At 45.2% G+C, this 72,089-nt stretch overlaps 1 protein-coding gene across 1 annotated transcript; it reads right to left on the bottom strand.

The window, feature by feature from the left end:
* Positions 1 to 12,304: 12,304 nt before the first annotated feature.
* On the bottom strand, positions 12,305 to 56,524 carry N4BP1 (NEDD4 binding protein 1). The gene is made up of 7 exons (XM_065899110.1): positions 56,275 to 56,524; positions 28,179 to 29,872; positions 20,819 to 20,949; positions 18,923 to 19,019; positions 16,675 to 16,782; positions 14,885 to 14,992; positions 12,305 to 13,070 (listed from the first exon to the last, which is right to left on the bottom strand). The coding sequence occupies exons 1-7, from the start codon at positions 56,470 to 56,472 to the stop codon at positions 12,713 to 12,715; spliced, it is 2,694 nt and encodes an 897-aa protein (XP_065755182.1). The 5' UTR covers positions 56,473 to 56,524; the 3' UTR covers positions 12,305 to 12,712.
* Positions 56,525 to 72,089: the final 15,565 nt, after the last annotated feature.

Consider the following 72,089-nt stretch of genomic DNA (forward strand, 5'->3'; position numbering starts at 1 on the left):
ATTCCTCCAACTTTGTTGCTCTTTTTCAAGATTGTTTTTGGATATTCTAGGTTCTTTAGCTTTTCAACATAGGTTTTAGAATCAGTTTGCAAATTTTTACCAAAAAATCCTGCTGGAATTTTGATTGGAACTGCTCTGAATCTATACAAGTGATTTAAAAATTTGAAGGTTTGAGGGCTTCCCTGGTGGCGCAGTGGTTGAGAGTCCGCCTGCCGATGCAGGGGACACGGGTTCGTGCCCCGGTCTGGGAAGATCCCACATGCCGCGGAGCGGCTGGGTCCGTGAGCCACACCTACTGAGCCTGCGCGTCTGGAGCCTGTGCTCCGCAACAAGAAAGGCCGCGATAGTGAGAGGCCTGCGCACCGTGATGAAGAGTGGCCCCCCGCTTGCCACGACTAAAGAAAGCCCTCGCACAGAAACGAAGACCCAACCCAGCAAAAATAAATTAATTAATAAACTCCTACCCCCAACATCTTCTTTAAAAAAAAAACAACAAAAAACAAGATATAAGACAAGTTCTGTCGTCCCACATAGTTCCCTCTGGGCCTCCCCTCGCCATCACTTTCTGATTGCTGTTCCCATAGGGTAGCTTTGTCTGTGCTAGAACTTCCCATACACGATTCATACAGCATGTACTTTTCGTCTGGCTTTTCTCACTCCATGTAACGACTGTGGGATTCATCCGTACTGTGGCGCGCATCATCTGTACAGCCGGAATAGTATTGTCTGAGTATCTGCTGAGTAATATTCCACCATATGGATGTTCCACAATTAGTTTGGACACTTGGGTTGCTTCCTGTTTCGGCGATCAGGGCTGCTATAGATGTTCTTGTACAAGTCTTTGTGTGGACATATGTTTTCATTTTCTTCAGTAAATACCTAGGAAGAGAACTGCTAGGCCATGGGGTAGATACTCATCTAACTTTATAAGAAATTTCTGCTTGTTTTCTAAGGAAGCCTCAGTTTGTTCTTCCTGGTCTTGACCTCCTTTTCTCTGGATGAGAAAAAGAGATTCCAAGAATCAGCAAAGATTGGAGCTGTACAAGTTTTCAGAGGTCAGCCCCCGACCCCTCATCCTGAGATGGGGATCCAGGCCTGGGGAGGGCTGAAGTTTGTTCAAGGAACTCCTGTGAGACCTGGAAGAGCCAGAACTGGGACTGGTGGCTCCCGATAAATTTGCTCCTGGCTTCAGCCAGGTTGAGAGGGTGTCTGTTCTTGCAACCAAGTTTCTTGACAGAAACATATAAGAGAAGTGCAATCTCAGCCCCTGTGTACTACCCACATACACTCACCCCAGAAGGAATGGGAGATGCCAGCTGGGTAAGGGACCCAGGCCACGGCTCCCTGAGGGCAGAGGCTACGCCACCTTGTTCACAGCTGTGTGCTCCCTGTGCCGCAAGTAGAAGCTGCTAAATGAATAGACGGTACAAGCTGCCAGAGGCTGATGTGCTGAGGGGGCCTTGCTGGGAGACTTCCTGGAGGAGTGGCCTTGGAGCTGATGTCTGGAGAACTATCCCTCCCAAATCTCTCAGTGCTCTTACGTCCATGGGTCTGTCTCACAGGGGGCCAGTCCAGTAGCAGTGTGGGCACTCACTGGTTTTACATACTGGGACACTGACACCCCAACAGGGGAAGGAACGGGCCTGAGGGAGTTCACAGCAGAGCTGGGACCAGAACTGGCGGCGGGCAGTCCTTGACCTGAGAGCAGATGGGCTTGGGGGCGGGAGAGATGGGGACTTCTGCCCTTACAGCCACGCAGATAGCAGCCTGCATGGGCCTGGAAGCGTGAGTTTCCGCTCTGGACAGCTGGTTGCAATTACCAAGTGCAGGAGGACAGGCAGGCAAGGGGGGCGCTGCCTCCAGAGAGGGGCTAGGGAAGGCAGGGCACTGAAAAAAGGCCCTGGAACGCAGGCCAGCTGGACGGCTCTTCCTTGAATGTTCCAGCTTTAAAAAAATGAAACTTCGCTACTTTTCTGTGGTCCACCAATTGGGCATGTGATTCTGAAGACCTCATACAATTTTTAAAGATAAGAAAAAAGTGGGGCTTCCCTGGTGGCACAGTGGTTGGGGGTCTGCCTGCGAATGCAGGGGATACGGGTTCGAGCCCTGGTCTGGGAGGATCCCGCATGCCGCGGGGCAACTGGGCCCGTGAGCCATGGCCGCTGAGCCTGCGCGTCTGGAGCCTGTGCTCCACAGAGAACAAGAGAGGCCGCGATAGTGAGAGGCCCGCGCACGGCGATGAAGAGTGGACCCCGCTTGCCACAACTAGAGAAAGCCCTCACACAGAAACGAAGACCCAACACAGCCATAAATAAATTTAAAAAAAAATTAAAAAAAAAAAACACATTTGTTTAATAAATGAATGAATAAACTAAAAAAAAAAAAAAAAAAAGAAAGAAAAAAGTGTTCTTTTTCTTGGAAAGTGATGGACAAGTGCTCCTCTGTAGATTTGCTCTCCGGAGGTGTCTCCTGGGTTCCCCTGGGCAGGGCTGGCTGGTAAAGCCCCGGGGCACACAGGGTCCCACCCAGCTCCAGGGCTCAGGTGTGCACAGGAGTCCTGGAAGCCGGCCCTTCTGATCTCTCTTTCTCTCCCTCACCCCCTTTTTTTTTTTGCGATGCGCGGGCCTCTCACTGTTGTGGCCTCTCCCGTCGCGGAGCACAGGCTCCGGACGCGCAGGCTCAGCGGCCATGGCTCACGGGCCCAGCCGCTCCACGGCATGTGGGATCTTCCCGGACTGGGGCATGAACCCGTGTCCCCTGCATCGGCAGGCAGACTGTCAACCACTGCGCCACCGGGGAAGCCAGCAGGCGGATTCTTAACCATTGCGCCACCAGGGAAGCCCATCCCCCACCCCCTTTTTTGAAGGGTCCTGGTCTGCTCTGTACAGGAGGAGGGTGAAGCCTTCTTAAAGCCCATGGGAAGTCAAGGTCGTGGTTACCTTGGTGGGGTGGGGGGGTGCACAGTGGGCTCCCGGAAGCTCACGTGCTCCGTTCCTCTGTCTGGGTGCTGGTGACATGGTATAATGGGTTTGGGAACACTCAGTGAGCCGTCTGTTTAATGATGTGTGTGCTCTTCCCAAAAAGTTGAAAAAAGGACAAAGGAACTAAGCCCGCTTAATTAATAAGGGGCAGACAGCAGGCATTATCTTGCCAAACGGGGGTGACCGAGTGTATGATACGGGAAACTGAGGCGCAGAGGAGTTAAGGAGTTCATACGCTGTCATGATTAAGAACGAATCTCTGCCCCTAGAAAAGCCACCTCGCCCCTTTCCCAAAGAGGAGCCAGTGGGTCTCCCTGATACCAGGGAAAGCCCTGAAACTCTGCGGTCCCAGGCGGCAGGACGGAATCACTCCTTGGTCCTGGCTCTTCAGGGAGGAGACAAATGGAGGGCCAGAGGTGTTGCTGCAGAGGAGGCCCAGCCCAGTCTTGGGGAAGATCTAGTCGTGACCGTTTGGTGACAGGCCACCACATGCCGCTGACCGGTGGGCCTCCCAGGAGACACCCTGGGGAGCCCAGCAGGGATTCCTCGGGCAGTGCCCTCCCTCCGCCACTCCCTTTACCCACTGCAGGAATGGAGCTGGGTTAGCCAGAAACTTAGGCCACGTTCCCGTTCCAAGAGCCAGGGAGGGCTGGAGCGAGGGTTGTCTGCAAGGTGCAGGAACAGGCTTGGGAAGGGCTTTTCCAAAGAGCAGAGCGTGCACCCCAGCTGCCCCCCCGCGGGCCCCCAGTTCAGGGAAAGAAGGCAGAACACATCCCTTAGGACGCAGCAAACCCTCTTCCCTGACCTCTCCAGCCTCTGCTGTGGCCTTCCTCTCCATGGGCTGTTCCTCTGCCAGGAACGCTCTTCCATTCACAGCCCCACCCTCTCTTCGTGGCTGATCCCATTTACCCCATTCGCACTTCTGTCTCTGGTCTCCTCGCCCAAATAGGCTGTCGGTCCCCCACCGTTGCCCATCCCAGCAGAAATGCAGTACTCAGAAGGGACTAGAGGTTGACATCAGTGAATGCATGCATGGACACCCAGCTGTGGCTTCCTGAGTCATTCAGTGGAGGGATGGAGTGTGGACACCTGGGTTCAAGTCTTGGCTCTGCAGGTCACAGGACGGGCCTGCCTCAGGTTCCACATCTGTAGAGTGGGGGAATCATTCTTGCCTGTCCCACTGGGCAGCTGCAGAGACTCATCCAAGGAGGAAGATGGTGGGGCGCTGTGGCTGGGACTGTGACGGACGCCTGGAAAGACCAAACAGATGAGGTCTGGGTTCAGTCTGGAGGGTGCTGTGGAGAAGGGAGGGGGTCGAGGCTCGTGTTGTCAAGTCACTTCCTGTTGCGAGGGTTCTCAGGGCCAGCCCCAGGCCGCAGACTTTCCTGGGGCTCACCACGACCCTGACGGGGGACGCAGAGCCCCAGGGGTGGTTTAGGCTGGGACAATCACTCCGCTAAGCCTCAGATGGCGGCAGCAGACGGCTCCAGGCTGGTGGCAGGGGGCGGGGGCGTTGGGACGTCTGAGGTAGGCAGCCCCTCTGCGGCCGCCAGCTCTGTGGCAGACGAGGGCCTCCTCCCACCAGCTGTGCCAGCAGTCACCCTCCAGTGTCCCCACTCAGCACGACCTCCATCTGCGCGTGATGCTCAGGCTGGTCCTCAATGCCCACGTTCCTGGTCTGGGGCGAGAAAGCTGGAGGTGTCAGACGGCTGGAAACACTCTGAGAGGAGACCCCGCATCTCCCAGGGAGGCAGTGTATGAGATCTGGACGCAAGGCTTGCCTCACCTAACGGCTGATGGTCGCCAGAGCCCAAGCCTGCTGGCCTCTGCCCTGTGAAACAGGAGGTCTCTGCGTGGCGGACTCTTCCAGTCCTCAACGGCGTGCGCCGATCCTACTGGGCTCCCAGGGCCCACCAGTGCCATGCAGGGCAGTGACTGGGGTCTGCGGGGGCAAGTGACGGGCTGCGGGAAGACCCTGGTTTGGTGGAAAGAGGCCCGTGTGCTTGGTGGGCGGCGGGTGCTCCCTTCCCTCTGTCCTTGTTCAGAAGTGTCCCAGGTAATTAGAGCCAGCTTCTGCCCAGCAGTGAGGACGCACAGCTGGGCTGGGGGTGGGGAGACCAAGCCAGTGCCAGCCGCTTGTCCCAGGAGGGAGGGGCCCCCTGGCTGCCCAGCTCTGCACTCCTCTGCCTCTGTGGGGCTTGGGATTTGGAAAACACTGAAGGTCAGATGAAGCCTGGAGGACGAGCCCTTCCTGGAGCCACCTGTGGGACTGAAGGGGGGTGTCAGGAAAGGGAGGGACTCGCAGGTGCCAGGCCCTTGCCTTAGGATTTTATCCCGGTGGCAACAACTCTTCATAGGGTGTCGGGATCCCCGGGGGTTCCAGACGCTGATCTCCCTAGTCTGGGGTGCGGCCTGGGCACAAGCATGTTTGCAGCCCTTCCTCCAGATGACTCTGATGTGCCTCAGGATCGAAAACCGCCAGCTGCGAGGGCAACATCCTCACTTCATTCACAGATGAGGGGACCAGCCTCATCTGAGAGGTTGCATAACTTCCTCAAGGTCACACAGCAGGAAGTGCCAGAGAAGGGCCCATGCCCTCACCGCAGGGGCGGGAGGAGCATGGGCGCTTTGGAAAGGCCCCTTAGGGCTGTTTCTCCCCTCCCCCAGCACTGTCCCAGGTACACAGCTGCGGCTTAGGGACAGGGGAGAGGGGCTGGCAAGAGAGCACACAGAGCATGCAGGTGCTGGGGCTCCAGCTCTACCCCCGCCACTCACCGCTGGGCCTCAGGTTCCTTAGCCTTAAAATGGGAAGAAGCGCCAGTGCCCTGCCCACCTTGGTGGGGAGGGGGCACGTGCTGTACCCTCAGGAGGGGCTGGCAAGGGGCGAGGGACCCGCTGTCATTGAGAGACCCTCTAGTCTGGGGAGGTCATGTGAGCAAAGCAGCTTCTGCAGCTCCTCGAGGCCAGCTGTGGGAGGCCCTCTCCTTCCTGCAGCCTTTTTTGGTGGCTGAAACCCTAGACTGATCCCGGAGCCAGACAGGCGGGCAGACAAGCGCATTCTTTTCAGGGGAGGCCCCCTCCTCCTCTCTCTGGAAGCCGGGAGCGGGGAGGGCAGGCCTGCCCAGGCCTGACCCCAGACTGGGTTTCAGACTGTGGGGCGAGTAGGGCTCCCTGGGGACTTGTGGGGCGAGCGGTGGGAGGGAAAGGCCCAAAGGCCCTAGTCTGTGGCTGGGAGTCGTGTGGGAGGAGGTGGCAGGGGGCTGATTCCAGGAGCCCCGGGGCTCCTGGGCTGCAGCTCCAGCACTGGCTGTGGGCACTGATGCCCAGTTTCTGGGCAAATCCCTGCATGCCCAGCCTCAGTTTCCCCGATGACTGTCACCAGCCCTGGAACTACAGATGTCACAAGACTGGAACCTGAGCTGTAAAAAAGGCTGCTTTCGGTTTTCAAAACCCATCAAAGGTCACTTTACTGCTGTGCGTCCCCTTAAATGAAGAGGAAGGCGGGTATGACGTGCACACAGGCCTCCTCTGGACGGCGCTTCTGCAGTGCTGGTCAACTTAAAAAAAATAACGTGTTCCTGGCGTCCTCCCACAGGAACAGGGCTGGACACGGGCCCCACTACTCAGGAAGGTGGGAGGTGGGAGGCAGCTTCCTTCCACAGCCTCCCTCTGCCCAGCAGGCTGACAACCTTGACCCGGGTCACGAGCCCTCCATTCTCTTCCCTGGGTGGGGGAGGGGGTCCATCTCAGGCGCCATTCTGGCTGCTAAGTCGCCCTGGCAGAGCCTGCCTCTCGGGGAGGTGGAATGGCCTGCGGGAATTCAAATCCTGCATCCTGGACACACGGGCTTTGAGAAGTGCGAGTCTCAGCATCGCCGGGCCTTGTCTCTTCTCCTGCAATATGGAGACCCCAAAGCAGCGGCGTAAGGAGCAGATGAGGCAAGACCCGGCCTGGCGGGTGCTGTGTCAGCCAGGGATCAGCTTTCCCGCGCATCTTGTGGCCAAGCAGCGGCTCCGCTGGTGTCCCTCTGGTTCCCTCTCTGCTGCGACACCAACGGGCTCCCCAGGGAGCCGAGCCTGTTAAGGGGAGCGATGTCCTCTCCAGGTCACAGCAGGACCTCTCTGCAGCCCTGTCGAGGCTCTGAGGAGGGTCTGGACCACACTCTGGGTGAGCCAGCAGGGACAGAGGAGAACATTCAGAATCCAGAAGACGAGATCGCTGAGCTTTTGGAGACACAAGATCTCTACCTTTGGGATCATCTGTAAGGGTGTGAACAGTTCCATAAGTGCCCACAGCGCTGCTGGGCAGAGCCAGTCACCACAGTCACTGAGCGGGCTCTGTGTCAGGCAGTTCCTGGCCCATTTCTTCCTCACGACAGCCCTGGGCTAGGAAGGAGGATCCCATCACCGATCTCTTACCGGTGAGCGTGTGGAAGGGTACGGAAGGTCTAACCCTGACGAAGCAGGCCTGGTCTCTGCCCAGCTAGGCAACGGAGCAAGGAAATTCACATCAGGGCATTTGTTAAGGCACAGCCTCAAGAGGACGGAGGATTCCAGGGAGGAACCACCCTGCATGAGGGTGTGGGTGGAGCCTCCTGAGGTTACTTGGAAACTGACTGGGGGGACACTCCTGCAGTGCTGACGCTCTGGTCTTTGGGATCTTCCTAACGATACAATGAGCTTCCCTCATTTGATCTGCCAAGTGTAAGGACAGTGATATGTATTTCACTCAAGACTCTTGATTTCAAGGGATGTAAACCCAACTTAAGGAAAGAGTGAAGTGTGTCAGGATAACAGGCACCTCGACATCTGAGGAAAGGCATGCGAGCCCTCAGGTTTCCATGACAACAGGAGCCTGGAACTCATGCCACCAGGAATCATGCTGTCATGCTTCTGCTTCTCTCCCACTGTAGACTAGCTCCTCCCCCGACCCAGGGCAGGAAGCAGCCTCCGACAGACCTGGGTGTGACACTCTGTAGCCTCCCCCACCGCCACCAGAGGGGACAATTCCAAGGAGTGGTCCTGACTGGCCTTAGCTTGGCCAGGTGTCTGTCCCGGCCACCTGTGGGCAGGACGTCAGAGCACACTGCTTGGCTCAGCCTGGGGCGGGTGCCCATCCCTGGACCAGGTGGTGTTAGAGCCTTGACGTGAAGGGAAAATGGAGAGTAGTGGGTTCCAGGAGTGACTGCTGAGAATCTGATTTCTGAAGGCCTTGCTGGCTGCTAGATGCCGCTGTCAAGAAGGCACCATCCTCCAGTTCAATTGAGCAGACTTTATTCAGCACCTATTAAGTGCAAGGCACTGTGCTAGGTACTGTGGGAAATACAGAGAGTGAACACAGACAGCCCTGCCCACGAGGAGCTCACAGTCTAGAAAAGGAGGTAAGACACGGTACACAATCAGCTGCGGTGACACCAGCCAGAGTGGCGAGTGCCGAAAGCAAGACACAAATGCTATGGGGTCACAGAACGCCATGAGGCTGCTTCTGTCAGAAGCTTTAGGCGAGGGTACAGAGGACGCAGGGCTGGGCCTTTGAGCGGGGACGCCATTTGGGAGAAAGGGCATTTCTAGCAGAGAAGAGATGCACTCAGAGGTGGGAGCTCACAGGTAACAGAGGAAATTGGGTGGCTGCAGTGAGTGGGCAGGTGGGCTATACAAAGTGGGCAGTCAGGTACAACTGGGAGGTGGACAGCCAAGGACACTAAACTCAGGGAGGTCTGAACTTGACGCTCTGGTCAAGAGAGCCACTGATCACTGAACAAGAAGGGTGTGCAGAAATGTGCTCTTAGAAGATAAATCTAGCGGTTGTGGAGTCTGGGAGGGAGAGGGGGAAAGCTGAGAGGCGGGCTGATTGGTCAGCCTCTGACGCCCACAGGGAGGCCATGAGAGCGTGACTGGGGGGCAGTGGCCAAAAAGGGACAAGGGTGGACAAGGAGATCTTGTGGCGGGGGGGGGGGGGGGCGGGAAAGGAGAGCAAGGAACAGACACAGGCCCAGTGTCTGGGGGACAGTGGGTCTGAAGATGTCCCAGGGCTTCTAGGTAGAGCTAGAAATGAACTCGTGAAGGGCAGGGCTGGAGCTGGGACTGGAAGCCATTGCAAAGAGGGGTGGTGGGAGTCAGGGAAGTGTGCTGGCCCCTAAGGGTGAGGGCTTCTCAAAATGTGGTCCCTGGGCCACCCGCATGGGAACCATCCAGGGAGCTTGCTGAAGTCGCAGATTCCCAGGCTTTACTCCAGAGCTACTGCATAAACATCTCTGGGGGTAGTGCCCAGCAATCTGCATTTTTACTAACAGCTGCCCTCCCCGCTGTGAGTCCCATAGCTGGTCCAAGGTTTGAGAACCACCTGTTGAACTGGCCTTTAGGTAAAAGAAGGAAGAGGGATGAAGACTGTTTAGGAGTGAGGGAAATCTCAGAAAATAGGGAAATAAGGTCAACGATGTCACGCTACGGTCACTGAATGTGGACACGGAGATTAAGGATTGGGAAAAGGCCTCTGAATTTGGCAACTGGGCGGTCTCCGATGACTTTCCTAGACTATTGCCACGTGGTGGGGTGGAGGCCAAGTTTGCAGACAGGGTAGTGAAGGGTGGCAAGCGTTGGGGGGGGGGTGGAATAGCGACAAACAGAGTTCCTTTCAGGTTATTTTAATCTCAAGGATCTGGAGGACATGGGGAATAATGGAGAGGTAGATAATGCAGAAATGGAGTCTGAGTAACTAACCAAACAAACTACCATTGGGAGATGAGAGGAGATGGGCCCAGGGATGGATGGACGGACGGACGGAAGGAAGGACAGGTGGGGACGTGGAAGGGCTGGTGGGGAGGCGGAACTGGGGAGGGACCTCCAAAGGACGCGGTGTCTCAGAGGTATGTGGGAGGCAGGCTGGGCCTGAGAGGGGGTGGTGCCCGGGCCCAGGGCCTGGGGGGAGGGGCATGGACCTGGCGGTGGCGGGGTGCGCTCAGAGCCTCAGGGGCTTCTATGCGTGGATCATATTCCCCACGTGCCACAATAAGCCCAGGCAATAAAGCAAAACCATCCCTCCTCTCACGGACACCAAAAGCTGCAAGAGGCCCCCAGAGTCCCTGGAGACACAGCCATGGCCCGCTACGCCTGCCAGAACAATGCTGACCCTTCATCCAGGATGGCTGAGAGGCCTTCTTACTGTTTTTCCAGCTGGCAGCCTACAGGGTCTCAAACACCGGCTACTTGACAGAAAGGTCAAACCAGTCTTTCTTCTCCCAGAGGCGGCAGCCTGGGGCCTGGGGAAGAATGCAGGCCCAGGAATCACTCCGCATCACCACCTACTTATTCTTTAACCCTGGACAACCTCTCTGAGCAGCAGACACCAGTCTACTGAATGAGGGTGGCATCCTCTGCCCTGCCACCTACTTCATTCATTCCATGGAATGCCATGGAATACGGGATGCAGAGCCACCGCACACGACAGCCCCCTACAGCCCCAAGGAGTTACAGGAAGCACTGCTGCTGACTCTCCCAAGGTGGTTTAGAACTCTTCCACGGGAGGTAGACCATCAAGAAATATTTTATAGCATCAACACTGAGCCTAGTATTAAGAGGAGCCTGAGAACAAGTAATGGACTTTTTAAAATAATCATTTGAAAATTGAATTGTAAAATATTAAATTTAACTAAACTTGATAGATTTAAGAACGAACCATGAATTGTTTCATTTACCAAGGTAAGTAAGTAATGCTTTTCTGACACTCCTCCCACTTGGTCTTCTATGTTCTTCCCTCCTGCAGCCGAGAAAGTGGAAAGGGGCAGGTAGAGCTCTCAGAAACAATACTAAGACCACAGAGGCTTACACAATTCATAGGTCAAAGGTCAAGTCACTTCTAGAGCCCAGGAAACTCCTGACCTCTAGGCCTAGCCAGCTCTACCTGGCATCAGTGGAGGCTCAGCCCCCTTCCAGGAAGACCTGTGGCTAAGTCCTGGCGATCAAGGTATGCCCTCTAGGTCCTTCTCTGAAACAGGAGAAGTGCTGGATCGGCAAGGCTGCTGGACAAAACCCTGACCCCAAAGGTCAGAGTCACTGCAAGACCCAGCCCTCACACCTCTGCTGTTGTTTTTAAAAACCACCAGTTGTGAAGCTGAGGCACAGGGGCTGGGACTAATGTCGCCTTCCGGCCTGCCTCGAGTCTTCCACCTCCACTGCATAGCTGGGTGCCTCGGGCAACCTGCCCCCTTGCCGACAAGCGGCTCCACGGTAGGGTGCATCTTACAGGCATCCAAGAGAAAACATGATTGAAGTACGACTTCGGCCACCTGGAGGACTCTGGACTCACCCCTCGAGGGATGCGGGGGTCAGACACGCCTGGAGGGAGCACTGGGGGGAGACACCTAGGTCTGCTCATGGCCAACTAAGTCCCTTCACCATGAAGAACAAACCAGCACCGAGTGCTCGGCAGCTGTTTCTGGGGACCGGGAGAGATGTGATCTACAAGGCAGCCGTGAGACTGACCATGAGCAGCCTAGGGAGAGAACAGGTATAAAATACGGAGCCCTTTGAAGGTCCAGAGAACAATAAAGATGTTAGGAATTAATTAGCCAGAGAAAGTATTTCACTGACACAGAATTTAGGCAACACTGAAAACACAATACTAAGATATCAGTTCTGAGAAAGACTCACAGACAGGAAGGGCAGCTTAGGAGGACACTAGCGAGACAAATACAGGAAAAATAAATATGGGGCTCTGGGTCCCCACAGAAGCTACTAATGCTATTTACTGGCTTGGGTCATTCTTGAGAATAGAAAACCATTTTTTTGGCAAAGCTGCACAAACTTCACATGGGGGGTGGTCTCCCAAGGCTGTGGACACAAAATTACTCTAATGATGGGGCTCTTCACTAAACTTTCTCACATCCCACTAGTATCTTCAGAAGCTAAAATGTGACTTCTAGAGTCAGTCAGGGACTGGCTGGTGAGTGTGTCTGAGCCCAGGACGAGGAATCCGGTCCACGGCTGTGGACTTGGGCGCGTCCAGACGGAGGGCACTCTGAGCCTCAGTTCCCTCTTCTGCAGGGTGGGAGGGGAGGAAGGGCTAGACTGAGTGAGCTCTCAAGTTTCTTCCGGCCTGGATGTTCTGTGCGTCTAACCTTGCCCTGGTCGTTAACAACGGCTATAGGCACAAGGTGCCATCTAGTGGCACCACTTGTTCACTCTCACAAATGGCTCCAGTGAAAGACCCCAGAGGAGCAAAATTAACTCCTAGGGACTCTAATTCCAGGGGTGAGGGCAGAGGAGGCTGGGAGGGGTGAGCACACTTCATGTTAGCGGATGTGACATAGTCATCTCAAGAAAATATAAGAGGTCTTGCCTTCCCTAAGAAAGCAACTCTTTTTTTATTTAGAAAGGCTAATCATATCCATTTGTCAATATTTTCAGCGTTAAGGAAAATAGTTTAAAAAACATAAAAATGTAAGTACACTCAAGAGTTAACTGCTATTAAACAGTTCTGAACAGGCAGAAAATGTAGACTTTCCTTTTACAGAAAATGTTAAATCTGTAATAGCAGCATAATTTATATATAGAAAAAAGCTGGTTTTGAAAACCCAGATTTTTTTATACACAAAACATCTGTTTTTTTTCTATACACTACAACAGCATTTCCACTGGGAAATTGGTTTCTTCACATTTTGTCACTTCCTGCCACCACGTGCAGATACTAGACTGAGTGCATCTCCAGCCCGGAGCCCCAGTTCTCGACGGCCTTCAGTCCAACACCATGGCGGAAAGCGCGTTCAGGTCTTTCATGTACGGATGAGCTGCCAAGATCTGGTCGATTTTCAGTCTTTGCTCTGAGTCAGGGAAGATCTTCAGAAGGGCTTCCCTTAGCTCGTTGGTTTCCGCAGAAGATCTCTGTGCTGGCATGGGCAGATTCTGCTGGATGTTGGGAAGGTTTGGCAAAAGTGGGAAGCGGGGTTGCTGAGGAAGCCAGTGGCTGGGTGGGGTGCCCTGAATCCGGGCTGGAGGCTGGTGGCTGGTGCTGGCTGCCTGGGTGCCAGGGACTCTGAAGTTGGGGTCAAACATGCCCACATTTGGCAGGGCATTGAGTAGGGGCTGCATATCTCTGTGAACGGAAGCAAGTCCTGGTGAGCTGGGTTATGAGATAAACAAGAAATCTGTCTAAACATCTGCTGCTGACACCAAGGCTCAAGGAGCTGCTTGCTCTCTGGCCTCTGAAGGCAAGATAGAAGACTGCAGCCAAGGCAGGGATGGCAGCTGTCCACAGTGGGGCCCGTGAGGATGCCGGTGACACCAATTCCCGATCAGTCATGACAGGGAATGCTAGCTCTTCACGAGCGACTCCACCTCCCTGGCCTGCTGCTGTGAGGGCTGGCTCTAAAGCAGGGTATACCAGAATCACCTGGAAGCTTTCAAAAGAACTGGAAACAGGGCCCTGCTCTCCTGCAGATTCTGGTTCTCTGTGGAGCCTGGGTGACAGGGCTGAGAAAAAGGAAACCACTTTGGGCAGAGAGGCTGCCTCCCCAGCCCCCCAAGTCTGAGTGAGACATTGGTGCCCACAACTTGAATGCACGTGAGTGTGTATACAGCGTCCGTACTGTTAAAAAGCCTCCCACTTGACTCTGCCTTGCAGCTGAGAAATGGGGCTGCCTGAACACTTTTCCCAACTTCAAAAGCTCAGTCCCTCTGTGGGGGGAGCTATTACTAACTTCTTATTCAATTAGTTAACACTTTTGTGAAGAGCCATTAGGTGAGCAGGCAGGACTGACCCTGCTGCCAGGCTGCTGAGGCTGTAGAAGGAGCCGGAACTCTCCTTCCACTGTTTGACCCATGGGCCTTGATGCTTGCACACAGGCCTCAGGTCTTAAAGCCTAGCAGAGGATTTCCAAGTTCAGACTTCTGAAAGAAAAATGAGACATATGGACATCCAACAGGTGTTAAAAATGGCTGCCGTTCTCTTGGTGTCGGTAGAGAAGCAGGACCTTTGGGAACTAAGTCCTCATCTGTGTAATGAAACCCAAAGGCTCAAAAGAGAAATGACTCACAAGACCTGGGAGCTGAAATCATGCTGGTCTTGTGTGCAGAAGACAGCTCTGTGTGAACCACCCGTCCCCCCAAAGGATCCTGTTATAAATGGAAAGGATCAGCTATAGTCTCACTGCCTTAAAAAGCTGGGGGAGCTGTGCGTCTGATTCCTTTCAGTTTAGACCTCCATAGCATCCCTGTGCAAACATCTGCTGAGAAATACACAGAAATGTAGCCTGTTTTACTTTAAAAAAGGGAAAAGGTCTATCACTGGGGAATATGATCTGCCACTCAGGCCCACAGGACACTTTAGTTAACAGCGTCCATTACTTGAGAATTCTGAAAACAGAAACAACCACTAGCAAGCAACATGTCTTTAAACACAAACAAACAAAAAACCCAAATCCACAACAAAGAAAACCTAAGCTATCAAATCAATTTCGGATAAATAAAGAATACTGGCTTCTCTATTACGTGAGGTAGAAAGTAACACTTCCCCAGGCAGTGATTCCTGAAGAGTAAATAAATTAATATAAGCATAAAATATTCAAAGCAAATGACTTGGGAAAATGAACTTAAAAAAGATATTCAGACACACACCATGAACCCAAGCAGCATTCACTAAAAAGTGACCGCTAGCAAAATCTGCTTTGTCTTTTTAGACCTACAGAAAATCTGGCTCCCCATCCTCTCCTGGGATTAAAACCAAAAGGACCACAAATGAAGATCTGGTCTTTGGGAGACATTCCACATTTATTTCACCAGCACTAAATCTAAGGCTACTTTAAAAAATAAAACACCATTTTTAATCTTTAGAGAGAGAGAGCACTCGCCCTGAAGCACAAAGAACTGAAACAAACGTGTAAAAGCAAGACAATCTGGAAAAGGAAATACCTAAGGAAGACTTCCTTCCGAAGAAATTCTTCTAATCGAGGTCCACTTCTTCCCAGAGGATCATCAGGGACCATAAATATGTCCCCCACAAAGGTATACTGGAGCAATCTACAACATGGAGAACAGTTACAGTGCTGGAGGAAAAAAATTAAAGGCCGCTTAACTGCCTAAAGCAAAAAACAAATACGCCCCAGTTAAACCATTTTAATTTCTCTTTTGGATACAAATATTGGTCAATACAATAGAGTAAGAAACTTTTACCCTATTGGCTCTCACATTTCTTAGCAAGACTTTCAGATTGTTATCTGGGCCTGGGAAGCAGTTCCTTCTCCTGACTTTCAATGTAACTTTGAAAAATAAGACTGAAAGACGGTCTTAGGATACAACAGGGGCTCAACCAAGGTTTAATTTTTGAATAAATGAGTCCATAAGCAAACCCACTGATGTTCTTTTAAAAAAGGGAAACAGCGTATGAAGAAAGAATATTGAAGGTCAGTTGAACATGATTTATCAAGTCTACAAAAATGTTTAAAAAAGAAAAAAGTCCAAATGACTGGTTTGCTGCTTGGACTTTGGTTTCTGCCTTGTTTTATGAATTCTGAAGGCAATGGGTTGGTGTGTGACTGAGTCTCGACTCATTTAAACCTTCCATGCATACACAGATGAGTGTTCCAATACTGACAATGAGCCCAGGGCACAGATCCAACAGAAGCACATACTAGAAGATTAATGGCTTGTTTAACTGTACCCAGGTCAAAGACCAATTCTGAGTTCAGCTATCAACAACAGTTTTTTCAGTCAAAATGCATATAGTAATTAACTTTCACCTGGGCATCATTTTCTAGAACGATGAACCAAAGAATCATTTTCTAAAATCCTCCAATGATTCAACAAAATATAAATATCAGACAAGTGGCAACTGTGAAACCCCTAAAGAGGTAAGTAGGTAGTTACACTAGTTATAGAATAGCTATACTAGATATACACAGCCTTGAGGTATGTTTTTTAGATTTGTGGCATTTGTGACTCATCCCTGGCACTACCTTAAGGATATCGCTTTTTGTTAAGTAACTTGTCAGACGATGCTTGCTAATGGAAAGTCCTGGAAGCTTGTGTTCACTGATCTTAATGCAGCTGAACACATTCAGAGTGTCATTACAAACAAAAAACTTACAGCAGTGACTGCAAACTCCTGACTTTGTTATTTTGGATGATATTCAACATGTTTTCAATACAGATGACTAAACTTGGTAAAATGATGGTAAAATGCTCAAGAAAAGCATGAGATAGTAAAAAGTAGAAACACTCTCTCCTCTCCCAAAAGTGAAAGCCCAATCAGCATATTGATTTTGGTCCCACCCTCTTGATGAACTCGTAGTTGTCACTGAACCCCAACCTTCATATTTCATAACTGAGGAAAGTCAGGAGGCCCAATGACTTGCTCAAGTATCCCTCGGCATCAGGGCAAGGTGAAGTCAGGTAGCCATTTCTGCTCCATCACAGTTAACAGAGAGTTAACTGTGCCACAACGATGTGCCTCTTGCCTCCTGCCAGGGAAAACTGGTCTACAGAAGACACCTGTAGGCACCAGAGCACGGTCACACATCACCTGCCGGGGCTACTGTTTTGTGTTGAGTCCTCCCACCTACTCAGAAGGGCCAGCCATCCTGTGGAGTGGGAGCATAGTCTTATGATACTTTAGGCCCTCGACACTGCTTCCAAGGTGGACGCAAAACAAATAATAAACAACAAAAGACATCTCTGACCAAAGACAAAGAAGAAAATATTACCTTTTTGTAATTATTTCTCTCCAAGAGGCTGACTCAGTCACAAATTCTCTGAAGTTATCATTTGTTACAATTATGCCACCAGTTTTGTCTGCTAAGTGTAGTAGAAACCTATGGTAATATAAAAGTGGTTAAAACGGGCAAGCAGGCAGGCATCCCTGGCTCAGAGAAGCTGTGTTATAAGAAAACAAAAGGATTTCCTCTTCACAGGAAAATCACCAAAGAATTTAACCAAGGCTGGGAAGCAGAAAGTTAAGCCCTTGTCAACTGAAGATCAATCTGAAATACTGAACATCTGAAATTACTAGAATAATTATAAATGAAGATCTGGTTTTCATACAATCTCTTTTTCAAAATAATCTCAACCATAATTTATACATCTTTCTAGAGAAGTTGTATTATCAATAAAGGGTGGTAATAAGATAATGCATGAGGACTAGAGCAGAGAATGAATAAGAGTTGACAAGCCTGTGAAATCACTGTTAGGGTTTTAGTTGATAAGCTACAGTACTTTGGTTCTAAGAGTAGCTGCTTGACACAGTCGGCCTCGCAATGTTTCTTTTCATGCCTAAATTCACATTTTCTGCTCTGACTTAAGAAGAGATGTCCAGAACTGCCATTCAGTTTAGTCCAAGTTATAGATCCACTCAAATGCAAATTATGAAAAGATACATGGTAATCAAAGAGTTTAAGAATTAAATATTAAGGAGAATTCTATTTCATTGTTGAAGATTATTCATGTTCAAGCCCTCTTAATGAGAGATTTGTGAGGATAATATGAGTTTTATCTCCTAATCAGGATAACCACATTTGCCTGAGGCAATGTAGACAAAGATAATCAAACAATAAAGTAAGAGAATCACTACTAGAATTAAAGGTGCAAACAACTGCTTTTATTAATAAGTAGTGAGTACTTAAAAGAAGATTAAAAAACAAGCCTCATTAGTTTCAGAAATCTTAGGAAACCTTGCTTGGTAAGTAAATATGATTTAGCATTTTGGATTTATTAATAAGTATCTTAAATTATTTCTAACTGACATGAACTGTAAGTGGTAATATCTGCCCAGACGTATTAACAAAAATAGGTAGTAAGGGCTTCCGTGCATGTACTGTGCATCAGGACTCATGTTCACATCTGCTAAAAACCCAGAGACCCATATAAATTAAGCAAAAGCCTAGCCTACACACTTGCGTATGCATTCAATTTCTGCTGGTGTGAGAATGAAGCTGCAGCGTTAGAGCATCTGAAGGTTCTTCACGAGCCTGGCGGTCCAACCTGCCTTTTCACCTGAGCACTCCACGGTCCCTACCCAGTATCTTAGAGCTGGAGCAAGGGTGGGCCCTCCATCCCACTCTCCCAGTACCTTCTCACCTACGCCCCGGCCCAAAGGTGCCCCCTCTCACACTCTTCTTCATGCCACCCCCTGACTCTCCCCATCAGATCTGGTCTCTCATACCAGCCTGGTGAAGGGTAAGGGGCTGTCAGTGAGAAGGCCCTTTGGACGTTCTGCTGAATGTCCGCTGTCACCCCAAGTCCCCTTCCCCTGCTAAGCCCCTCTTTTCAGCTCTCGCCCATCTGACCATCACTCACTACCTTGGGTTACATGCTAAGCGCTGTCTTCAATGTGGGGGAGCACTGTGGTAGAACGCTGAGGCTAAACCACTAGGGGGCTTAAGTGCTAGAGGCCAGAGAGAAAGAAAGAGGGTGAGGGCAGGAGAGGAAAGAACAGGCAGCCACTGTTTAGGTTCCCAGACACTTGTCATCTCAGCACCTGTTCTCTGAGCAATGTAACAACCTAAGAAATGCAGCTTATTCCTATAACATGAGGGGCAGCTGAGACCATGTTCTATGATGTGGAAGAAATACTGAGGGCTCAGGCATCACAATGACAGACTAAGTCACTGGCCAAGTATAACCAGCAGGAGACAGAGGAATGTTTGAAAACCACTCTTGAGGCTGCCACACTAGGACAAGACAAACATTACTTTTAGGAAGTATCAAAAAGACTACAAACTCAATATCTGCTTTTACTTATAGATTCTCAGTCATGTTTTATTAAAAATTCTAACTCAGCAGCTTCTTTGGTAATCTCCTAAACCGTACAGCAAAGACCACTGAATGTGTAACCTTAATGACCATAAATGTTAAAATTCTCAAACCCGAGCCAAGTGTGTCCACTGTCCGGTGGAGCAGGTGGTTGGCCCCTCACCACCCCACACCCACTTTAGAAAGGAAACCAGCCTTTCATACCTGTCATCATGAGAAGCAATTCTTTCTCCAAAGACCATCCGTGCAGGAGTTAAAGATAATATTCCGAGCTCCTGGAGCTGGGTTAAGAAGTGCTGTTCTGTTCATGGAATAAGTTGAATACACATTCAGAAAAAGGCTATCTTCCCAGATATTTAAATAAATGAAAGCACTCCCAAATGTTTCACCTGGAGAGTTGTGGGAAACCCTTTTTCTATTGACTCAAGAAGACTCAATGTTACTAACTTACTGGGACGGAAGGGAAAGAAAAAAAATCAAGCAAGACATATACTAAGACAAATATAACATAAAAACTGACTTTAGCTATTTTTTTAAACTTAAAACTGTTCAACTCATTTGCTTCTTAAATTAAGAAGAGTAAACCATAAACCTATATTAATGGATCTTACCATTAATAACTTTTTCACAGCCACATTATAAGCAGTAGAGGACAAAGAGAGTAAGGGCAAGAGTCCCTGGGAGGGAGGGCAGGGGTGGGAACAGGAAGAGTGATGGCAGTAGAAGCAGACAAACTGCTCTGTCCGGATCCCAAGAAAGGCAGGCTTGGTCTCTATTCCAAGAGTTTGTCAAATCTCCCTCTGGTTGGCATCCTATCTAACCTCTCTCTGTTATCTGTACAAATATTTACTGATTTTCATGGGAGTGGGTTGTGACAGAAGATAAAGGAGGGCCAAAGCTACAAACGAGTAATGGGCAAAAATGAAGCTAAAAGCTCAGAATCTAAGATCCCCACACCTACATTCCCTACAATGGTACTCACCACTGACTTAAGCTGAAGTGCCCAAACATGGTGTCTTTATGATTCTAGAAATGCACAGCACATAAGGCTTACAAGACTCTTACAGGGATCTTACTGCAAAAATAACTGAAATGAGTGGATCTGCCTCATTTCTCAAGTACCTTCTGTTAGGACGAATACATTCCCCTGAGTGAGGCAAGTTGGGATACTTGGGAAATGTGGTTTTACCATTTCCACCTCAACAGTGACTAAGTTTTACTTCCTGTTGTAAATGTGTTGGGTGAGTCCTGTTCTCACGCTTCCTCCTCCCAACCTACCTTTTTTTTTTTTTTTTTTTTTTTTTTTGCAGTACGCGGGCCTCTCACTGTTGTGGCCTCTCCCATTGCGGAGCACAGGCTCCGGACGCGCAGGCTCAACGGCCATGGCTCCCGGGCCCAGCCGCTCTGCGACATGTGGGATCTTCCCGGACCGGGGCACGAACCCGTGTCCTCTGCATCAGCAGGCAGACTCTCAACCACTGCGCCACCAGGGAAGCCCCCAACCTACCTTTTATTTCCAGGTAATCTGATGTGTTAAGCTGCCTGGCATAGCCCTTTCACTGGTTTTCCTATTACGACCCAAGAAACAAAAAACTTCAAGCTTCTCTGGAATACTTAAGGATTTATAGTAAGTTCAAATCTTTCGTGTGTGGCCTGCAGGTCAGCCACACAGTACCATACAATTAACATAAGTGACTTATATTAAGCTATTAAACAGGCTGTTAAAAAGACATTCTCTTGGAGGGTTCCAAGTTTATCAAATGGCCATTTTCAAAAATACTGTTTAAAGAGTAAGAAACCCAGGCTACTAGAAAGACATATTTAATCAACTTTTTAGAAAGTCAAAGAAAATTTTTGTGATATATAATGAAGTCTAATATAACTTTCTATATAAACAGCTATTTAACTTTCCATCCTTCCCCCAAGTATTTCTTATGCTGTAACACTCTTCAACTGATTTTTTTTTACTGGGTGCAAAGAATTTACAGTTTTGTTTTTAAAGTTGCTACACATGACTCTATTCTAAATAGTGTGTGTTGCAATTACAAGCCAACTTATTAAATACCTAATTAGTAATCTGGAAAAATCAGTTTGCCTCACCTGTGACATTAGGATCACGCCTTGTTCTCCACTGCGGGACAAATACAGTGATGTTTCTGTTGCCAAGCTTCCAAAAATATTCAACCGCAATCGCAATTCCACGACAAGAAAAGAACTTTTTCAGACCATGGCTATATGAGAAAAAGTAAAATTTATTTCAGTTTAAAGCATGCTTAAAGTATGTTAAGTTTCACCATGATCATTTTAATTTAATAATTAATTATTTGATTTAATAATTTCCTTTAATAGTCTGCTGCTCTGCAAAGCCAAGAGAGGACCCATGATAGGAGGGAGGATTCTTAACAGCTCTGATTTCTGTTGTATTTTATTCAGCTGATTTAAATGAGTGTGCTTTTGTGATAGAAGGCAGTTTTAGCTTCAGGGCAATACTTGTTTATTACACCTTTTTTTTTTTTCCTGCAGTACGCGGGCCTCTCACTGTTGTGACCTCTCCCGTTGGGGAGCACAGGCTCCGGACGCACAGGCTCAGTGGCCATGGCTCACGGGCCCAGCTGCTCCGCGGCACATGGGATCTTCCCGGAGCGGGGCATGAACCCGTGTCCCCTGCATCGGCAGGTGGACTCTCAACCACTGCGCCACCAGGGAAGCCCTTATGACACCTTTTATTTTTGTTTTCAGATAAAGAGACCTAGTCCACGGGCCTCTAAGAATGTTCTATGAATTTTATGAAGGAATTTGTTGCTGAAGCAGAAGCAGCTGCGATCAGAACTATTCCATGACAGGGTCCTCACCACCACAACTTCCAAAGGCTTCGCAAATGCCTGTGGCTCCGGGAGGGCTGCATCCACTTTCTGGAGAACTGTGACTCAGTTTACACAGCTTCCAGGAAACAAGCTGAGGGCAAGGCTCAAATGAAACTACCTGGGGGCCATGGCTGTGATTTTGCTGAACGAAGCAGAAAGCAGGCAGAAAATAAACACGGGACAGTACTGAACATGACTGAGTGCACTTTTTCTGCAAAAGGCCAGGCACTGTCTGCTGCGCCACGGTTGAACTGTCAACCGTAAGCAAGGGGGTGTAGCTAAATTCCATGTTTATAAAAACAGGTGGTGCCCAGATTTGGCCCCTAACTTGTAACCCCTGGTATAGAGGATTAAAAACTGTTCCCCACCCCAAAACCTGGTAACAAATTTCAAAAGAAAAGAAGAAAAATATTTAAAATTTATTCTCCAGCAGTTAAGTAAAAGTAAAGGTTTTATTTAAAAAGTGTTTTTAAAAGTTTGAAATTTTGCAGGTAGTAATCCATTTGTCTACTCATGAGTATTAGAAAAAGGGAGAAATCCCTGGGATGTTACAGTTGAGATTAGCATAAGCTGTCCTCACTGCTTCAACGATCGCCTATGATGCAATGACAGTAAATTCTGCATCTTCAGTCCTGTCTTCTCACATCTCAAAACCACTTGGCAGGTACTTCCTTCATTTGGAGCTCCGCCTCCTCAGGCACAAAGTGTCCCAAGTCACCCCCAGGCCTTGCTAATTCTAACCCATCTGCACTGACTCCAGTCAGACTGACCCTGAAATGCAGCCATGCCGTCTCTGATTCTGCTCAGGGCCTTCTACAGCATCATTCTCCTACACAAATCCAGTGCCTGGCTTCGAGGGCGCCTCCACACCTGACTAGTCAGAGGGGATCTGGCCAAAGCACACCTTCTGCTTCCACCACCATCCGGTCATCACACTCTGCATTTTGGCCCAGGTGGTCTTGCCATTTGACTCTTCCTGGATTCTGAGCTTTTTCTTATCTCTTAAACCTCCTCCCCGAATGCCCTCAGGACCCAAGGCCGGTCACTCTTCTTCTATGAAGCTGTCTCTAGACACAGGCCCTCAACCATCCCTCTTCTTTTCTCTGACTTGCTCTCTTGTACTGTGCACCAGAACCACAGAACTTAGGAATGCATTTAAAGTCACATTAGAGATAAAAAGAATGAAACACCTCTTGAGAGACAGAGCCACTTGCCCAGCTTGCACTGTCAGAGGGTGGATGAGCTGGGATTAGACTGACATTTCCTCACTCCTGGGCCAGTGCCCTTTCAACTACCCCCTCAGCGGTACTGTCCCCAACTAAATCTACATTCTCATGGAGCAGGAATGGGCTGGACCTGTAAGAAACATCTAAAGTCCAGAAGAGTGGCTCAGAAATGCCTCCTTTTAGAGGCTAAAGCCCACTCTCATTCTCAGTGAACCATAAATAAGAGACTGCACAGGCATCAAATATACCCCAGAAAACGTATGCAAGTAAACAAACCCATTCTTGATGAAATAACTTAGCAGTGGTTTATTTATAAAAAAGCATTTAAATATGGCAAGAATGTAGCAATATGACATTTATTACTGGGGCGGGGGGGTAGTTTTTGTACAGGGGGGTCTTACCCTTGAGATAAATGCACTAAAAAAGCTTAAAGTGCCTTCTTAGTTTATTCATCAGACACAAATGTGTATGAACTCTTTTTCTCCTCCTTTCCTTAAATGCTTCTGTTGATGGAAACAGTAGAAACTGGGTGGAAATAAAGTCCCCAGTCCATTACCTTGGGTCACTAAGGAAAAGGAGGGAAATGACAGATAAAATTCTGCTGCCCTGGACCCCTCACAAGCTTAGAGGGGGAAAGTGGAGTTTCTAGAATCATTAGCACTAAAACAAATTTCCAAAGGGTTAGTTATCCTCAGTGATAAGATCAAATCATTTTTAATACCCTGAAAAATCTCTAGGGCTGTTTTAGGAATAAATAGCAGTTCAAAATTCTGGTAGAGAACAAATGGACTCATCCATAAAACAACAGAAACAAAATCAAGTGGAGCCAAATTACTGACCTTAAAATAATACGAAGTGTCCTTGACCTTGCCTACTTTTACTCTCACACCCTGACCAGGCAAAAAATGTGCTGTCTCCTAGCCTCCCTGCAATCAAACCAGAGCAACTTGCTGACAGGTAAACTCAGACCAGTGGTCTTTTCGGACTCAGAGACAAAGGGTATACATACAATAACACCTCTCTACGTCTGTGAAGGCCAAAGCTCTGGGGTTCGCAGATCCAAACATAGAATTAACAGATATTAAGCCTGAGAAGCCAGATGTGCAGGCTCTCAAGGGAGATTTAAACTCCTGTTTCCATAAACTTGGGAACAACTTATAATATCTGGTTGCTTTCCATACTGTAGCAGACAGTCAACTAGAAAGAGGGCCCAAAGCAGAGAGGAGGTGGGTGAGAAATAAATACCTGATAAACACTCATGGCCATCACAGAACCAAGACAGGGCAGTGGTGCGGGAAAAGAGTGAGAAACCTTTTGAGTTACCCAGGAAAGAAGAATCCCTTTCTATAGCTTCCACTTAATAAAAATAGCCATGGAACCCTGATATAGAAAGACTAGCATGAAAAATGGTTAAAATGTAGAGGCAAGTGAAGGGACAAACCTCATCTACATGGAAAATTATCTACACAGATAAGTCAGGTGCTCTTATGCTGAAGTTTCAAACTGACAGAGACCGAGTGTTATCTGGCCTCCATGGTGATGCCTAGCCACACACCACAAACAATTTCCATTTACTCATTGTTTGACTCACTCGTGGTGACAAATGGGAAAAACCAAGTAGAGATGTGCATAATCAGCAGCATTAAGTAGGGTATTTTGGAATTTCTCACGGTGTGTTAGAAACTGCAGACACCACACTGGACAGACAAATAAACAAGGCTTTGCAGAAACCCAGGGATGGGTGGGCCTGAATGACTCTAAGGTGGGGTTCAAACCTATTGCTTAAGAACTCAAATTTCCTTTTTAACTACTTCCTCAACTAGCTGGGTCAAATTAGCGAGGTTTACTCAGCAGTGCCTGAGCAACTCAAGACTTAGGTATCCAATGTTGTCAAGGCCTAAAAATTCAACCTCAGCTTCTGTGGGAAGAGGCAGGGTGTGTGATGGCTCTGGAGAGTAAAATCATGGGCCCAAATCTCATATCTGCATAATCTTGGACAAGATTTTTAGGCCATATCATATTATATACATTACAGATTAATTTTTACTTCACACAACTGGTGTGAAGATGATATTTTAAAAGATAAAGTTGAGCACCTGACACATAACAAGTGTTTGTTTTAAGATTCCAAATATTTGGGGGCTTCCCTGGTGGCGCAGTGGATAAGAATCCTCCTGCCAATGCAGGGGACACGGGTTCGAGCCCTGATTCAGGAAGATCCCACATGCCGCGGAGCAACTAAGCCCATGCGCCACAACTACTGAGCCTGCACTCTAGAGCCCGCAAGCCACAACTACTGAGCCCGCATGCTGCAACTACTGAAGCCCGTGCGCCTGGAACCCATGCTCCGTAACAAGAGAAGCCACCGCGATGAGAAGCCAGCGCAATGCAACTAAGAGGAGCCCCGGCTCGCCGCAACTAGAGAAAGCCTGAGCACAGCAACAAAGACCCAATGCAGCCAAAAATAAATAAAAATAAAATAAATAAATTTATTAAAAAAAAAAGACTCCAAATATTTGTTCAAATGTAACCCAAATTGATTAGTAGAATAGCAGTTGGAATAGCAATATAAATGGGTGGTGAAAAATCATTTAAACAATCCTAATCTTTCTTAGTCTTTAATTCATTGATTCATTCAAGCCATCGTCACTAAGTGGCTACTATGTGCCAGGCACCATGGACCTTGGGGGTAGTTCAGGGAACAGAACAGACACGCATCGCTTCTTTTATGGAATTTATAGTCTATAATTCACATATAATATTGAAGCAGTTGATTTAGAATAATTTTTTCTGACTTAAAAAAATTAAGGTGAAATTCACATAACATAAAATGATCATTTTAAAGTGAACAATTCAGTGGCATTTGGTACATTCACAGTGTTGTGCAACCACCATTTATATCTTATCCCAAAACATTTCCATCACTCCAAAATAAAACCCTGTACCCATTAAAGAGTTTCTTCCCAGAGTAAGAGTTAATTTTAATTACTGATGTTTTCAGAGCAATCTACATCAAATTAAGTATAAGTCTGTCTTCTTAGGATAATACATACTTTGTAAAAGAGTTGCTTTTGAGACACCTGTGAATTCAAAGAAAATCGAAATCCTCTCTCAAATAAGCAGCTTATGGTTTCCCTTAGTGCACTAATTCAGCGGTTTTCAAAAGAAACGGTACTGTACTGAAGGGTGTTAGGAAATACGTGACACTGTTTTGGGGTGTCACAATGGCCAGGGGGCAGTACGGGCAAAGTAGGAGGGACTAGATATGCAAAACACCCTGTCCTGGATAGCCAGTGCCACTCTAAATTCCAATAGTGACCCCTTTGAGAAATATACTAGTTACCACATAAAGGTTTTTTAAAAGTGTCATTATCACTGCTCATTCTACCTTAACTTGCATTTCTTAGTCTTTGAACACCAATTTGGGAAATCTCTCCATACACAGAAAAATGAGAAAGGATTAATATTACTCATAATCGTGACCTAAATTTTATATCATCATTTGGCTCAAAAAATTGTAACAAGGAGGAACTACTGTGGGGCTTGGACTGTGACTGACTGAAATTGCACTTTACATTTTTACTTAGATAATGCTATGCAGCTGTGGGTCATTTGCTGGGTTTCCCCCAAAAGAACTGCCAAAAAGCAAAGTGAAATGACAATAAACAGTATTATTTGGAAATGGAGACAAGTATATTACACATTTTTACTGCCTATATTCAAACTTTAACATATGAAATGCTGGCCATTTTCTTCTTTTTTTGACAGCAAAGTACAGCACCATTCAAAAAAATAAAAATCAAAAGAATCCCTGCATTTTAAAAAACAGATACTAAAGTATTTATAGATGGAAATGAAATATCTGAGAATTCCTTCAAAATGGGTGAAAGGCAGCAGGTGGGGGTATAGGTGAAACAATGTTTGAAATGATGAAACAAGACGGGCCATGTATGTGATGGGCACATGCGAATCCCAAATGAAACCAATACGGAATTCATCCTATTATCTTCTTGTGAATTTCTTTGAAAATTCTAACAACAAAAAAATTAACAAAACAAAAAATAACGCATACATAATAAATGCGTATTTTAATAATAAAATTCACTTTATTTTTCAATTTTATCAAGTATTCCTGAAAAATCAGGGGATTAACTGATCTTTTAGAACTCCTAGGAAAGAGGTCACATAAACATTCGGCAATTCAGAAAAGTACAGCTGACCCTTGAACAACACAAGGTTTGAACTTCAAGGTCCACTTAAACGTGGATTATTTTTTTCCAGTAGTAAATACTACAGTACTGTATGATCTGAGGACGCAGAACAGCTTTATGGAGGGCCGAATGGTAAAGTTATTTTGCCTGGGCAGAGGGTCGGTGCCCCCTAACCTCACATCGTTAAAGGGCCAGTTGTATTTCAACGACTTCATTCCATGTCAGAAGGTCCTGCCAACCTTCCATGCCCATTTCTTGAACTGCAGCTACTTAAATGCTACACCTTGAAGACTTCTTCAAAATCAGTGGAGTAACTGGTTTTGAAAACCGGAGGGAGACTACCTAGCAGTTGTTGAAACGGCGTGATAAAGATGTCCTTTAGGACGGGGCAAAAGGCTGTAGCAAGTGAAACTCAGGAGGCCGAAACCTGCCTGATGTCAAACAGCTGGTCCACAGTGAGGTGGAGACTCTCTGACCCCCAAACTCTCCTTAGTCACTATATCAAACCGCCCCTTAGAGAACAAATCCAATCCCACACTGGAAGTATAAAATCAGAATCCTAAGAGGGTTCCAAGACAGGCTAAATGGAAACGATCATTTAACTCCTTTTACTAAAAACAAATATACAAACTTTTAGTAGGAGCAGAGGCCCATAAAGAAGCCCAAACTGAAGAACTTCCTTAGAAAGGAAATTGCTATCACTCTATCAACAAAAGTATAACAGAAGTACATCACACCTATTATCCCTGCACATACATGGCTAAAGACCTGGCATGCTGTACATAAAAAGAAAAAATCTCTTTTTTGTCTTAAGCTTCATCCTCGTATTCAAAACCTAATGGTGTTCATGGCATTAAGAACCTAAGGATTTAAAAGTCCCTTTACTGCTTATCACTGGGAAACGCAATGTGAAAAGGCAAATTTTCTATCATTCCTTGCTCTCAGAAACACAGGTTCAGCAGAGTGAAGGAAGAGTTTATACGATGCCAGAGGGTGGAATAACAAAACTTTCCCAATCAGCTGTTTTCTTCTTTCTTTTTGTCAGGGAAGGCTATAGGTCAACTACACAGACGCACAGGATAGTTCTACAAACACATGCAATTCTGAGACATGGCTAAGAGGCCTACTGAAAACGATAATTTGAAGAGAGTGGACTTACGTAATTGCAACATTGCTCCCATCTATAACAATGTGCTTCAAATCCGTCCTCCCTGGTTCATTTTTTAATTCCAGCTTGTAGGGCACTTTCAGAGTATCTCGAAATCTTTGAACTCCAGTAACCGAGGAATCGATATGCTCAGAAGGTCCTGCCAACCTTGCATCAGTAACTGAAGGTAACAGTTGGGGCAGCGGCATTGGTGGAGAAAGGGGTGGACAATTTGGCTTAGACTGAGGAGAGGTACAACACCTCGAGCGGTTTTCACAGGCAGACTTCATATTATTTGGAAGCAAGGGTTCTGCTTGCTGCTGCACACCATTTTCAGGAGAAACTGGAATTCTGGGCTGGTGACTTGAAGCTCCTCTTGAAACAAAATTGACAATTTCTTTGGGACTGGAAGGGGCTAGAGAGGGTAAAAGGCCATCAGTTTCAAGGTCTATATTACAAATGTAGTTCTGATTTGAACTCCAGATTTCTTGTTTCTGTTCTATTGGCACCGTTCTCAAAGTATTAATTTTGCAATTTGAGGTACATGGTTTCGATTCTACTTTGAATGGTAACTGAGAAAAATTTTCTACCATATTTTGCTGTGTGTGAGTCTGTGTTTTCTTTGGAGTGGAATCTGCTGTAAGCTCATTTATGCTGCTACAAACACCTTTATTTTTGGTTCTCTTGGTCTCTGGATACACAGTACCAGGTGGAAATTCTCTGTCTTCTTGGAATCTTTTATTTTCCTTTTCAATTTCCTCCAAGAGTAATAATGGTTCAGTAGATGGCCCATACTCCCTAATGACCTTTTCTACAATTTCTTGGGAATAGCCCATGGTTTTAAAAAAGTTTACAAGGATGTTGTATTCCATTTCCTCAGTAGTGTCTTTTACATCTGGACTTAAATTTTCGGTATCAGTAGAAGAATCAGATAGGTCAATGATTACACTTCCAGCTAATGTCTTACCATCATGTAAAAGCTCTCCCTCTTGAACATTTTCCAAAGAAAACTGTTTCTTGGTATGCCTTTCTTCAGAATCAGAAAACCTCCTTTTGTGACAAACTCTGTCTTTGGAAAGCGCCTCTTCATCTGGCGTTACACCATTTATTGGAACAAAAAGTACATCTTGTGAACTAGAAAAGACTGTGTCCATTTGTTTTGTAAGCTCAGAAACAGGAGTCCCAGCTTTATTTCTTGCCTCTTCCTGCAAAACAATTTCATCTCTGGAAATATTCAGCCCTGTGGCAGCATTCTGTGTAAACTCTGTTTGTTTAGAATCTCTAATTTCAATTACATCATCATCTCCTGTTTCAAATAGATTCTCCTCACCTTGGGTGAGTGCCAAAAGTTCTTTTTTCAAGGAAGTGGGTAAAATCAACAAGTCCATTGTGTAACTGTCTGCACGAGCTTCAACAAATTGTTTAAATTCCCTTTTTACCTCTGATTCTTTTTGGCTGTTGGGTAGGTTCTCATTATTCTCGAAGAGCTTTACAAACTGCTGAATGTGACTCCTAGCCATGACCACAGCTTCGGCACTTCCTCTGATGCCAAGAAGACCGATGTCGAGAATGCAGAGATCGGCACAGGTGTCCTGAATCAAGCTCTTCAGAAACAGGCTCTGTGCCCCAACAAAAATGCAGTGCATGGCCTTGGGGTAACATTCTCTTTCTTCTAGTTCCGGTTCACAGATTCCTTTAATATATTCCTGTAAAGAGAAAATAAGAAATTAGATCAATTTACAAAAGCTCCTTACAGCACATTACTATGTTACACATGAAATTACCAATATCAAGCTGCACAAAAGTCAAAAGCATGCTAACATCCTTGGAAAAAATACCACGTTTTAACTGAAATATTTAAAATAACAGATATAAGTCACTTAATTGTTTTCAGAGGAACTGAAAACTTTGCATCTAAGTCTAAAAGGTAGGTATGTGTAACATTTTCAATAGTGTATCTTGCAGTATGATCTTAGGAGTTTGCCCAGCTGCACAGTGGATAATGACAAGATTGGATTTATTTATGTCTATAAAGAATAAACATCTTTGCTTGCTACTAGTCATTTATTACTACTATGACATAATTAAGAGAGAAGATTTACTCCAGAACAAACCTTGACTTTTGTTTTGCTACTATTGTTTCCAGATGAAACAGACTGATTTTTTTGAAGGCATTTAATAACAAGATCAGTTTAACAAAAAAATTATTCTAGCTGGCTGGAACAATGTATATACCCTATATACTTTTACATCTGTTTTCCAAGAAAGACCAGACTATTTAAATGTAGATCTAAATATAAAGAACCAGAGAATGCTGAATAGTACTGCCTTTCTCAGATATAAAGCTAAGGTTTCCAGTGAAATTTGATATTGAAAGAGGCCTGAGAAAGAGGCCTGAACGAGGTAAAAAAAGGAACTGGGTTCTTAAGCAATTAGGTTGCCACTGGAGGCTGAAGTGTGAATCAAGTAAACGTGCAAAAAGCACTCACACAAACAATGGAGCATACTTGTTAATAACCTGGGCACTGGAGCCAGTTCCTAGGCTCAAATTCCAGCCATGCAACTGGTGACCTTGCTCAAGTTACCTAACCCATCTGAGCCCAGTTTCTGCGACAGTGAAAGAGAGAGAGGCCAGTGCAATCTCAGGTGTTTTGAGGAAATTCAAAGAAATAATAAATGTAAAGTTCTGACAATAGTGTCTCACACGTGCTTACTAAATAATAAACACTGTTACTTCAAATTATCAGTGAGAGCTTTCTGGACAGACATCTGTAAGAAATGAGCCTGGCGATATCTGATCTATACTTTACACTAAAATCAGAATGGCGTTATCCAAAATGGTGCTATTTTAAAAAGTTCAACCTGTGCAACCGGTTACAATGAGGCTTTACAAACTTGCACCTACTATGTACACTTGCTGTTATAATGGCCACATGTCCTCCACTAGAATTTATATACAAATGTGTACATATTCCTTGTTTACACACGAACTACAAGATTCCTACAAGGAGATGGAACACCAGAAATACAAGGAACACATCAAGGGGAAAAGCTCACCCCACGCCCTATAATAATGCTCAGTCATGAATTCTTTCCTCTCTTATGTTCTTCTGGATAAACGTGGAATATCTATGGGCTTGGTGGTATGAATGAATCCTTTGTCAAGTAAGTGGCTTGCAAATATTTTCCTCTAATCTATAGTTTGTCTTTTCATCCTCTTTTGTGACAGAAAAAGTTTTTGATTTTAAGGAAGCCCATTTATTGGTTTCTTCTTCATCAAGACTTAGGTCCCAAAGATTTCTCGTGTGTTAGCATCTAAAAGTTTTACATTTAAATCTATAATCCATTTTGAGTTCATTTTTGTTATCAAATGTGAGGCTTTGTTCGAGGTTCATTTTTTGCTTATGGATATCTAGTTGCTCTAGCATCATTTCCTGAAAAGACTATCTTTTCTCTATTGAATTGCTTTTGCCTGTTTGTCAAAAATCAGTTGGCCAAACTTGTGTGGGTCTATATCTGGGTTTCCTATTCTGTCCCATCAACTTATGAATTTATCCCTTCACCAATACCAGTCTTGACTATTATAATTATCTGATGTCATAAAATTGGACAATGATTGCTCCCACTTTATTCTTCTTCTAAAAATTATTTTTAGCTATTCTAGTTTCTTTGCCTTTCCAAATCAAATTTTAGCATAATCTTATTTAGCAATTATGTTAAACTTGCACATTGATTTGAGGACAAATGACATCTGCTGACTCTTCTGATGCATGAACATGGTATGTCTCTCCAGTTCTCCAGATCTTTGCTTTCTTTCATCACTGTTTTATAGTTTTGAGTCCTATACACGTTTTATGAGGTTTACGCCCAAGTATTTCATTTTTTTTGAGCAACTGAACGTGGCACTGCATTTTAATTTTGGTTCCTATGTGTTCACTGCTAATAAATAGAAATACAATTGATTTTTGTATATTGGTCATATATCCTGTGACCCTGCTGATCATATTTCTAATTCTAGGATTTTTTTCTTCTAGATACGCTGGGATTTTCTATGCAGACAATTATGTCATTTCCTTTTTTTTTTTCTGATCTATATGCCTCTTACTTTCTTGCCTTATTGTACTGGTAGAACTTCCAGCACTGTGCTGAAAAACAGTGGTGAGAGCTGACATGCTTGCTTTCCTTCAGTCTTTGGAGAAAACATTCAATCTTTCACCATTAAGTTAAACTTTTTGTAGATATTCTTCATCAAATTAAGGAAGTTACCCTATATTCCTACTTTTCTAGGAGCATGAACATGAAACATGAGTGTTGAAACTTGTTAAATGCCTTACTAAATCAACTGACGTAATCACGTTATGATTTCACTTCTTCAGCCTGTCAGTATGATAGATTACACTAACTGATTTTTCAATATTTAACCAGCCTTCTACCGCTGGAATAATCACCACTTGGTCATGATGTATAATTTTTTATACATTGATGGATTCTATTTGCTATATTTTGTACTGCCTTGTCTGGTTTTAGCATCGGGAAAATACTGATTACGAATGAATATAGGAGTGTTCTCTGCCCTTGTATTTTCTAGAAGAGATTGTGCAGAATTGGTGTTAACTCTTTTAAACACTTTGTAGACTTCTCCAGTGAAACAGCTTGGCTCAGCAATTTCTTTCATGAGAATTTTTTTTTTTTAATATTTATTTATTTGGCTGTGCCGAGTCTCAGCTGCAGCACATAGGGTCTTTATTGTCGCACGCAGGAGCTTCATTGCGGCATGCGGAATCTAGTTTCCCCGACCAGGGATCGAACCCGGGCCCCCTGCATTGGGAGCGTAAACCACTGGACGACCAGGGAAGTCCCTTTTATGAGAATTTTATTTTATTATTTTTTAACATCTTTATTGGAGTATAACTGCTTTACAATGTTGTGTTAGTTTCTGCTGTATAACAAAGTGAACCAGCTATATGTATACATATATCCCCATATCCCCTCCCTCTTGCGTCTCCCTCCCACCCTCCCTATCCCCCACCGCCATCTAGGTGGTCACAAAACATTGAGCTGATCTCCCTGTGCTATGAGGCTGCTTCCCACTAGCTATCTATTTTACATTTGGTAGTGTACATATCTCAAAGCTACTCTCTCACTTTGTCCCAGCTTACCCTTCCCCCTCCCCGTGTCCTCAAGTCCATTCCCTGCGTCTGCGTCTCTATTCCCGTCCTGCCCCTAGGTTCTTCAGAACCATTTAAAAAAAAAGATTCCATATATATGTGTTAGCATACAGTATTTGTTGTTCTCTTTCTGACTTACTTCACTCTGTATGACAGTCGCTCGGTCCATCCACCTCACTACAAATCACTCAATTTCATTTCTTTTTATGGCTGAGTAATATTCCATTGTATATATGTGCCACATCTTCTTTATCTATTCATCTGTCAATGGACACTTAGGTTGCTTCCATGTCCTGGCTATTCTAAATAGAGCTGCAATGATCATTGTGGTACATGACTCTTTTTGAATTACAGTTTTCTTAGGGTATATGCCCAGTAGTGGCACTGCTGGGTCATATGGTAGCTCTATTTTTACTTTTTTAAGGAACCTCCATACTGCTCTCCAAAGTGGCTGTATCAATCTACATGATCCTCTCCAGCATTTATTGTTTGTAGATTTTTTGATGACGGCCATTCTGACTGGTGTGAGATGATATCTCATTGTAGTTTTGATTTGCCTTTCTCTAATGATTAGTGATGCTGAACATCCTTTCATGTGTTTATTGGCCATCTGTATGTCTTCTTTGAAGAAATGTCTATTTAGGTCTTCCGCCCATTTTTGGATTGAGTTGTTTGTTTTTTTGATATTGAGGTGCATGAGCTGCTTGTATATTTTGGAGATTAATCCTTTGTCAGTTGCTTCGTTTGCAAACATTTTCTCCCACTCTGAGGGTTGCCTTTTTGTCTTGTCTATGGTTTCCTTTGCTTTGCAAAAGCTTTTAAGTTTCATTAGGTCCCATTTGTTTATTTTTGTTTTTATTTCAATTTCTCTAGGAGGTGAATCAAAAAGGATCTTGCTGTGATTTGAGAATTTTAAAATTATTAATTCAATTTCCCTAACAGCTGTAGGTCTTATTCAAACTATCTATTTCATATTGGATAAGTTATGGTAGTCTCCACTTTTTGAGGAATTGGCTAATTTCATCTAAGTTGTCAAATTTACATGTGTAAAGTTGTAGGATTTCCTTATCTTTTTTTTTTTTTTTTTGCAGTACGCGGGCCTCTCACTGTTGTGGCCTCTCCCGTTGCAGAGCACAGGCTCCGGACGCACAGGCTCAGCGGCCATGGCTCACGGGCCCAGTGGCTCCGCGGCATGTGGGATCCTCCCGGACCGGGGCACGAACCTGTGTCCCCTGCATCGGCAGGCGGACTCTCAACCACTGCGCCACCAGGGAAGCCCTCCTTATCTTTTTGATGTCTGCAGGGTTTGTAGTTGATATCCTGATTATTAGTAATTTATGTCTTCTTCAGTGTTGCTCAAGTTTGTCAATTTCACTGACTTTTTTCCTAAAGAACAAGCTTGTTGTTTCATCGAGTTTATTATTTCTGTATTTTCAACTTCACTGACCTCTGCTCTTTATTTCCTTCCCCTTGCTTACTTTGAGTTTATTTTACTCATCTTTTTCTAGTTCCTAGAGGTGAAAGCTTAGATTATTGATTTGAGACTTTTCTTCTTTTTTAATGTAATATGTGTTATAAATTTCTCTTTCAGGGGACCTCCCTGGTGGCGCAGTAGTTAGGAATCCGCCTGCCAATGCAGGGGACAGGGGTTCAATCCCTGGTCCGGGAAGACCCCACATGCCACGGAGCAACTTAGCCCGTTCGCCACAACTACTGAGCCTGCGCTTTAGAGCCCGCAAGCCACAACCACTGAGCCCGTGTGCCACAACTACTGAAGCCCATGTGCCTAGAGCCCGTGCTCTGCAACAAAGAGAAGCCACCGCAATAAGAAGCCCACGCACCAAAACGAAAAGCAGCCCCTGCTCACCGCAACTACAGAAAAGCCCATGCGCAGCAACGAAGGCCCAATGCAGCCAAAAATAAATAAATATATTTTTTAAATTTAAAAATATTTCTCTTTCATCACTGCTTTAGCTACATCTCACAAATTTTAATATATATTATTTTCATTTTCCTTCAGCTCAATGTATTTTAAAATTTCTCTTCAAATTATCTAATATTCAGAGGTCTGTTGTTGAGTTTCCAAGTATTTGGATATTTTCTTGTTATCTTTCTGTTACTGATTTCTAGTTTGATTCCTTTGTGGTCAGAGAACACACTCTATATGATTTCAGTTCTTTTGAATTTGTTGAGATTCGTTTTATGCCCAGGTTATAATCTATCATGATATACATTCCGTGGGCATTGAAAAGAATGTGTATTCTGCTGTTGCTGGGCAGAGTGTTCTATAAACATCAATTAGAACCTGGTTGGTTGGTGGTGTTGAGTTCTCTTATATCCTTGCGGATTTTCTGTCTCATGGTTCTATCAACTGTTGAGAGAAACATGTTGAAGCCTCCAACTATTACTGTAGGTATGTCAATTTCTCCTTTCAGTTCTACCAGTTTTTGTTTTAACTATTTTGCAGCTCTATTATTAGGAATATACACATTTAGCAATGTTATGTCTTTTCAGTAAATTGACCCTCTCTTTGCTCTGAAGGCTATTTTGTCTGACAGTAATATTGCCACTCCAAGCTTCCTTTCGGTTAATGTTTACACAGTATATTTTCCCCTCCTTTTAATTTTAACTTACCTGTATCATTATATTTGAAATAAGTCTCTTGAAGACAACACACAGTTTGGTTGTTTTTTTAAATCCATTCTGATAATCTCTTTCAAATTGGTGCGTTTAGACTGTTTAATTTCAATGAAAGTATCAGTAAGTTTGGATTTAAGTCTACCATTTGTTTGTTTTCTGCCTGTTCCCTATTTTTAATTCCATTTTTCCCTACCTGGCCTTCTTGTGCATTGTGCAAACATTTTTTAGTATTACAATGTAATTTATTGTATTTTTTACCGTAACTCTTTATGTAGTTTTTAAAGTAGTCATGCGATCAATTACATATTTAATTTTCGCAGTCCACTTAAAATCAGTAGTCTATCATTTCAATAGGAATGTATAAACCTTACCACCCATACTATTCGTGTTTTTTATTTTCTGTACCTTATGATGCTTTGACATCTTGGGAGGCCTTTCAGACCTGGGGAGAGACTCGCCCGCCCAGCCAGCTAATCCCTAGGAGTTGTGGCCAGCCTGCTTACAGCATGCCTTTCGAGTACAATGCTGTGCCTCCGCCCCTTCTCCTTATCTAATTCACAAATCAAGTCCTGTACCAAGCCAGGACCAGGTACCAAACAACTAAGGGCATACCCTATGCCCCAGAGCTGGCAGGGATTATCCAAACTAGCCAATCCTAAACTGTTTACCCTGCTATGCCTTTCCCCTTCCTCCTGCTTCTGCCTCCTGCCAAAAACCTGATGGCCCTGCAAGGTGAGGCGTGCCCTCTTGTCTTGGGAAATGTTAAGTAATCAAACTCTTCTTTCAATGGCATTGACTTCTCCGTGCCATCACTCAGTCACCTCCATAATTTAAACTCCTGTGGGTATAAATTTTAGAACACCACCATCATATGGGTTCCTTTACCCTCAGTCTCTACCCTCCCTGCTCTCTCTTGTATGTTACAGCTATCTCATCAATTCCACGTACATACATTTGAAATCCTATCAGATGATGTCATAAATTTTACTTTCAACCCTTAACTCACTTTAAAGAACTCAACAGCAGAAAGTAATCTATTGTATTTACCCAGATGTAGTATATCATTTCTGTCTGAAGAACTTCCTTCAGCAATTCTTTTCCAGCAGGCTACTGGCAATGATTTTAGTGTTTTCTTCAACCGAGAATGCTTTATCATGCTTCATTTCACTTTCATCTCACTTGACAGAAAATTCTTGGTTAAAAGTCCTTTCCTTTCACCACTTAAATGATATTGTGTCACTTCTCTGGTCTCCATGGTTTCTGATGAGAAATCTGTACTCACTGTAGTTGCTGTTCCCTGAACTGTGTTTTTGTCTTGATACTTTCATGATTTTTAATGTGTCTTCAGTTTTCAGCAGTGTGGTTATGACATGTTTGGTGTGGAATTCTTTGAGTTTATTATGCTTGAGTTCACAGTTTCTTGAATCATTATGTTTACATCTTCTGCCAAACTTGGGAAGTCTTCAGCTATTATTTCTCCAAATATTTTTTTTAGCACCACACTTTCTCCTCTACTCACCTTGTTCAGATTAGATAACTTCCATTGTTCTATCTTCAAGTTCATTGACTACTCCGTCATCTCCATTTAAAATCTGAGTTCAGGGACTTCCCTGGTGTTCCAGTGGTAAACAATCCACCTTCCAGTGCAGCGGATTCGGGTTCGAGCCCTCGTCAGGGAACTAAGATCCCACATGCCACAGGGCAACTAAGCCCTCGCGCCACAACTACTAAGCTCGCACACCTTAACTAGAGAGCCTGCATGTTGCAAACTACAGAGCCCATGCACCACAGATACAGAGCCCACACACTCCAGAGCCTGCACGCCACAACTATAGAAGAGAAAACCTGCACTCCACAACTAGAGAGAAGCCCGTGTGCCACAACGAAGAGCCCTCACGCTGCAATGAAAGATCCTGTGTGCTGCAACTAAGACCTGACGCAGCCAAAAATTAATTAATCTTTAAAAGAATAAAAACTGAGTTCATCCAGAGAGGTGTTATTTAGGTTATTGTAGTATTCAGTTCTAACCTTTCCACTTGGTTCTTCTTTATGCCGTCTATTTCTTTGCTGAAACTTTCTCTTTTACTATTAGCTTTAAGAGTACTTGTGATTGCTTGTTGGAGCATTTTTATAATACATGTCTTAAATTCTTTGTTAAATAATTCCAACACCTGTGTCATCCTGGCACTGGTGTCCACTGTTTTTTCTCATGAGATTTGGTATTTTCCTTGTTCTTCATATGCCAAGTAATTTTGTATTGTATCCATTTTGAATATTATGAGTTCTGTGTCTTGTTTAAACCCATGATGAATGTCAACATTTCTGTTCTAGCAGGTAATTGACCTAGTTAGATTCAGGTTGCAAGCTGTACCGTCTTCTGTGAGCTGTGGTCCCAACATCAGTTCAGTTTTTAAAGCCTCTGCAGTGCTATTTGTATCTGTCCCACATGTGCGATACCCAGTGGCCAATCTGGGACCTGGATGGTGGTTTTTCTATTGTTCTCAATAGTCTTTGTTTTGCTGATAAGGAGTAGATCCATGCACGTGTGTAGCTTGGGGATGAACCTAGGAGATCACACACAACTTTTATGGAGTCATTTTCCTGAGCTCCTCCCTCTCTGCCATCTTTCTAGTGTTTTCTGCTTCCCTGCACTCTTTTTTTCAGTCCTCCAGTCAGAAAGATGGGGCTTTGGTTACCCCACTTTGCCTTACACTTCTGCAACTGTGCCTGGTCCATCCAAAGGACAGAGAGGGAGAGAAAGCAATGAGACTGGCCCCATCCTCCTGGAACCACAACCCCACCAATCAGAGAGGAAGGTTCTCCTCCTTCAGAATTTTGAGTCCTGCAAGCTCCCACTGCCACCATCATAGGACTGTTTGGAAACTGGTGTGCAGTGGAGTGAAGAAAAACAAAACCGATTTTTGCACAGTATTACATGCTCCATTTTCTGCCCCTTGAGTTAAACTAGAGGGCTTCTCCAGGTGCTCCTTTTGTGCCCTAGTGCCCATTTCCACTTCCAGATTAGGCTGTATTGAGTTCAGGCTGAGAGATAACAATGGAAAAAATGGTAAACTCACTACTGGTTTGGTGGTACTGTGAATTCTGGTTTTCTTTCCCAATCTGCCTGCTACTGTTTACTTTTCAGAGTCCTTAAATACCTGTTCCACGCATTCTGTCCAGGTTTTATCACTATATTCACAGGACTGGCAGGGTAGAGTCTATCTTACTCAGAACTGGAGCTGCTCCCTGCTGCCTGCTAATATGTAAATGATGCTGCCTGTTTAGCTTAAGTAAGTGTATGGCTGAATTCACAGGAGTCAAACACTGCTGACTACCATGTAGCCACTGGATAAGAAAAAGTGGATTACATCCACTCAGTGGAATGCCAGCAACAGTGAGCCAGCCTGGAAAGAAGAAGCTTTCTTCTCCAGATAACAGACTTCCAAAAAAAAATATCCTCTCAAACAACGGCTAATTCTCTAATTGATCCAAGGTAAAGGCCACTTATCAACAGATCCTGCCCAGACACAAGGCTTCCAACTGGCTTTTCAGATTTAGTACGAAACATTAAAAAAAAACAACCCACGTCAGAAGAAAGTCTGGCAAATACGAAGACAGAAACCAATAAAGCAGAATGCAAAATAGAGAAAAACTGGAGGAAAGTAGGTAATGCAGGGTAGAAAACTTAAGCAAAATTTTAATTACTGCTTTGAAACAGATATAAGATGATAATGAATTCATAAAACAGATATCAAAATGCTAAGAAAAAAATAATTAGAATAAGAGCACTAGCAAATTACGAACATGATGGCCAAAACAGAGTCAATAGAAGAACCAAAAGACAAAGTGGACGAAATCCCTCCAAAAGTATCAGAAAAAGAAAGAAATGAGAGAAAAGAAACTTTAAACCTCCATCTAGGATATCCTAAGTCCAAATAACTGGCATTCCAAAAAGACAGAATGGCACTTAATAAAGAAATAACACAAATCATTTCCTGGAACTAAAATGCATAAGACCCCATGCATTAGTGAAAAAAGTTACATTATATCTTGTTTGGGAGCCAGTGCACCCAGATCCCACCTTGAAAGGGTCCACAGAATATCCAAGCATGATTACTTTTCAAAGGCCCACTAGAGAAAAATCCTGTGGGCGGGGTGGGAATAGGGCACACGTAAAGGAATGATAATCAGAATGTCAAATTCTCAGTAGCAAGTCTGGATAGTCAGGGAAAACAGGGTAGCAATGCATTCAAAATGCTAAGGGAAAATGATCTTCAATCTATAATTCTATAACATCCACATTACATACCAAATATAAAGCAGAATAAAGACACTTCTAGCATGCCAAAGGCTGAGAAAATTACTCCCATGGATTCTTTTCTTGAGAAACTATTTTAAGATGAAGGCCACCAAAAATATGAGAGATAAAGTAATTAGTAAATTCCATCCAAGAGTGGCAAACAGGAGTCCACAGATTTTAGCCATGCGGCAGATAAGCTGAGCAACCAGCTGACTGGAGGAGGGAAGAGGACTCCAGGGGTGTTCTCCCAGAAAAAGAGGCTTAAAGAATAGTTAAGATATAAAGAAATATTTATATCTTAAGATGTAAAGGAATATTTGTAAAATATTAGGGATGTTTAAAGCAAATTTCATAAGTAGGTAAGAAAAGGGCAGATAAAAATCCCAGGAAAAATTAAAAGCTATACCAGAAAGGGAACATAATGTAATATAATAAAGTACTTGGCCTTGCAACAAGTAGTATTTATATGTCATAATTATATAAACCTGTTTCTTGCTTTAACTAAAAAAACCAAAAACCAAAAAACTATGTTGGTGTCTTAGTCTGTTTGGGCTACTGTAACAAAATGCCATACTGAGTGGCTTATAAACAACAGATATTTCTTTCAGCTCTGGAGGCTCGAAGTCCAAAATCAGAGTGACAGCACGGTCGGGTGAGGGCCCTCTTCCAGACTGTGGACTTCTTGTTGTGTCCTCACATGGTGGAAGGGGCAATGGAGCTCTCTCAAGCCTCTTTTCTAAGGGTATTAATCTCATCCATGGGGGTTCTGTCCTCATGACCTAATCACCCCCCAAAGGCCCCATTCTCCTAATACCACCACATTGGGCATGAGGATTTCAACATTCATTAATTTTGAGGAGACACAAATATCCAGACCATAGCAATTGAGAAAATGGGCCTAGTTTTTGCCTCATCATTTATCGTAAAGAAAGTGCATAATGCCGAATATTGATAAGAAATAGCAGTATATTATTTATAATTATTTAGGTAAACATCAGAACAAACAGCTAAAAACAATGCGAAGTAGTTACCTTCAGGAAGCTAGGGTGGGGTAGAAGCAAAGGGACTGCTATTCTTAATAAAAACTCTAGTACTTGATTTGTTTTAACCATGTGCATATATTATTTTATTACATTCCCTACTTCCTAATTTTAATAAAAAGGTTTAAAAGTGGATGCATAACATGCTGTGATGCTGTATGACAAGATTACAGAGGGCCTCAGGAGAGCTCCTATTGTGTAAGCACTAGGAAGACTGGCAGAGAAGTGCCCAATACAAGCACAGCTGTCTGACATTATCCCCCAAGTAACCAAAACTATTAATGCAAGAATAACTGCATAGATTTGAGGAAGAGCTGTGCTAGGAGCTTGTTATAGCTTCACATACCCAAACTCCTTTTTGTGTGTCCCCTAAGAGGAATGAGTAATTATCCCTTGAGATTCAGATTCAATTTTTTCATTAACAATTTACTCTTGGGAAATTACTAATAGCAACAATTGATTTCTATACTCCAGTTCAGGAGTGAGCAATAAAGTATACAGGCGTACAGTGTTACAAAAATGTCTGGCCATCAGTTGTATTGGAAAGAAAGATTCTGTGGATCTAAGTAGTCATCATTTGCATTAGGCTGGATTTGGTACCTGAACATTTGAATGTTAGTCAAAATTGTTTCCCCTCCATCCTGCAGCATTCATATATTGTTTTACTTTACTCAGGATTTTAAGAAAAAAGGGGGGGCATATAATATACACAACAGTAACTTCCCTTTCGTATGGCAAAATGAATTTCTGTTATTCTACTTTCTACAAATTCAGCTCTTCTCAACTATATAACAATTCACGAATCAGAGAGAAGCTCCTGGCAACCCCTGCCATTCAGAACATAGCTAAAACCAGAAAGGATCAAAGTGGCTATTCAAGAGTCTGCAGGTTTGACCTGGGAAAAGGGTTCTTGGCACCACTCTTCACTATCTACCACCTCTTATTTATGGGCACACACTTCAGGGACTTTATCAGATTGTCTCCCAGATTGCACATGGTTTGAAGCAGCTGAATGAAAATATAAAAGGAACAGCATAGGGTGCTACCTGCAGAGCACGGAACAGCAAATGATAATTGACAGCACAGGTGCAAAAATAAGGAAGACATAATGGTTAAAAAACATAGCAACTTGAGATCATCTATCATGAGCGTAGAACTGACACGCTCTGGCAGCTGCCAGGAGCATAACTGCACCCTGGCACAAATATAACCGAAGATACTCAAGTCCACCACAAATCAAGGAGAAGGGAGAAACTACAAAGGCAAGGAGGCTCCTAATACATTACAGATAGATTTCTAAAACTGTTCGGACCAGTAGTTCTCTGCTTTGGCTGCACACTTCAGGATTCTAAAGATTTCTTATAACTTAAGATACTCTGGCGTAAATGGCGATATGTTATCTCTAAGAGAAAAGGAAGTAGGAGAATTAATATGATTTTTAGACTTTGACATATGAGTCCTACAGAGCGTACATAAATTAGAAGCACCATAGTGCCTTAGATAAAACAAACTTTTAATATCATTACCTACATATCTGTAACAGGTCCATTTTAACCTATTAAGATAACATGTCTCTATCTGGTCACCTACATTAATAATATCACTATAAAGTAAAAATAACCATTTTAGTCATTTTTCCAATGCATTTCCAACATTTGCTTTCTGTTCCATCTTTCTCCTCAATCTTATTTCCAAAATGCCGACCGAGTTCTTCCCCAGGAGGAGCACCTTAACTGCCCCACAGGGACTTCCCTGTATGCTCACTCTGAGTCTACTTCTGGAGACAGACCAGGGGCCACACTCTGCCCTAGACCTCATCCCCATTACATCTGTAAATCTCTGAAATTCTACAGCTTCCAAAACTTTCAGCTCTCCTGAGCAACTTATCTTCACTCTTACCCAAATAATGTCTTCAGGTCCCCAACCTCATTTCTGTCAATTTTCTCACTCTTCGTAAAAGATGTTATTTTACCAGAGCCTGGAGGCCAACAGATATGAATTCCTTTGACTGCCTCTCTGTTTTCATCTAAAAATTCTACCTTTCACAAATTCTTCTCCTTGCTTCTGCTTCAAAGCCATGCCATTTTCCCAGACCTTGATTCATCCCTCCCCCTTTAGCCACCTACCCCGCCCCTCTGTCTACAAACATGCGTGAGCCTTCCTGATCCCCCAGAACACTTCCCTCAGCCCGACTGCCTATGCATGCAACCACTCGGTCTTTTCATCTTCACACTTTTTGAAAAAGTAGCCTAAAGCCCTTTCCCTGTCAACCCCTTGAAATCTGGATTCTGCCCCCACTCAAGCTGAAACCACTTTCCTGAATGACAACTAATGCCAAACCCAAAGGCCCTTTTCTCTGTACTCTCCTACTTGGGCTCTCTACTTACTTGGTAGGTGGCACGATATCTACCGTTGACCAACTTCTTGACAAGTTCTTTCCCTTCCACACTTCTAAGATACCACTAGCTGTCCTTACTTCCTATCTTTCTGACTATCCTCCCAAATCCTTTGCTGCCTTTTCCTACTGTACATTAAATGCAGATATTCCGTGAGGTTCTGTCTTGGTCCTCTCCCTCAATTATACTCTAATAGGCTTTTCAAGTTCCAACCGTAACTTTTATTTCTCTGATGGTAACTCCAAATGTCCACCTCTAGCCTTTAATACTGTTGGGCTGCAGACTATCCCCTGGGCATTTCTACCTATCCCACAAGTGCCTCAAACTTTACAGGTCTGAATCAGAGCTCTCAGCTCTCCTCCACTCCATCTTTGGTCCAAGTTCCTTTCTATGAAACGTAGATACCTAGATTCAAAGCTTTCTTTCCTCCTCCTTCACGTGCAATCCTTCACAAACCTAGTTGCATGTGAACACTACAACCAACACTAACCTCTTCTTTCTGTCACCAGTCTTGTCCCACTCCACTGCCTTGTAACAGCATAAAAGCTATGCCTGAAAACACACCCTTCACCTCCTTCCTCAAATACTTTCTAAAGCTCCTCACTGCGAAGGATTAATGTTCAAGATCCTCAGAATTATACTGAAAGTCTTTGTTGGTTTGGACTTCAGCATGTTTCCTTATTTTTGGAGCCTAATTTAACCCTTCCTTCAAGAACTGGCAAAAATGGGGTGGGAGGATGTTAATCTGTTTTCTACACACAACAGTATCTTATTATTTAAACAACAGCATTTATCATAACTCTACTAGACAGTGTGGGTACTGGCCTTGGTTTTAACCAGAGGTGTTTCTGCTCTTCCTGGGGGAACTAGCAATGTCAGGACACAATTCTGGTTGTCACAACTGAAGAGGTGCTCCTGGCACCTTGGGGGTAGAGGCCAGAGATGCTGCTAAACATCCTGCAGCGTACATTACAACCCCCTACAACCAAAGTATTAGCTGACCAAAATGTCAATAGTGCCACTGTTGAGAAAACCTGAAATCAATCAATAAATGTCTAACAAATACATGTCAAAACAGGAATTAGGAAGTTTGGGAACACAGGCTGACATCCAGCCTAGTAGTATCAATGATGTGCGTAACATTGTTTAAGAGAGAGTGTGGCTAAATGACAAAAAAGTTGGGGAGGATGTTCATTTTAATAGATTGCATAACATTAAGAAAAATTGTCAAACACTTCTAAATATGGCAAAAGGACGGCCTCTCAATCACAACGGAGCACTCTCTTTCGCCCACCCAAAGATGATTTACTTCTCTGGGAAATGTACCTTTGTCTTACACACCATTTATTATTGATTAGGGCCCAGACTGTGATGCTACATGTCAAAATGCAGATTTCTGTCCAGCAGAGATGCCAATTATCTCCATCTGGTAGAAATGGTTATAACTTCACTGCTTTGTAAGATATTAGCCAGTTTATATCTACAAGCAATTCTATTCCATTATTTCTTTTTTTTTGGTACAGATACTCAGAGCCTCAAATAATCAGATCCTCAAAAGCTCTTTGAAACACCTTTCCATCCCTTTTGGTTCCCTCATTTATGAGATACCTGACTGTCTGAAAGTCATGTTTATAACTTTTAAAATAAATTTTCACTTTGGCAGTCTTGTAGGACCAATGGAGATGTCCAAGTGAGCTCACCTGCTTGGAGCTATTAAACTGAGTGGCCCAAGAAGGGTACCTCATTGGCTCTGGGAGCCCAGGTTTACCTAATTTGGGCTCCTAGAGTGAATCCCAAGCAGGAAGTGAATTTTACTAATGCTGTTACCCTGTTCTTTTCTCTTCTGATTTTGTGTTTTCACTTTATGGTTCTTCGCCACATGTCCGTTTCCACACTGCCTCAGGGACCAAGTGGCTACAGACTACCAGGTCAGTCTCACACATGAATCTAGTCTGCAGGAATCTGAGTTTTACAGTCTGACCATGTGGCGATCTGTCACCAGATAACAGGGATCCACTTTCTGTGGCATGAGAGACTACAGGAAAATCTGGTTTTAGTCTTTTCTGTTCTTCTGTTTGTGCAAGAACATGTCTCAGGACTACTGACAGAAGAACAGCCCTTATGAAATCTGGGCCAGTTTTGTGTTTTTGGATTACTTTCGACCTGTGGCTACAATTAGGGAACCAAAGCTGAAAGCTCTCTGTGTGTCTGTCTCTATAAATGAGAAAAAGCCTTTACTTCTTCATGGTGTGAATGTGAAATATATTCTTATCTCCAGGGGTTATTAATAAAGTAGATAATAAAGTTTCTTAAAGAATTTCTGTTCGGGGCTTCCCTGGTGGCGCAGTGGTTGAGAGTCTGCCTGCCGATACAGGGGACACGGGTTCGTGCCCCGGTCCGGGAAGATCCCACATGCCACGGAGCGGCTGGGCCCGTGAGCCATGGCCGCTGAGCCTGCGCGTCTGGATCCTGTGCTCCGCAACGGGAGAGGCCACAACAGTGAGAGGTCCACGTACCGCAAACAAAAAAGAATTTCTGTTCGAATTGGTTTATAGAGAACAAGCTTTTACATAAATCTATATATCTAGAACTCCTAGAAAATAAAGAAACTAAACATCCAAACTTATAATGTGTTAGCTTTTTAAGGACAAAAGAGAAACAATGCAAAATGCACAGAAGCTGAAACTTCAAAGGCATCTGTATTTAGAATCCAAATTCATGTAATAAAAATAATCCTTAGGGAATTCCCTGGCGGTCCAGTGGTTAGGAAGCAGCGCATTCACTGCTGTGGCCCAGGTTCAATCCCTGGTCCCCTGGTTGGGGAACTAAGATCCTGCAGGCCGCAAGACATGGCCAAAAAAAAAAAAAAAAAAAAAAAATCCTTGGACAAATCAATCTGACTTGATCATTTTAATGCTAATTTAAAAATAGATGGCCTTTCTCTGATTTTATCAGTGCAGAATACAATGCATCATAAGATTTTTTTAACTTAAAAGTTTTCTTTCATGAAGAGATTGATTATGAAAAATAAAAATGTATACATTAAACTAAATTGAATTGTAACACTGCTACATTTTTTGATATCAGAAGTTATGTTGTTCAGCAGTTGTCAGCTTAAGCATAATTTCCAACATCCTTAGTTAACTTTAAGACCCTGGTTGGACCAACAGTAAATGGTTAACTAATGGACACTCTTTGGATACATGGCTAATTTCCAAGTGAGAGACGCCAAGCATAAACACACACATTACACGTTTTCTTTTTAGTATAACCACAATGTCATTACCTCACCCAAGAAAATGAACAATAATTCCTTAGTATCATCTAATACCCAGTCTGTATTTAATGTGTTTTTCCAGTTGCTCTGTTCTAATTATTCTGATTTTTTCCCCACCATAATTACACAATTCTTGTCTTGCTTAGTATGTCACATATAGAATTAGTATGCACTCTTTTGTGTATGGCTTTTTTCACTTGGCATACTATTTCTGAGATTCATCCACATTACTGCATGTCTCAGTAATTTGCTCTTTTCTATTGCTATGTAGTATACCACTCTGAATGTCTTTTACACCTAAACTATCTTTGATGTTTCGCAAAGGTCCCCAGGCAATCAATCACAAAGATTTGACTTTCACCTTATAAGGATGCTAAAACTATTAATTTCATTGGGTTACTCTGAATTTCTTAAATCACAAACACTTATTAACTGTGTCAAATCAAAAGGGAAGCTTGGTCTACTTCTACTGAGTCTCTTTACTTTTCATGGCAATGTAGTTACTTGCTCAGGATCATTAAGAATCTGTCCTCCCTTTTACTAGGACAAAATTAGACAAATTCATTGTGCAACACAGACCATAATTAGAATGTCATATTTAAGAATAAACCTCACTTAATCAGGTATGGCAAGGTTACTATTAAAAAACAAGGATTGTAGTTCATCTATGGAACCAACTCAGGATACTGCTCTGGTGGTACCTACTCTGTGGCATGCAGTATAAAGAAAGTCCCTGCCTGGCAGGCAAGAAATTTTAGCATATTTTGGGAATCTTGAGGAGAGAAGCATTCATCCAAATGTATAAATGCTACAGGTGAAGTATGTAGAGATGATTTTCTTGATTTTTTTTTGGAGATTTGCTTCCTAGCTTTAAAATAGAAGAGACAAAAGAGGCAACTAAAACCAAAAACAAATGAAAACCACCCAGCTACTGAAAAGGTAACCTAAGGTTCCTTATGAAATTTCCAGAGAGGATAATTCTCTAGTGTTAGTAATTGCTAATACCTCCTGCCATACTCTGTATACAATCAGGCTAGTCTACATGCATATGTGTGTGTGTGTGTGTGTGTGTGTGTGTGTGTGTGTGTGTGTGATCAAGAGTAATCTTTGAGGCTATTTATAACTACAAGGGCACAATTAACACAAATTACAGAAACTCTGGAAGTAAGGTAAAAGAATAGCTGCATGCTCTCTCAGTGTCACACTAGAGAACTGTCTAGCAGGCCCAACCAAGGATTATTTCATAGCCAGGGCAGCACTGTCCAACAGAACCTTCTGTAATGACATATGTTCTGTACCTGCACTGTACAAATGGGTATCCAGTAGCTACATTACGGCCACCGAGCACGTGAAATACAACTGAGGAAATGAATATTTAATTTCACTGAATTTTAATTAAACAGCCACATGTGGTAGTGGCAATACACTGGACAGCCTTCAAACTATTTTTGTACGGGCCCTAAGAATTGTTTTTACCTTTTAAAGGGTTGTAAAAAGCAAAAACAAAGAATATGAGACAGAGACCCTGTATGGTTCATAAAGTCTGAAACTATTTATCACCTGGCCCTTTACAGAAAAAGCTCGCCCATGTTTGTATGCTCTAGCGGAATGTGTTTTTTGTTTGACATACTATTTATATTGAAAAAGGCCCAGAATCTGTGAAATTACACATTTAACTTGCATATTTTTGTCCAGTAAAGACATAGATGATTTCTGTGACAACCCCCAAATTACTGTTTCATTATCCTGTAGGACGTGAAAAGTTTTGTATCCAATCTAGCAGTCTTATTTCAACATTCTTTTTCAGTACCTATATTCATTTCCTGTACTGTTCCTTGAATCAGTTTTCCTATCCAGCTAGTTCCCTCAAATATGAGTTATAAATAAATGCTTGACATGTGCTCACCTTGTATCTTTAGGAATTACATTTTAATAACAAAAAATAAAGTACTCATTTAAAAAATTCCTATTTACAAAAACAAAACTAAAAAAATGGTGAGGATTCAAGGCATATTTTGAGAAGTAGATAATATGATGTGGCAGTCATTCCTGTTGTCTACCAATATCCACGTTCTGCTTCTTTAACAAACAGAACTCAGATTTTCTTCAGGGCAGCAATGTGTCTACTTAAAACTGAACATTTCCTAGCTCTCTTTCCTGCAAGTATTGGCTATATGACATAGTTCTGGCCAGAAAGAGATAAGGAAAAGTCTGCTGGGGTGTTGTAGAAAGGTGTTGTGGCTTCTTCCTTCCTTCTTGAAATAGAGACTTGATGGCTGGAGCTGCAGTAGGTATTCTGTGAGCATGAGGGAAAGGCCAAAAGAACTGCAGAGACCTTCACCCTGACAGCTCCTAACCACTGCTCAGCCTTGGACTGTTGTTTATCTTAAGACTTTTTATTGAATGGAAGAAAACTAAACCATTTTGTATAATTTCTATCACTGCAGCCAAATCCTGATCTATCTATCAGTCTAACTGTTAGAGATATATCATCTGCATTAACCTATTATAACAAAGTAATGACTTTATTATCTTAATTTTAAAAATCCAGGTTTAATAATGAAACATACAGTGAACTAAACACGTAGGTTCAAGAATGGATAAAGATCCCAGATGACTGGTAGACAGGGATTTTCGATGAAAAGGTGTCATAATCACAACTGACTTTTACATAGAAAATTCAGATGTGAATCCACACAGTTCTTATTCATCAATTAAAGTAATTCTGTAAGCACTAAGACTGAACAAACCTTTCTCTAAGTTCAAAGGAACCTCTTAAATTAACAATTAAAAGAAATAATTCAGTTTCTTTAAACAAAAGGATTTTCCTATGTTGTTTCCATATGACAAAACTTATTTTTATAAAAAACAGTTCTTTAATTAATTACTGTAAGGATTTCCCCCTATAATTCTGTTTCTGAGATGCAAGCCTTCTAACTTCATACGATTATGCTAATTTAGTAAAAAGTCAACACAGAACAAAATGTTGTCCCTGATTTAATTAAAACCCTGTAATACTAGCTGGTAAACAAATAGGGAAGAGGAAACTACAGTCATGAACAATCACTTTGACGCTGGTACGATCAGCGTGCGTATCCCTTATTTCAACATTCTGGTATAACCCCAAAATATTAACCACAAAAGAGACTGAACAAACCTCTGTTTCTTGAGAAGATGATTTTCACAACCATGGTGAGTTAAAAACTATCATTCTAGAAAAAGCAAAAAGGCCTCCAACCTCCTTTCTGGTAAAATCAAAACAAAAAACTTCTGTCACTACCCAGTATTACATCTATAAATTATTTCCTCCATGAACAAATCTACTGTTCAAGAATTCATTCATGAAACCAGGTACCAAGTTCTTCTAACGGAAAAGGAAATAAAACAATATAGGGTCCATCTTAACCCTCTGAAGTCAATGAAGTAACAGGCCACTTCTACTGGAGTTGCGTTTTCTTTACCCTTATCTTTCTCCTCTCTTACTCCACAAATATGCAAGCAAAAACTCAGGTAAAGGACAATCATCAACTCTTCATAAGACCCTCTCTTCTTTTCCTCTCAAATTAAAAGCAGACTGGATGTTAGCCTACCTTACCACAGTTTCTCAGGTGCATTGTAATTTCAATGTTTAAGACTGGTGAGTCCTCCAAATTACTCTCCTTATAAGTCCTCCAGATTGGTGTTCTTGGTAGGTCACTGGCTATGCTTCACGGTGGCTATTCACTGCCATGAAGTAATGCCTGAAATAACACCACCTGATGGGCAGCTGTAGGTAGCAAATTCAGTACCCTAAAGGTTCAGGGAGAAACCATACAACAACTAGCCATGCTGTTTACTTCCAATTACTCCTCTTTTGTTTGTTAACCTCCAGGACAGGCTCCTAGCTCACCAACTAACCTTAGCACCCAATTCCCTGCTATGGACCTCCATGATCTCAGCACTGCATTATCTCTAGATGGCTCACACGTCCATCCTTTAGCCTCTCACTTCTCTAAGTTAAAAGGAACGCTTCCACTTCACCCATGACCACTGAGGTACCACCCCTTGGTTCTCAGAATTCCTCCAGATCCAAGATTCTGATCTGTGAAATGCTTCTTTAACTACCACCTCTAGGATTCTCCAACACTTACTGAAACTGTCCTCTGCCTGCATGATTCCCTGAGTCTAGGAGGGGACACGGTCTAAGGTCCTGTCCCTCCCTTTATTCTTACAGTTCTTACGCCCTTCTGCCTTCACCTGCCTCCTCTCCAGTCTGAACCTCTCAAGCTATTAGTTCACTAACAGTAGAAGGTAAGTCTTGCATATTTTTGGACTGTCCTAGCTCAAATAAGGCTGACCATTCAGAAACAGTTCCTGGGCCCCGTTTTGCCTTGCTCAATTGCACCTCAGATTCCTTTAGTGTTTATGTGCTGGCTTCACCAACATCCTGAGTGGGGGAAATCATCACCTACTTGAGAATTTCTGGATCAAGTGATACTATAAATTCAAACCACCTAACCTTCCCTGGCCCTCACTTCAAGTCCACAGTCCTTTTTTGTTTTTTTCTAATGCAATTCCAACAGTTCCACTGTATCTGTGTGGACATATTGCACTGTCTTCAAGTTCTCACCCTCCCTCTCGGGGCATAAACTGGCATCCCACTTTACTAAGACAGTACTATAGGCCATTAAGGCCTTCAATTACCCACTTCACCAAATGGGGAAAAAAATGTGTATCCTCACTTATCTTGTCTCCTACTACCTAAAGCAGAGGTCCTAAAAAGGCAGTCCAAAAGCTGAATCTGGTCCACTGCCATGTTTTGTTTAGCATATGTGGTTGCTTTCTATTTTTCTTTTTTTAGAATATGTACTTTAAAAAGAATGTATGAGTGCAAAACTTTTACTGAGATGTAATTCACAGCATACATGGTTTTTAAAACATAAATTAGCTGCCTCTTAAAACCAAAACAAAACAGATTTCCCATTACAAAATGCAGACTACTGGCTTCCCTTGGGTGAGAAGATCAGACATCACTAGGCCCGTATGTGTAAGCAGCTGATACTGAGCATGAGCGTCTGCCCTCTCCCACAGGGCATGAGCACCTCGGTTCACCAGCTCCTTCCAACCAGCCAGCCGCTTCCCTATGCAGTCCCCCACCCAGTCCCAGGGGCTCTTTGATCTAAGGGAAGGAACTAATTCTTTGCACTCCCCAGGACTGAGATCTCTTCAGCCTCATCTCTCCTCACCCAGGCCGGACTCCAAGATCCCACCCCTGCTTTGAATCTTCGATTTCTTTGTGAATGAGGCAGCTCGGTCAGTGCCTCCACTTCTCTGACATTCAACCCTCAACTTCCTTTGTTTCCATGACGTCTGCCACCTTGGACTTCAGTCCCCTCCCACCGGGCCCCTATGGACAATGCCCGCTTTTGGTTTCCCTCTCACTTTCAGACATTGCTTCTCTCGCCCTTGTAGTAATGTCACATTGCTATAAAAGTTCTAAACACTTATCCCCAATTTCTATACTTATATCATCAGTAGCCAACAATGGACCTGATGGTGGAGGCATTGAAATGTAAATCTGACAGCATCCCTGGTGTTCTTACAACCTTCCATTACTCTCCGCTGCCTCCCTGCTTGGTAAAACCCACGTTCTTCAGCAGGTCGCACGTGCTCTGTGAGCTGGCACCTTCCCCCATTCCTGTCCTTCACTGGAGGAATCCATGAAAAAACGGGACTACTTCATATCCCCGTGATTTTGCATGTGCTCTTCCTTCTGGAAAACTCTCATTCATCCTCCAGCATCCCACTGGGCAGAACAACCCTTCCTCTCCTATATTACTTGCACATACTTCAACTCTTCAATGTTGTTTCCAACTTTCTCCCCTACTAGGCTGTGGGTTCCTTGAGGTCCAGAGGCAACAGCTAGTGTATTTCCTGGCACAGAAGTTTTCTTTAAGTATCGGCTACCCGGTCCCACCAACCTACAGGTCAAACAACGTATCCACCATCCTTCCTGATACCAGGGCTTCAAACCTCTCCCTCCATCCCTGCATCCACTCAGTTGCCAAGTCCCAGTGAAAACCGTGTCACCCCACCCATGTCCAGTTCTAAACTGGAACAAAGTTCCTCCCACAGTTGGGTCTGCCTGTCTTCAAACACAGAGCTTCAAGCAAATCCTTCCTCTCCCAAATCCTCACTGACTCCCTACTGATAAGGCCCAGTGGCCTTAGCGCAGCATTCGGGTCCCTGGAGGCTTCATCCCTCACAGGGCAGCATGGCTCTTCCCACCCAGACACTCCATGTTGTTCTGGCTTCGAGGCCCTTGCTTGCAACCACCTCTACCTGGGAATCTTCCCAGATCTTCAAAGCCCATCTCAAGTACTGCTTCCTCCAACAAATTTCCCCTTTGACAAAAGTGGTCACTCAAGAGCACGTGCCTTTTTTAAAAAAACAAAAACTTCCCAGGACATTATCACCTTCTACCAGTAGCTCCATCTCACCTCTCTCCAGTGAATGGAGCCCTAACTAACTAAAGCTCCACATTCTCCTCTACTCAAGCATTTTCTAAAGGGTAGTGAATTAACATTTTTAAAGGAGGAAAACAACATGAACCACTTGATGGGACCCATGAAGCTGCTTGGAGACTCTACCAGCTAGTTTAGAAAAGTCCTTACTCTAAGTCCTCCTTCCCCCAAACCCTCTCCTCCTCCACAGCTTAACTTAAAAGACTGTATACGCTGAAGATTGCTCTCCTGTTCTTCATTTTTTTTTTTTTTAGCCACACTACGGGACATGCGGGATCTTAGTTCCCCGACCAGGGATCGAAGCCGTGCTCCCTGCAGTGGAAGCACAGAGTCCTAACCGCTGGACCGCCAGGGAATTCCCTTCTGTTTTTTTTTTTTTTAATTAATTTATTTAATTTATTTTTTTGTCTCTGTTGGGTCTTCGTTGCTGCGTGTGGGCTTTCTCTAGTTGTGGCGAGCGGGGGCTACTCTTTGGTGCGGTGTGCGGGCTTCTCATTGCGGTGGCTTCTCTTGTTGCAGAGAACGGGCTCTAGGCGCACGGTCTTCGGCAGTTGTGGCTTGTGGGCTCTAGAGCGCAGGCTCAGTAGTTGTGGCGCATGGGCTTAGTTGCTGCAAGGCATGTGGGGTCTTCCCGGACCATGGCTCGAACCCGTGTCCCCTGCATTGGCAGGCGGATTCTTAACCACTGTGCCACCTGGGAAGCCCCTTCCCTCTGTTCTTAATTTTTAAAAATCAAGTTAATGGTTTTCTCTTCCTTAAAGGAATGTAAAACACACTCCAAAATGAATTAACAAGAACAAAAAGCCCTTGAGTATGGCATTCAACTTTTCCCCATAAATCTCAAAGGGAAAAAAAGGATTTCTTATAAGTGGGAGAGTTGGATTATGAGTAGCACACATCGAAAAGATAAATGGGCAGGTGACACATGCTACCAATATACTGTAAGACACACCTTTTCCAATTAGCTTATGCTGAACTGCATGGCAGGGACAAGCAAGGCAACTGGAGTTGGGAGGGTCCAGCAGGGTTTTTCTGTAGAGCAAAAGAAGCACTTTCCATGCTTGCAGTGAGCCTTGAGTAAAGCTGAACTGGGATCAGGCAGAGTACACAATAAAAGCAGTGAGACTAGTCAGACTACAGCAGAGATTTAAGCTGAGAGCTGCTAAGGCAGAGAATTAGGAAAACAAAGTGGGGTTGAATAAATAAGTGTTTTGTAAATCAGAAAAGTTTAGAGTGAATGAGATAGGCAACAGGAGGCTCTACGAGATCCCAGGGCAGGAGAATGACTTTTTGTGGGAGGATTAGTCTAAGGCAAGTTATACTGGGGAGGGAGGGAAGGCAATGAAATAAGGGAGAGGGCCCACATACCAAGAAAGAAGGTCTTAACTGCTGCAAAAATAATGGAAGAGGAAGGAATGAATGCATGTAAGAGACTTTCAGAAGCCATAATAGGACTTAGTCATGTCAAACTTTTTAGCCCTGGGGAGTGGGAAGAAATTGGGTAGCTGGGGAGAAAACAAGGAGGGGACTGGGAAGGAGTTAGACCAGACAACTGGTTCAAAAAAATCAAGAACAGGAAAGCAAACTTGATTCAACATCTGCAGTGCTTTAAGTTAAGCTGTGGAGAAGAATCATACAGTTAAGTGTCCTACCTCCTCTAAGCACGTTAAAAGCAAGCATACAGGCTTCTTTCTTAATCTAAGAAAGTCAAGAGTCACAGCTAATCAGATTCTTCAAGGTCACTGTGAAATTTCTGAAGTACGACGCCAAAAATGGATCCCCACCCCTAGTGCTCAGCATCTGGGAGGCAGGTATCAAGAGCAAGGTCTCTGGAAACAAACTCCCTCGGTCTGAATCCTGGCTCTCCCACTTACTCGATGGGAAAACCTGGAGAAACCTGGCTCCCCGGGAGGGGGAGGATGTACTCTTGCAGTATTTGGGCTTGGGGAGGGAAGGGAGTAGCTGAAGGTGCCCGAAGTAAGTCTAAGTGCGAAATGCTGATTTAGAGAGAAGGTGAGTCACCTCTTCGAAAGTTTCAGTTTCCCCAGCTGTTAAAAACAGGAAGATAATAAAATCTACCTCACTGGATTTTTTAAGGACTGAATTCGATAATCCTTCCGAAGTATTGAACATAACTTCTGATGTGCTACAACCGTTTCGATAAATGCTAGTGGTACACAAAATCAATACAAGGAATAATGCTATTTTTAATACTATTATTAATCATCCCTATCTCTTCTTGATATTCTCCGAGTACTGTACTACTGTGATCGTTTTGTCAGATTCTCAGAGGGGTCTGACATCCCCAAGAGGTTCAGAATCCCTGTAGCGGAGACCTGGGAAGAGATAAGTGGCTGAGGTGGTAGGCCAGGAGGCTGCGGGCCCAGCTATCAGGCCCTGCGCACCAGCCCGCGGGCTGGGGGGAAAGATAACAACAGGCAACACTCTCAACGCGTTCACTCCGTGCCTGCCAGCCACTGCGCTCTGCGCTCTACGCACATCACCTACTCCAATCCTCGCGACAGCCTTCCGAGTCAGCTGCTTTCGTCAGCGCCACTTTACAAATGGGGAAACTGAGGCGCCCGGGATGAAACCGCTAGCCCAAGGTCACATGGCTCTAGAGCGGAGGCTCGGGAGACCGCGCTCTCACCACCGCGCCTGGCTCGGTCAGCGCAGGAAGGGCAGGGAAGAAGGGGGTGGGGACGCCCAGGGACCCCGATCGACAGAAGGCCGCGGGGGCCGGGCTGGGGAAGGCGATCGCGCGGGGGCGGCGGCCGGACTCACCTTGGCGCTGTGCACCGCTTCTTGCGCCCCGCGGAGCTGCAGCCAGATGCGCGCAGGGAGCGGTTCCTCAGCCCCGAGCGCGCCGAGCACTGCCAGGCTCACGCCGAACAGGCCCTCGATGCGGCCGCGGCTCCGTTCCAGCAGCGCCGCCTTCTCGGCGGGCGCCGTGAACTCGTCCAGTACCGCCCGGGCCGCCATGGCGGGCGCGGCCTCCCGCGGCGGCGCCGGGGGCCGGCGGCGGCGACGCCCCCTCAGCGTGCTGCCCCTGTACCCGAGCTCGTCAGGCGGCGTCGGCCCTCCAGGCCGCCTTGGCCCGGCCCGCGCCCTGCCGCCTGGCCGGATGCCCAGCTACACCATCCCGCCGCGGCTGCCGCAGCTCGGCAACTGCGGGTAAAAAGCCCCTTCGCCGCCGCCGCCACCCCCGCCGCCGCCGCGGGCCGGGCCCCGCCGCCGCGCATGCGCCCCGCTCGCCGCCGTCATTGAGTGTCGCCACCCCCGGGGGGGGGCGCGGAGGCGACGAAAGTGTACGTCACGCACAGTCGCCATGTTTGTTGAGGGCCCAACGATGGCTGTGGAGGGGGGCCTGGGTGGCCTTTGGTCAGGCCACGACGCTTTTGCGTGGCCTGGTGGATGATGAATTTATGGTTTTACATATGGGGAAATTGAGGCTCCGAGCCAGTAGTCGGGACTGACCCAGTGTCACACAAGGGATTTGGCTTGCTTTCAGACAGCTTGAAGCCCAATATAGCACTCTAGCAAACTGAGTTATCCAGCTTCTCATTTATTGATAGATGTTTTTTTCTCTTCCTCCCTCGATCCCTCCCCCACCTCTCTCTGTCTCTCGCTCTGTCTCTGTCTCTCTTTCTCTCTCTGCCTTTGCTTTCCGTTGTTTTTTCAGTAAAAATGGTAACAGGAAGAGAAGAAAATGGGAATAATGTGTATGGAGAATTGAAAAGCAAAGAAATGATTAAGGAAAGGTCAAGAGAGTGTTTTCTTCTGGGAAGGGAGGAGGAGAATGTGTTATAGAAGAGGTACAAGAAGTGTGGGACTAGGGGCTTCTCTGTGATTTTAGTGGGGTACTTGGGCAAGTACACCCTAAGCCCTCTCCAGGTCTGTTTTCCCATCTGTAAATTCAAGGGTTGCTCTAGTTATCTCCGAATTCTTTTCCAGATATTATGTTCTCTGTGTCCATGAAAACAGATTGTGGAAGATAGTGGTTTCCTTTCTCTGGGCTAAATATTGTGGGTATAGTAGATAGTTAGGGACCATGGGCGTATTACTTAACTTGTCTAAGTCGTAATTTCTCATCTGGAAATGTGGGTAACAATAGTACTTCCTACTGTGAAAATTAAGATAGTACCTGGACACAGTAAATGATCATGAAATACTAGCTATTATTATCGTTAAATTAGCAATGTATTTAAGGCTCCATTTTCACAGAAAAGCTTTGTGTGGATTATGCAACCATACTGAACTTAATGGGCCTGGGAGCCCCCTCCCGCTGTATAGATTCCCCCTTGAGGAGAAAAAAGGGGAACTAAAGATGTTGCAGTTGGAAAGGCCAAGTGGGAATGGTCTTGGTAAGAGGGATTACCCAAGGTAAAACCTCTCAAGGATCCGGGCTCCTGGGGTTTTCCATATGCCTCAGAAATTCAGACAGGTGTGGTCCCCTGGTGCCCCACCAAAGGATGACTCATCACAGGGAAGAGAGCCACTAGGCTCACAGACTGACAACTTCCTGCTCCCCTGGGCTTTTCCCTGGGTGTCCACACAGCCAGCAGCCTTCCTGCATCAGGTAGATGACCTGAGATTGGCTGAGGCAGGTCAGGTGGAGAGTGTGGCCTTGCAGATAGACTGCACCCAGAGCAGGAGTCAACACAACGTGTTATTTTCTGTCTTCCTGGTGCACTCACCTTACGTGGAATTGCTGTTGTTCAGTGATTGGACAGGGCTTTCCCCAGGGCGGTTCCTGTTTGCTCCCAACAACTTCCCTGCTGGTGAGTCTTAATTGCTTAATTATTAGGGCTGAGAAGAGGCTGCTTTAAAAAACACACTACAGGTCCTTCCCCTTCCCCCCAAGAAACCTGCCCTAAAACAACACTAGTAGTTCATACACACAACCACAGAAGAAAATTGGGCCTTTAGACTGTGTTCAGAAGTCACTGGGTTGGTGTATCGCCAGAGAGACAGCTTTGGGATTTTTTCCCTCTGTTTAGAACACTTGCCAGTTCATATCTGGTCAGCATTTCCCTTTAGGGAACTCTCAAGGTTTCCTGAATGTAGGGAACAAGGAGAGAGAGGGAGAGAGAGAAATCCCCTTTTAGGAAACTCCCTTGCTTCCTGTAGTTTCTGAACCACAACTTCCGTCACTTGGCCAGTCTTGCCTACCTGGCTGGCCTCACCACCCAGGACAATTAGCACCAGGGATAAGACCTTCACAGAGTCTATATTCCAGATACTGTAGCTGTTTGTTTTCTCTAATCTCCATATCAACCCATGAGAGGGTGTTGAGGGAATCACTTATTTCCCCATCTCATATTTTCATTGTGAGGGCAGGCAGTGGATTCCTACCCTTTTCTCCAGCAGGGCTGACTGTGGAAGAACACATGCAGTGCCCCTTGCCCAGTCTCCCCCAGGGCAGGAGAAGAACTTCTCTGACCCCACTGACGGCTGACTTTCTGAGAAGGATCAGTGCTGGGTTGGGCCGCCCTGCCCCCAGAGAGGGTGTGTTATTATCTGCCGTCTGCGGTTGCCCACCGTGTCAGTGACTGTGTGAAGTATTTTCACTCAACCACATCCTCCAGTCCAGCTTTGTCAGTAATAAAGATGACACTTTGATCTCTAACTGTCTGACACCTGCTTTTATTTCTCAGTCCTGAATGCAGGAGGGGCAGGAAGAGTGTTTACTGGCTTCCTAAAACTCCAGAAGTGGTTGATATTTTTATCATTCCTATTTTAAAGATGAGGAAAGAGAAGCATAGAGAGGTTCTGGAACGTTCCACAGAGCTGGTAAGTGAAGTGCTAGGAATAGGCATTTGATTCCTGGCAGTTTGACTCTGTACTGGGTGTTATATATGCAACCGGCTCCCTTTTCTGCCCTTGTACAAAAGCAAGAGGAAATAACATGTTCTCTTAATGTTTGGACCCTCCTTGCCTTGGGATGCTCTCAAAACCAGGCAGACTTGAACCTGTCATATTGCTTGGCTCACCAACCAGTCCAATAAACAGACTCAAGATGGAGTGTTTTCCTGGGTTCTTTGTTTTTGGTGTAATAACACCTAGGGCTTAGAGTAAGGAACAGGAATACAACTGTGCTTCAGCCTCACAGAAATTTTAATACATTGGCAAACTGTTCAGTGTCTCTTATCTCCCTTGTCACTAGTCCAAGTTACCGTCATCTCTCCCTTTGACAGCTGTGGGGTCTCTCCCACATTCTTCCTGGCCTCTCTCTAAATTTCAGGAGCTACAACTGCTGGAAGGTTGGGAGAAATTACTCTGTGGCCAGAGTAATCTTCTCAAGTTACAAATTTAATCAGTTAATCTCTTGCTTAAGACCTTACAAGAGCTTCGCATTATGCTCAGAATAAAATTCAAACTCTAACTTGGCTTGCAGCACTTGCAAGACCCATCCCCTGCTTTCTTCTCCTCCCTCCACCTGGCCCAGGTTATACTGCCCAAGGGTATTTGCACAAGCTGTTGCTTCCTCTAGCTTTCTTTTCACTGACTTAACTCCTGCTCAGCCATCAGATCTCAGTTCTGGGAGTGACTTGTTCAAGAATTCATTCACTGGTCTCTCTGATGAGTCAAGTCCCCTGGTCCCAGGCTCGTGGGGCACTGTGGCCCTCTCACTCACAGCACTAGGGCCAGTTTTACAGGCATTTGTGTGATATGACTGGTGCATGTCCATCTCCAGATGTCATCAGAACTTCAGCTCCAGGGGGCCAGTGATCTGAGCCTAGATTGAGCTAGAAGTATTCCAGGAATGGAGAGCAGCCCTTCTTGGCTGGAATGTGCTGAGGCAGGGGGGCACCCGCAGGTAAAATAGGGTTGGATCCTCCAGAACCTGGTGGGCCAACTACTTTTGGCTGCGTTGGGTCTTTGTTGCAGCTTGTGGGCTTTCTCTAGTTGCGGCGAGCGAGGGCTACTCTTCCTTGCGGTGTGCAGGCTTCTCATTGCGGTGGCTTCTCTTGTTGCGGAGCACGGGCTCTAGGCACGTGGGCTTCAGACGTTGCAGTATGCGGGCTCAGTAGTTGTGGCTAACGGGCTCTAGAGCACAGGCTCAGTAGTTGTGGCATATGGGCTTAGTTGCTCCACAGCATGTGGGATCTTCCTGGACCAGGGCTCGAACCTGTGTCCCCTGCATTGGCAGGCAGATTCTTAACCACTGCGCCACCAGGGAAGTCCTTTCCCATGTTTTTAAACAGCAAGTGCACCATTTATTTTATGTTCCAAGATCTTTCTCCTTTCCCCGGGGGAGGAAACCTGGGGTCGGGGGAGGGGGGCAGGGTGAACCTGGGAAGAGCACTTAGGGGATATTGGCCTGGGAGGGAGATGATGGTGGCTTGGACTAGGGACTTTGGAGTGGAGACAGAGAGGGGGAATTTGAGAGGGATTTTGGTGGTAGAATCTTGACATTAAAGTGCAAGGGACTTGTTTCTCCTTCGCTGCAGAAAAACCTTGCTGCTTCTGCTGCTTCTCATCATGTATTTTTCTCCCTTTATAATTCCTTTGCATTTTTATTATCCATGCTGTTGAAACTCCCCTAACATTAATTCAACCTGCTACTACTACTACAGCATTGAGGGGAGTTATTTATAAAATTCAGTCATCTTAAGTGGGACGCAATTTCTGGACCAAATTCTACTACAAAGATTGCCTGCCTGCCAGCTCCCTGATGCTCCTAATTCTCAGTATTTTCCCATCACCCTTTACAGCAGGGTTTCTCAACAATGGCACAGTCAACATTTGGGGCAGATAATTCTTCGTTGTGGGCGCCTGTCCTGTGAATTATACGATGTTTGGCAGCATCCCTGGCCTCACTCACTGGATGCCATTATTGCCCTCCCACCCCAATTGTGCCCACAACAAAAATGTCTCCAGGTATTGTCTAATATCCCCTGGGGAAGTGGGGAGAGACTAACCCCTACCATTACCCCCAGTGAGAACCACTGGTCTCCACAAGTTCAGGGAAAGCCCTGTCCCTGGGGCTGAGCTAATGGGAATTCAGATTCCATCTCCTCCTCCCTTCTGCATACTCCCTGTGGGACACACAGACACACACACACACACACACACACACACACACACACACACATCTAGTATAATGAAAGCTCTCTGAGTTCCCTTTGACTTGCTGTCCTGTCTGTATTGAATGTGGAACAACATGGCTTAAGAGAGTCCCGGTCAGTCGTGTGTCCACCAGGCAAGTGACTGAACAACTCAACTCCCATCACTACTCACCCATCACTGCTTCTCCTCAGCCTGTCTGTAGAACATGTTCTTGCCAGGACTAGCTGTCTTTAAAGCCAAGCTTAAGTCTCACTTCTTCCATGAATCCTTGTTGGCCTGTTCAACTTCCTGTGGCTGGTAGGGGCAGTTGAATGACTGTTTAATTCATTCATTCAGCAAATATTTACTGAGCCCCTACTATGTGTCGGGCATTGTTCTGAGTCCTGGGAATACAGCAATCAACAAAGCAAAGTGTCTACTCTCATGAACTTACTAGAAGGGAAGAGACAATGAATGAATGAATGAATGAATGATGTAGTGTGGGGGCATAACTGTAGGGGTTTGGACGGATCGATAGTCTATCCCCCATGTGTGGTAGGTAGTTTCCAAAGAATGCCCTTCCCTCCCTGTATGTGCAGACTGCTCTTTATATCAAGATGCTGGGATGGCTCTGTGACTGCATCGACCAATAGGATTCAGTAGGAGTGATATTCCAGGGCTTCTACGACCAAGAAGAAGACTTAAGAAGACTGTTGGCTCCTACTTCCTTCCTCTTGGAACACTTGCTTTTGGAACAGTCCCACTTGGAACCTAGTTGCCATGCCAGGAGGAAGCCCAAGCCCAAGCAGCTATGGGGAGGAGAGCCAAGCCCCGCCCACCGCCCCCCCCCCCCCCCCAGCAGACAGCCCCAGATGAGCTCCCAGCTAGTGGCCAGCACCAAACACCAGCCATGTGAGTGAGGCCATTTTGGAACTTCCAGCCAGTCCAACATTCCAGCTGACAACCTGGGAAGCAAAAGAACTATCTGGTCAACCCACAGACTCTTGAGAAATAGTAAATTGTTAACTTAAGCTACCGCGTTTGGGATGATTTGTTATGCAGTGATAGATAAAAGAGACACATCTAAATCCATGACCAATGACAGGCCAGCATAAGAGCCCAACAGATATTTAAACTTATAATTGGTAACACTGACTGGAGGATATGGCTAGTTAATGCTTTACTCATGAACTAGACAGAGTCCAGTGACTGGTACAACTGGATACCCTCAGGCCTTCTCTTCTTCCCCCTCCCTCCTGGGCAGGTGGGGAGGCCCCTTCTGTGAGACAGAGAGCAGACGAGAACTTGCTCTCTGCAGAAAGGCTGGCTCCCCGAAGAAGGCGGCCAAGCTGAGTATGCTCAGTGTCTTCCCCCAGACTCATCCATCAGACAACTCAATCCTCCCACAGAGAACAGGGAGTGATGGGTAGGGAGACAGGCCAACAGAGACGGTCTGGCTGGTCTTCCTCCCCATGGAAATATGACGAATATGAGAAAAAGAGTGTCCCAGCAGTGACAAGGGCTCTGCCAAGGAGAAGCTGTGTTTGTGCTACTCAACACAGGCTGGACAGGGAAGGCCTCTTTGAGGGGTTGACATTTGAGCAGTGGTCTGGATGGGGGGCCGTGGGGACATCTGGAGAAGAGCTTCTAGGCAGAGACAGTGGTTAGTGTGTTTGCAGAACAGCAGGGAGGCCGGTGTGCCTGAAGCTGGGGGCGGGGCATGAGAAGAGGAGAAGGGATTGAAGTTTAGAGGTGGGCAGAGGCCAGAGCATGGGGGCCAAGTGCACCTGGGAAGGATGTCAGACTTTATTTTACATGTGATGGGAAGTCACCAGAAAGTGATCAATGTTCCTTGATAAGTGGGGTCTCCAAGTCACAAAGGCAAGGGCTTCAGTGTCCTGGTAGTTAGGTTTCCTGTTTGTTGGAGGTGTGGCTGAGCCAGGAAGAAGGGGCTGCAGGGCTCCTGTGTGTTGGTGAGGCCACCAAGCTGGAGGGGTGGAGACTTCAGGTGCCCAGTCACGTGCACTGCGATCAGGTCCAACACCTGGCTGGTTACAGACACTTTCAGAACAAAATGGCCAAACAAAAGGTGTTTGCTTTGCAGGACCTCTGGTCTGAGCCACATGGGCAGTGGAATTTCAGACAACAAACTTCACGTGAGTGCCTATGTAATGTTCAGGGCATTCTACAGACACTGGGTGGGACGGAGGGGCAGCGATGTCTACAGTGGGCTCTGCTTGTCTTCCTGGAGAAGAAGAAGGACGGTGATGTCTCCATAATGAAAGGGAGAATGCTGTCACCACCACAGGGAGTGCTGAGAGCCCTCAGAAGATGCAGAGACCACATACGAGAAGGGGGTTGGCTGAAGTTGCTGTGGCATGGAAGATACGCTATACAAACTTAGGAGTATATTACATACACTGCTTTTCCAAATACTCCTTGCAGGCTTAACCCTACGTGAGGAACTGGGCTATGCACCCAGCACTTACAACAGTAGGTGTTCTGCAAATTATTGATTGGCTGACTCTACACAGATGATCCTGTTTAGCGCCTACAAACAACTCTATGAGGTAGGCATCATGCCCATTTTACAGATGAAGAAACTGAGACTTAGGGGGGTTAAGGAACTTGTCTGAAGTCCCCACCACCAGGAAGTGATAGAGGCAGGACTGGCACAGCAGTTCTTCAGTACTGAAGACTTCCCCGCAGAAGCAGAAAGGGTAGAGGCCTACCTCGGTTCCCCTCCAACTCTCTGGCTGGTTGACATCTAAGGGCCTCCTCACCCTGAGATGCTGTCTTTCTTTCCATAGAAAGGGTGGGGCAGGCTCACAGGAAGCTGGGTCACGACCCTTTGCCTCCGGCTTCCCAGAGTAAAAAATAACTTGCTGTTCCCGGAAGTACGTGCATACTGCAGGAAGGACATGGAATATTAGTCAAGGCTCCCTTTGTTCTGCAACTGCGGTAAAATATGTAGCTGCCTCTCTCTCCAGCTCCGCTCCCTTCTCTCCCATCACCACCTCTTGTCTCCTCTCATTCAGAATAACTGGGAGAGCTTGTACTGGAATTCCAGTTTTTCCTAAAGTGTGGAAAACTCATCCCTGCTGGTATGGCAAACGATCTTCACTGGGAAACAGCCAGACTTCTAAGGAATTGTAATTGTTATGTATTTCTTTCAACAGTCTTGTTTTTGGCAAGAAATACCGGGCTTCCAGTTATTACAACAATCAAATATTTCCTTCATAATTATATTTAAATTTAAAACGTGAGTTGATTTTAAGAAAAATGTTAATCGGTTAACAACTCGGGTGGTGTGGAGATACGGCCAGAATCACGAACAAGGATCCGTAAAGGACTCGAGCGTGGGAAATACTCATCTTAGTTCAGAGCCCAGTACACCATCTCTTAAGAAGGGCTGTGCGAATACCGGCAAATTTTTTGGAAGATCCCCGTCGGTGAGTCTAAGGGCTGGCTCTAGGCCGGCCCAGGAGCTGGAAGGACAGGAGTCTTGGCTGTGCCATTCACCCTGGGGGCCTGCATGAGCCTCCTGGCTCTGGGCCGAGTTCCCCTTTTCTGCAATTGAGGAGGTTGTTGCCCTTCCAGCCGGCGCCTTCTCCTTCTTTCACCCTCCTGTCAGCTCTGGAGCTTAGACCAGGAGACAGTGTAAGGGGAAACGATTTCATGTTTCACATGCACACCCGCTTCCTTATCAAATACTCCTTGCGCCCCTCTGTGCACGGGGCACCTCTGCTCTCTCTAGGAGTCTTTACTTAAGGCCGTCTTGTCTCGGCCACCAAAGCCCAGGGCGCCACCTGCTGTCCCCATGGCGCCAGTGCAGCCTCCGATTTCGAGCCCCCTTCATCCGGAGGGAGAGGATGAGAATCCCCGGGAAATCCGGGGACGCAGGTCTTTTGCGAGCAGCTGGCAAGGCCGAAAGGGGATGCAAAGTAAATGGATGTGGGCAATTGGAAGAAAAGCCTCCCACGGATGGAAGGGCCCGGAGAGAACCGAAGGAAAGTGGGCAGCCGCCGCCGCCGCGTCTCGCCGTGCTTTTCTCTGGGATAAACGCTTACCACTGGCACCTCCAGGCGACCAAGGGGCACTGGGTCTGCTCGCCACCGCATCCCCGGGTGTGGAGAGAGCAGCTGGGGAGCTGCATCAGAGTCTCAATAAATGGATGATGAATGAATTTAATTGGGACAGTGCGTTCTTTTTTGCTGCTTTAAGTGGAGAGGAAGGCGATGCAAGGTTCAAGGTACAGAAAAGGCACCTCCTCCCCCCGCCGCCCCGCAACACACACGGAAATTGCTCCCCAAAGCTCTCTTTCTCAGCAGTCTCAGCGAGGAGGCTGGAACTCCTCTGCGTCCAGAATGACATCTCCATGTCCGTCCGCCTGGGCCTGCCACCTCCCGCCCCCACCGCCAGCGCCCGCCCTCCTCCGCCTGGTGGACGCTTGAGCAAACAGCTCAAAGTCCAGGTAGGTTTTGCAGCTGGAGGCCGGGGTGCAACCAGGAGCACAGGCTCTCCACCTTAGGTGTTCTCTCGCTTTGGTCTGAGTTGGTGGTGGGGAGGGGGGGTGTTAGAATCAGAGTGCACTGGTCTCACCAGTAGATTCTGGGGCAGTAGGTTTGCAGTAGAGTCCTGGGAGGCCGTCTCCCCCGCCCCTCCCCCCCGCGATTCTCGTCCTTCAAAGGTTGCACACCACTGCACTGGCCTGAAAGGCACTCCTTTGTCCTGGCTTCTTCCAGGCGCAGTGAAAAAATAATTGATTGTGGATGGGGAACTTACTTCCTGCGAGGTACCGCACCTGGGCTTCATGAGAATTCTCATTTAATGCTCACCACTGCCCTTTGAGGGGGCACCGTCTTTCTGTACATTTTAAAGAAAGGGGAGACTAAGGCTTAGAGGATTACTTGACTTGCCCCGGTCCAGTAAATGGCAGGGACAGGACTGGAATTCAATTCATTCTGATTTCAAAGCACTTTTTCCCTAACTTTTCCCAATACAACAATTCTCTTTTTTCACATTATTTGGGTATAACGATTTTAGAGTTAATTTTTAAAATAGGCAATACAGGTATGTGGTTCAAACAATTTTCAAAGTACTAAAGCATATTCAGTACCATTGCAAAGCAATGTGAATACACTTAACATTCCTGACAACTGCACTTGACAATTTAAAGATGGTGACTTTTATGTTATGTGTTTTTTTTTTTAACCACAATTTTTAAAAAGAGGCGTTCAGTAGGAGGATTCTCTCTTGCCTTTGTCCCCTGTCTGTCTGGTGACCCCTCACCATGGGTAACCATCGCTATTAGTTTTATATGGATCTTTCCTTTCTAAAGTACACACGAATACATACAAATACATCCCCCCCTTCCTTTTTTGCACAAAGAGTAACAAACTATCCATACCAATCTGCATCTTGTTATTGTCATAGGACACTATATTTTGGAGATCTTTCTATATCAGAACTTCAAGAGCCCCTCATTCCTTTTTAAGATTAATTAATAATTAAAAATTTTAAATTGAGGTATAATCAACATAACATTATATTAGTTTCAGGTGTACAACCTAATGATTCAACATCTGTATACCTTAACTACAATAAGTCTAGTTAACACCTGACCTTACATAGTTAACAGAAACTTTTTCTTGTGATGATGACTTTTAATATCTATTAGCAACTTTCAAATATTCGATACAGTATTATTAACTAGAGTCGCCATGCTGTACATTACATCCCCATGACATCTGTTTTCTAACTGGAAGTTTGTACCTTTTAACCCCCTTTGCCCATATTCTCCGTCCTCCCACCCCCTCCTCTGTAGCTATGGGTGTGGTTTTTGTTTGCTTGTTTTTTAGATTTCACATATAAGTGAGATCATATGGTATTTGTCTTTCTCTGACTTGCTTCGCCTAGCATAATACCCTCAAGGTCCACCCATGTTGTTGCAAATGGCAGGATTTCCTTCTTTTTTTATTTTTTAATGATTGAATAGTATTCCATTGTGTATATACATATACATCACACCTCCTTTATCCATTCACCCATGGATACTTAAGTTGTTTCCACATCTTGGCTATTGTAAATAATGCCACACCTCATTGCTTCTGTTAGCTGCTAGGGTAGCTCATTGTACAGAGACCATAGTTTCTGCTCACCACTCCCCTGCTGATGGGCCTTAAGATATTTTCCAGTCTCTTGAAGACATATTGGTTAACTAGCACCCAAAGGAGCCCGCTCAACTTACCTAGAGTTTAAACCATGACCTCAAAATAAAATGTACTGCTTAGACTCACCCTTGAAAACCGACAGCCCCATGTTCAAGACTCGGCCCCTTGCCTCAGTAAATCCCAGGCTGTTTTTCCTCCAGTGCTGGAATGGATAACGTGCCATATGGAGTAGCAGGTGTGCATTTAGGGGCCTTGGGGTCCAAATCAAGTGTCTTTACACACTGCAGTCACCCACGTGTGGTCAGCTCACACCGTGAGAGGCTTTTGGCATACAGGGCCCAGCAGATTCACAGCCCCCATCTCATGCCCTCTCTGGGCTTGTTGGGTGGAGTGGTGGGTGGAGTCACTCAAGATATTAAACTTTTTTGGGGGGACGTAGGTGGGAAGTTGCATACAAATGAATTAATGTAAGTTGCACACGAGGGCGCTGGGGTGCCCCCTCTTGCTGTGCTGCATGGCAGTGGTCACTCTCCATGGGTGCTCTGATGGCCCTTCCATTAGCACTTTGTCCCACTGTCCCTCATTAAACTGTGAGCTCCTGAAAACCCAAAGTGGAGACCTCGTTGTCCCTGCCATTCTCACAGCCTTGAAAGTATGACTGGGGCACAGGCAACGCTGGGTGCTGACCACGTGCCAGGGGCCCGCTCAGCACCTTATTCAATTGCCTCACTTAATCCTGGTAACAACTGCCTGAAGTAGGTGCTATTGTTATTCTCAGTTTTGAGGTGAAGAAAACGAGGCACAGAGAGGTCAGGCCACCTGTCAAAGTCACACAGCTCCTAAGTGGCAGAGTTGAGATTGTGAGTCTGGGAGGTTTGGCTCCAGAATCTGTCCTCTTCACTGCTCTGCTCTGCTCTGCTGCCTCTGTGACCTTTCCTCTTTGTCCTGGAAAGTGAGGGAGGAAAGCTGGATTGTGTTTACTTTAATATTTGCTTTAGCAAAAGTGTACTGTGAGCCTCGTCTCTGCTACTAATTAGCTGTTTCGACCTTGAGACGGTTAGTTAATGTTTTTGTTTCTCATCCACAAAGCAGGGACAATAGTACTGAGTGCATGTGGCTATTGTGAGGGTTCAGTGAATTAGGACGTATGAGGAGCTTACACATAGTAAGCATTCAAAGAGTGTATGCTGGGCCAGGTCCTTTAGGCTCTTGGTACTCAAGGCAGCATGGGCATCACCTGAGAGCTTGTTAGAAATGCAGAATCCCAGGCCCCTCCCCAGACCAGCTGAATCAGAATCTGTATTTTGGCGAGGGCCCTAGGTGATTTGCAGGTGCATTAAAGTATGAGAGAGCTCTGCTCTGTGGCAGTGACTTTCAATCACCCTTCTCCCTCAGACTCCCAGGCCCGACTCCCTGACCCCCCTGCATGGCGTGCGGAGGTGAAGCTGGACCATCCAGTTTTATCAGCTCCTTCAGCCTCTTCTGAATGTTGGGGCCAGCCAGGCTCGGCAACCCAGCTCTAAGAGCCAGCAGAGATGAATGAATGAAGCAGTTTCTGCACTTTTGATGTGACAGGGTAGACACTCTTTTGGCTGTAGTGCCCAAACTTTTTAATCTTTTTCTGGGTCTGTCTTTCATCCTTGCCCAACCTGGCATTTTTGAGAAATGAAGCTTTAGTGACTCGCGCAAGAAAGGCGGTCAGAGACAAGAGTGCCACCCTGTGGCAAGAGCCTGGCATTACCATCCGGAAAGCCGCTGGTGAGGATAAGAACTGAGTGACTTCTGTCTGTGGTAACAGGATGTTGATAGCTACATCCTATTGAGCCTTTCTTATACGTCGGGCACTGTGCCAAGTCTTCCTCATGGATTAGTTTATTTGAAGCAGGTACTATTGTTACCCCCATGTTGCAGGGATGGGGGAGCAGAGATGGAGAGGGATGAGGTGATTTGATCAGGCTCCCTCAGAGGTGAAGGCTGGAGCTGGAAGCGAACTCAGGGCAGCCTGGCTCCAGAGCAGACAATTATAACAGTTTGATATATTTCCTCTGCAGCAAGAGAAGGAGGCCTTTCTGGTGTGGACCCCCAAATTTTAGACTATTTTTAGACCTGTGCTATTTTATTATTGGAGCCAGAGACCTGGGTTCTGGCATGAGCGCCCCTCTCTCCTACCCAGGGAGTTGCAGGTAAGTCATTCACCTAATCTTTCTGAGTTTGTAGAAGAGGGGGTAATATTATTTGAGCTGTTTACATTATAGCATCTCTGCATGCTCTGCAAGAAGGCAGCACCTACAAGCCAAGGAGAGAGGCCTCTGGAGAAATCAATGCTGCCAACGACTTGATCTCAGACTTACAGACTCCAGAACTGTGAGGAAATACATTTCTGTTGTTTAAGCCTTCCAGTCTGTGGTAATTTGTTGTGGCAGCCCTAGCAGGCTAATAGAAGCCCCCAAAAGCAATAACCTCAATCCAGACAGAGCATATACAGTGGAAGCTCTATTTAAAAAATGGGGCCTCACTATGGAGAACAGTATGGAGGGTCCTTAAAAATCTAAAAATAGAACTACCATATGATCTAGCAATCCCACTCCTGGACATACATACAGAGAAAACTAAAAGATGCATGCACCCCAATGTTCATTGAAGCACTATTTACAACAACCAAGACATGGAAGCAACCCAAGTGTCCAAGATGAATGGTTAAAGAAGATGTAGTATATATGTGCAATGGAATATTACTCAGCCGTAAAAAAGAATGAAATATTGTTATTTTGCAAGAACATGGATGGACCTAGAGATTATCATACTAAATGAAGTAAACCAGACAGAGAAAGATAAATTATCATATGATATAGCTTATATGTGGAATCTAAAAAAAGTGATACAGATGAACTTACTTACAAAACAGAACTAGACCTACAGACATAGAAAACAAACTTACAGTTACCAAAGGGGAAAAGGCAGGAAGGGATAAATTAGGAGTTTGGGATTAACATACACACACTACTATATGTAAAATAGATAACCAACAAGGACCTACTGTATACTCAATATTTTGTAATAACCTATAAGGGAAAAGAATCTGAAAAAAAATGATATATATGTGTGTATAACTGAATCATTTTGCTGTACAATTGAAACTAACACAACATTGTAAATCAACTATACTTCAATAAAAAAAATTAAAAATAAAAAAGGGGTTTGGGTTGACTAGTGCTGCTATCAAGTTGAGGCCTGGTCTTGGGTCACAGCGGTGACTTCAGGTGGTGTTTCCCAGAGTGTGGTATGTGGAACATGGTGGTACATGAAATGATGTTAAAGGTTATATGGATGAATGTAATTCGATATATATAATTTTTTAAGTTAGGAAGATATTAACACATCATACTCATGACTTCATGGTTATTATTGTTTAGAGTGAGCTAAGTTAAAAAATAATAAACTGGGGCTTCCCTGGTGGCGCAGTGGTTGAGAGTCTGCCTGTCGATGCAGGGGACACGGGTTCGATCCCTAGCCCAGGAAGATCCTACATGCTGCAGAGCAGCTAAGCCCGTGTGCCTCAACTACTGATCCTGTGTTCTATAGCCCATGAGCCTCAACTACTGAAACCCATATGCCTAGAGCCCGTGCTGTACAACAGGAGAAGCCACCGCAAGGAAGCGTAGTCCTGGCTCGCCGCAACTAGAGAAAGCCCATGCACTGCAACGAAGACCCAATGCAGCCAAAGATATAAATAAACAAACAAACAAATAAATAAATGAAAGGGAATTCCTATGGAATAAGGTGCCTGCTCCATGTTCAGGCACACACATCGAGAGAGGGGAAAACTGTCCTGTCAAGATCCGTTGAGGAAATGAGAGAAGAGAGAAAATGCAGGAGGAGTGGGACAAAATGCCAGTCGCTTACAATTGCTTAGCCCATAGCAATTGGCAAAGGGCTTACAGGCCTGTTTTCTTGACTGGATTCAATGATATTCTGTAGTCAAGCTGGGTGGGACATGGGGAACTCTTAAGCACTGTGTTCTCCTGCACCTCCCTTCCCAGTCCCCTTGGCCTGGCTCCTGCTTCATCACTCCAGCAAGCAGACCCCTCAAAGTCACCAGGGCTCTTGATAATCACCCCAGTTTTGCAGACAAGGAGCCAAGGGCCACCAAAGTGAAGCTACTTCCTTGACTAAGGCTGTCCAGCTGGTGGGGGGCAAAGCTGAGGAGCTTTTTGTTCCTCACTCTAGGGCTTGTTACGACCTAGTATTTCCCTTTCTTTACCTGTTTGCAGGACTGCTGTATGGATGTGAGACTACTCTGTCTGGGCAGCTTAAGAGTATAAATCTGGGCCTCAGTGGGAGAAGATGTCAGCAGAGGGTGGAGCTGGTAGGAGA

The sequence above is a fragment of the Phocoena phocoena genome, chromosome 20 (genome assembly GCF_963924675.1).
Source record: "Phocoena phocoena chromosome 20, mPhoPho1.1, whole genome shotgun sequence".
In the NCBI taxonomy this organism is placed as follows: Eukaryota; Metazoa; Chordata; class Mammalia; order Artiodactyla; family Phocoenidae; genus Phocoena; species Phocoena phocoena.

Bases quoted from the DNA above. Each gene is read 5' to 3' on its own strand.
- N4BP1 (XM_065899110.1), bottom strand. From the start codon at position 56,472: ATGGCGGCCCGGGCGGTACTGGACGAGTTCACGGCGCCCGCCGAGAAG. The intron at 14,993-16,674 runs GTAATATTTTCT...TCCATGTTGTAG, and splicing joins AGAGAAATAATTACAAAAAG to ATTGCTCCAGTATACCTTTG. The intron at 13,071-14,884 runs GTATTTCCTTTT...TTCCGTTCACAG, and splicing joins CGGAAGGAAGTCTTCCTTAG to AGATATGCAGCCCCTACTCA.